Source organism: Hordeum vulgare, chromosome 2H (assembly GCF_904849725.1).
Source record: "Hordeum vulgare subsp. vulgare chromosome 2H, MorexV3_pseudomolecules_assembly, whole genome shotgun sequence".
Lineage (NCBI taxonomy): Eukaryota > Viridiplantae > Streptophyta > Magnoliopsida > Poales > Poaceae > Hordeum > Hordeum vulgare.
Genome location: NC_058519.1, coordinates 288,229,311 through 288,301,399, shown reverse-complemented (window position 1 = coordinate 288,301,399; position 72,089 = coordinate 288,229,311). Strand labels below are relative to the sequence as shown.

General features: G+C 45.9%; 1 long non-coding RNA gene across 1 annotated transcript; it reads left to right on the top strand.

The window, feature by feature from the left end:
• Window positions 1–13,888: 13,888 nt before the first annotated feature.
• On the top strand, window positions 13,889–20,683 carry LOC123430009. The gene is made up of 3 exons (XR_006622824.1): window positions 13,889–14,080; window positions 14,255–14,332; window positions 20,503–20,683. It is a non-coding gene; the product is annotated as an uncharacterized LOC123430009 (long non-coding RNA).
• Window positions 20,684–72,089: the final 51,406 nt, after the last annotated feature.

The following is a 72,089-nucleotide window of genomic DNA, read 5'->3' as shown; positions in this document are numbered from 1 at the left end:
CGGCACCCGACAAACAGACATGTCGCGCTCCTGGTGGCGCATGAGCGCAGGCGCCGACACGCCGCCCGCCGCAGCCGCGTCAGCGGGCACAGGCGCTCTCTTGGGCGCGACGTCGCCGGCGAGACCCAAGTGCACCCCCGTGGGAACCGCACTTGTCATCCCGCATCGCCAGGGTCTACAACGGGGGAACCACGTGGGCGCATCCCAAACATCCACTCAGGCCTGTCCCAACTAGGGATAAGGCGGGAGATGCTAGACGCACCGGATTTAGCCGTGATGGGGAGGCGTCATCCAGCATCCCCTAGTGTGCTTCACGGAACGAGGTGGGAGTACTAGAGGCCTGACTACATCAACCCCTGGAGGCGCACGCAGTTCGATGACGACCGTGTCGGCACATGTCCGGGCTACGGAGGAAGCAACGCAGACCATCACTGCGGCAGGAGGCACGCACGCGACCCCGCGGGATGCCCCTGCGCAAACACGTATGAACAGCACCAAGAGGGTGGCCCATGGGGGAAGCTTCGCGAAGACGCCCAGCGCGGGTGTCCTCGCGGGGCACACCTGTTGGCTGGGAGCAACTTCGGGCAGACGTCTGGATCTGGGGACCGGGGACCTCTTGCCTGGGATAGGGTAGATGCACCCTTGTATCCAAGCCTAGAGGCCCCAGCATGGGAATGGAGGGTGGAGCACACGCCCATCTTCCCGGCCCAGACGATCCTAACCTGGAGGCTGGTGTGGTATATCTGCCCCTACCTCTGGGGCCCGCGACGCCCGCCTAGGGTCAGATGGTGGAACAAACGCCCATGTCGCCAGTGTGGGATTCGTTCGATCGCCAACGGGTGTTCGGGTACCCGCCGTTGCCCTAAGGTTGGCCTAGCCCGGCCTAGGGGCATGGCCTAGGATATCAACGTGGGAACCTGGGGGACCCCAGCGAGGCGCATTGCGGCGACGCCCCGGGGACTTAGACCTACCGTCTGGGCGAGCTTTCCGGCCAGCAAGCGTTGGGGGCTCCTCCCACGCTCGAGGGCTCGCTCAAGGCGGACCATGCCACGCCGCTACGAGCATGGGGACCACGAGCGGGGCACGCGCCTATGAGGCATGGGGCTCCTGAAGCGTCCCCGGGACCTACATCGACCCGTGACGTCTCTGCATCCTCCTTCAATCCTTCCGGAACTTACTTCATCCCATGACACTGTCACGTAATAACTTGATGCAGCTTTATACGCCTGGGGACCCCGAGGACATGGAGGGATCCCTCCCACGCCCAGTGAATGACTTATGCTCCGCGCTAGGTGAAGACAGTGACACTCTGCCTCACTCCCGAAGAAGAAGAGGTCAGCAGGGTTAACCAATGACCCAAAAGGAATCAGGTGCCTATGCCTCGGGGGTAGGGACACTCGCAAGGCCAAATCATCCTCGCGGCCTCCCATATACACCCCCCGGTGACACTCTCACGTAATAACAAGATGTGGCTGTATATGGCCAGGACCCCCGAGGATGCAGAGGGGTCCCACCCATGCTGAGTGGAAGCCCTATGCTCCGCGCTGGGGGAGACGGAGGCGGAGAATAGCTTAGGTGCCGGACGCGGCCGTTTTCTCGTTCCTTTCTTGCGTTCCAAGTTGTGACCCTCAAGGGCCTCCCCTTTTGTATTTTGATCTATCAAAGGCTCGAAGATCTCTTTGCTTAATGTTTTGAAAAGAAAAGAAGGGCGGGGCTTTCTTCTCTATGTTCTCTCGTTTTACCAAACTCGAGTACTCTTTCTCCCTTTGTTTTGATTGGTGTTTCGCGGAAACCTTGGGAGACTGCTGGGCCAACCGAGGCAACCACAAGAGGGAGGAATGGGGAATCGCTCGAGCGCCAAAGGGGACTCCTAAGGTGCGCCACAGGAGCCTTATAGGTCATAAGGCCACTTGCCCTCTTTGATGCCGTCCTGGAATTCCTGTAGGTATCAGGGGACGCGGGGCCCCGTCCCTTAGATGCGCCCTTCGTGGACGTACCTAACGGTGGCGGGGAAATGTGCGGGACTGGAACCTGTCGACCTAGAGCGGTCTGAGTTTCAAGGGGACTCCTGAGCAACATGCCTCAGGAGCCTTACCGGTCGCAAGGCCACTCGGCCACCCAGATGTGGCCCATGTCGGCACCCGTGGCATCAGGGCTTTGCCCCGTGAGGAACAACCTTGGTAACGGGTTTTGCCTCACGGCAGCAGGGAAATGTGCGGGGCCGGGACCTGCAGACATAGAGTGCCTAAAGGGTCCTCAAACCTCCCCACAAGTAGGGAGGAAGCGCCATAAACGGGGCCATGCAAAGGAGGTGGTTGAAGATGTCCGAGGTCGCTTGACCCAAGAGGTCAAGACTCTTCTCCTCTGCAAGCGTGTGGGCCTTCTCGGCACCCGCCTCAAGACATTCCACAACACGGGAGAAGAAGCCCAAGTACCCAGCATCGTCGGGGAACGGGGGGCTTGAGACACCCTCGCCACAGATGTCGCTCAAAGCCCGGGAGGCTCTCCTCTCATGGGATAGGAACAGCCGGGAGCGTTCAAGCTGGAGGCCGCGACCATGGATCACCTCTTCGGAGGCCTCTCCAACTAAGGAAGCCGCGCCTTTCACCTGTTTGTAAAGAAGAGATAGTTTACATTCGAAAGTAGCCTGGGCGTCCAATGTGACCTGCCGACGTTTCACATCCTGATCCAACCTTTTCCGGAGGGCATCGACCTTGTTTTGCAGGTGGTCCCGACGCTCATGGAAGCAGGACTCCTAGAGCCTCAGCTTTGCATGATAGTCAAGAAGAAGGGAAAGCTGATCCTCCGACACACCCCTGTCGATTTCCTTCTAAAGCTTTGCCTCACGAGAGGCAAGGGATTCCTCAACAAGCGACACCTGGTGCTCCCTCACCTCCAGACGCTCCTGCTCTAGACTCTGCTCCACCTCTACAAGAGCCAGCGAATCAACGGACGCCCAAAAGCCCACGCCAGCAGGGAAGAACTCAGCAGGCGGACACCCTAGGGTGGCCCTCAGGTGAGCCTACTCTTCAAGATTGGCGTTGAGGGCACAAAGCTCCCTGTGGCGATCCTCGGAGGCCATGCACCGACAATCAGCCTCCTGAGCCTTAGAGAGAGCATGCTCACGGGCTTCCGCCGCTGCGGCAAGGGACCCCTCTGCCTCCGTGTGGGCCGCTAATGCTGCAAACGGCCAAGGTTGACGACAACTTCAAGATGGCGCCACCCTGACGCAAGGTGCCGGTGCTCGCCTTCTAGGCGGGCTTCATTGCTGGCAAGCCCCGCCCCCAGACGTTGAAGCGCGTCCGCCGCGGTGTGGAGCAACCTCCACGTCGCGTCACGCGATCCTTCGATAGGTTCCCGCGGCCAGCGAGAGCTCTCGCGTTCCTCAAGGCGGATGGGAGATGCGCACGAGGGGCCCCGTAGCCCGGCCCTATGCTCGGGGGCTGGGGTCTCTCGTGCAGTAGCTGCATCAGAGGGAAGCGCCCCCTGAGGCCCCACATCACCAGCCAGGAGGGGGCAGGAAGGGGGCACAGCATGGCTCTAGGAGGGGCCATAGGCGAGGTGAATGGCCCCTTCCCGGGGAGCCTCAGGCCAGGGCGAAGAACACCGTGGTAGGCTCACGTGTCGGGGCCTTGGGAGGAAGGACCCCATGGAGTACGAAAGAAGAAACCACGGGACGCTCGACGAACATAGGGGCGTGAAGCGCTGACTCGCCTCTCGTGTCGCCAGTAGGGAACCTGCAGAACAAAGGCTCAGGAGGGAGGTGCTGAAAGAAAGACGAAAAATGGGCTTGAGCGCTTACTCGTCCACGGCGACCCATTTCATCTTCACTGGGGCCCATCGCATCGAAAGACAGCCGTCCTCCGGCGACCTCCTCTTTCGGCCGACCTGGGGGACATGGCATGGAGGCCCACCAACTCGCAACTAAAGCTTGGAGATGGGGAAGACAACTTCCACCGTCAGCCGATCGCCACCGAAGGCCTCGGCTCGATCCGAAGCAAGAGCCGGGGAGGCGGGCAGCAAAACACCACTCGCCCTAGCCGCAGAAGGGATAACGTGACTGGAGCTCATGAAGGCTTGAACCCCAAAGGTTAGGGGCCCTCGATGGTCGGAATAGAGCTCCCGCCTCACCCGCTTCAACCAATACCCGCTGCTGCCGGAACCATTCTCACTCGGGCAGGAGCACAGTGTCGAGAGACATTGGGGCTAATGCGTTGGCTGCCTTCAACAACGCACACCCAGAGCATTGCTGTTTAGAAACCAGTTCGAGGGAAAAGAAATGGCGAAGCAATGCCACGGAAGGGGTAATGCCAACAAAAGGCTCGCACAGAAACGCGAAGGCCGTGAGAAGAAAAAATACCTAGGGTTAAGGTGGAGCGCATGGCCGTGAGACGAAAAAGGAAGCTCGAGAATGGCGGCAGTACCCCAACGTCAAGGGCATGGATGTGAAGGGGAATCGCTAGGGCCGCCATCTCGCCCCGAGGCCATGAGCCTGGCCAGAGCCCTGTAGCCCCCACTCGTTGGAGCCGGCAATGACTACGAGGCGAACCTTCTCCAAGCCCTCGGAGTTCACTACCGTCGGCTGGCTCAGTGCGGGCTGAGGCGCCGTTGGATTGATCAGATTCCGCGGACCGCCCCTTTTCCCCCCTTCGGAGCCATGGCGAGGAGGACAGAGGGGAAAAACGACATGGTGGATGGCTCGGAGAGGGGAACCGGGACCGAGCAAGAGGAAGAACCGGCGGTGAAATCGATAGGAGGCGGAGGAGGCTTGCACACGCGGATCTAGAGGTTCTGCACGGAGAAGACGAGCCCACCATTTAAAAGGCTTGGCCCGCACGCATTTGGGGCCCACGACTCTTCAGGCCGCCCTCAAGTCTTCACCGAGAAGCCAACCCAGGCACGCCTTCGGCCCGGGGGCTACTATCGGCATTCTGGGAATGGGGGTACCCAGACCTGCCTGCCTGTGGCCCAGGGCCGACCCACTTCATCAAGCAAGAACAATCAGGCGGGACCCACTCAAGGCAAGGTCCTCGTGAGGAGGAACAACATCAAGACCCGCAGGAGGGCTCATCAGGATACCTTCGGAGCGACGGATATTTTGAGGCGAGACCCGACCTCAGGAGTCAAGGATGACATAAAGGAAGGACAGGCGAGCAATAGACAGCAGGATAGAGCAGTTTCCCCTTTATTGCAAAGGGGGCAAGGACGAACCGGGGTTCCCGAGGCATCTTCCAAAGGTTTCCTCTCTGGTGCAACAAGGCCATTGCCGCCCGCTAGCAGGACACACATAATCCCTAGACCCGTCCCTGCAGCGCTAGCAACCACTTTGCAGGCGAGGACTACTTTTGGACAAGGGAAGCATGTTCTCCTGTACCCCTTGGAAAATTGGCCATTGTGGGATCCCTTCCCGCCGAAACGATAAGGGAAGAGGACCGGGGCCGCCACTATATTATAGGGAGTAGGTTACTTCATAGGGGGGATCCATTCATTTCGCCCACCTGCACCACACAAAGGCCACCCAGCCTCCGAAGGCCCTTTAACACTGTACCACTTCATCCACCAACCTCCACGAGAGGCAATCCACAAAAGTAGGATTAGGGTATTACGCTTCTCTGCGGCCCGAACCTGGGTAAACTGCCGTGTTCTATGTCTTCCTCACCAGCGAGTGAGTTCTCTGCCATCCCAGTGAGTAGCAATTTAGGTGAGGCAAGCCCGCGAGAGATCTTCGTACACGCCCCTGAGTTCAAATCATTAGGGTTTTGTGGAGCCCGAAATTCGACACACTTACTTGTGGCACTGCCACTTGAGTCATATTGGTATAAAACGCATGAAGAAGCTCCATGCTGATGGATCTTTGGACTCACTCGTTTTTGAAAGGTTTGAGACATGCAAACCATGTCAATTGGTATAAACGGATGAAGAAACTCCATGCAGATGGATCATTTATACTCACTTCATTTTGAATCACTTGACACATACAAATCATACCACATGGGCAAGATGTTTGAATGCCTCGTTTTCCAGTAACATGGAACAAGTAAGTAACTTATTGGAAGTAATACATTTTTTATGTATGCAGTCCAATGAGTGCGGAGGTACGCAGTGGATATCATTATGTTCTTACTTCACTGATGATTTGAGTAGATACATGAGTAGTTTCTTGATGAATCACAAGTTTGAAATATTGAAAAGTTCAAGCTATTTCAGAGAGAAGATCGTCATGACAAGATGATAAAATGTTTACGATATGATCATAGAGATCAATATCTGAGTTGCGAGTTTGGTACACAATTAAGACAGTGTGGACAATGTTTCACAACTAATGCCACTTGGAAAACCATAGTGTGATGGTGTGTCCGAACATCGTAGTCGCGCCCTATTGGATATGGTGCATACTATGATGTCTATTATCGAATTACTACTATCGTGTTTGGGTTATGCATTAGAGACAACCGCATTCACTTGAAGTAGGGGATCACGTAATTCCGTTGAGATGACATAGTATGAACTATGATTTGGAGAAACGTAAGCTGTTGCTTCTTAAATGTTTGGGGCTGCGACGGTTATGTGAAAAAGTTTCAGCGTGATAAATGCATCTTCATAGGACAACCGAAACAGTTGGGTATACCTCCTATCTCAGATCCAAGAATCAAAGTGTTTGTTTCGACAAACGGGTCCTTTCTCGAGAAAAAGTTTCTCTTGAAAGAATTGAGTGGGAGGATGGTGGAACTTGATGAGGTTAGTGAACCATCACTGCAACCAGTGTGTAGTAGGGCGCAGGAAGTTGTTCCTTTAGCACCTACACCAATTGAAGTGGAAGCTGATAAACGTGATCATGAATCTTCAGGATCAAGTTACTACAAACCTCGTAGGTCGACAAGGTCACGTACCGCTCCAGAGTGGTACGGTAACCCTGTCTTGGAGGTCATGTTGTTGGAGAACAATGAACCTACGAACTATGGAGAAGCGATGGTGGGCCTAGATTCCGACAAATGGCTAGAGGCCATGAAATCCGAGAGAGGATTCATATATGAAAACAAATTGTAGACTTTGGAAGAACTACTTGATGGCCGTAAGACTGTTAAGGACAGGTGGATCTTTAAAAGGAAGACAAACGATGATGGTGAAAAGTCACCATTAAGAAAACTTGACTTGTCGCAAATATGTTTCCGACAAGTTCAAAGACTTGATTATGATGAGACTTTCTCACTCGTAGCGGTGCTAAATGTCTGCTGGAATTATGTTAGTAGTTGCTGCATTATTTATGAAATCTTGCATATAGGATGTCAAAAACATTGTTTCCTCGACGGTTTCCTTGACTAACGGTTGTATCTGATACAACGAGAAGGTTTTGTCGATCCTAAGGATGCTAACAAGTATGCAAGCTCCAGCGATCCATCTATGGACTGGAGCAAGAATCTCAGAGTTGGAATATACACTTTGATGACATGATCAAAGTTTTTGGGTTTATACAAGGTTTGGGAGAAACTTGTTTTTCCAAAGAAGTGAGTGGGAACACTATAGAATTTCTGATTAGAATATTTGATTGACATATTGTTGATCGGAAATAATATAGAATTTCTGGAAAGCATGAAGGGTTATTTGAAAGGAGTTTTTCAAAGGGAAACCTGGATAGAGCTACTTGAATATTAAGCATAAAGATTTATAGACATAGATCAAAACGCTTAATAGAACTTTCAATGAAATGCATGCCTTGACAAGTTTTTGAAGGAGTTCAAAATAGATTAGCAAAGGAGTTCTTAGCTGTGTTGTAAGGTGTGAACTTGAGTAAGACTCAAAGCCCGACCACGGCAGAATAAAGAGAAAGGACAAAGGTCATCCCCTATGCATTAGCCGTAGGTTCTATAGTATGCTCTACTGTGTACCGCACCTGATGTGTGCCTTGCCATGAATTTGTCAAGGGGTACAAAAGTGATCCAAGAGTGGATTACTGGACAGCGGTCAAAGGTTATCCTTACTAACTAGTGGACTAAGGAATTTTTCTTGATTATGGAGGTGATAAAAGAGTTCGTCGTAAAGGGTTACATTGGTGCAAGCTTTGACACTAATCCAGATGACTCTTAGTAGTAAACTGGATTTGTATAGTGGAGCACTCATTTGGAATTGTTTCAAATGGCGCGTGGTAGCAGCATCTATAGGATCACATAGAGATTTGTAAATCACACATGGATCCGAAAGGTTCAGACCCATTGAATAAAAACCTCTCTCACGAGCAAAACATTATCGAACCACAGAACTGTATGGGTGTTAGTTTCATTACGGTCACATAAGTGATGTGAACTATATTATTGACTCTAGTGCAAGTGGGAGAACGTTGCAAATATGCCCTAGAGGCAATAATAAATTGGTTATTATTGTATTTCCTTGTTCATGATAATCGTTTATTATCCATCCTAGAATTGTATTGAATGGAACACTATTAGAAAAACGGCTATAGCTAATATGGACATTAATGGCGCACCATGTATGTGGTGAGCCACTTCTATATAGCAGTGGTGCACCATATGTAGGTGCGCCATTATTGTCCATATTACTAATGGCGCACCTGGTGTGTGGTGCACCATTACTAGTTTTTCCTGGCCCTTCATCCTTCCCAGACTTAGAAGTGGCGCACCATAGGAAACTGCGCCATTACTAGTTTTAACTAGTAATGGCGCACCACACCCACGGTGCGCCACTACTAACAAATTTTTTTCAATTTTTTTTTCAAAACTAGTAATGGCACACCACACACCAGGTGCGCCATTAGTAACCCTGGTTACCAATGGCGCATTCTTAGGAGGTGCACCATTGGTAACCTGTGAGCAGCTAGATATTTTTGACAACCACCTGTGCACCACTCACTTTCCCCACTTCATTCTCTCCACCTCTACCAAGCTTGATCACCATTGGTCTCGGCTGCCTCCTCCTCCTCACCTCATTTGCACCATAGATTCACCCAAATTAAGTGGTTAAATTTGCTTTTTTGATAGGTAAGTAAGGGGAAAGCTTTCTTTATGTTCTAGATCTACTTTTTTCTCCGTCCAACATACACACTTTTTATGGCCTAGATCTACGTATGTTTGTGGTGTTGCATATGTTTGTGTTCCCAGGTACCGGTATTTGAAATGCGATAGTTGCCAATATTTTGCCGGAATGTTAATTCATTTCCGTTTCGGCGAGAATTTGGCACTATGCATTCTTTTTGGTCGTATTTTTAGGCAAAGTCATGCCAATTTTTTTTGGTTCTAAGATATCATTTTGCTCTACCCTGCAAGCGACCTTGGTCCGCACGATGACCGAACGCATCGTGAATAGGTTTTTGAGCTCCGCGAAGGCTGACATGCTTCAAAAGAACGAGACGGAGATAAGATGTCTGTGTTGAAGATGCAAGCTGAAGAGCCTTATGGACCCGGATTCCAGACAGGTGCGGGACCACCTGCTCGTGCTTGGTTTCACCTGGCTATCGGTGGGGGCCGGGCAAGAAATAAGGAAGGGCAGCAAGACAATAGCGGCGAGGGCGGGCGAGAAGACGTAGAATCTCCAGGACATGATCATGAAGTAGATGTAGGACACAATCATCATGTAGAAGATGTCGATGATGAGGAAGATCAAGGCGAAGGGCATGATCATGAAGATGAGGATGCCGGAACATACGATGATGGACCATCGATGGGCTAGGTGTAGGACCCTCATATTCAAGAGTTGCTTCTCAAGCAGACGGGTAACGCAAGAGCTTCCGCCTGAGAGAAAGCCAAGCTGGATCAACTGGAGATAGACTCAGTTACTCCATTGTATGAAGGATGCAGGCCCGAGGATACCCCCCTGAGAGTAATGCTCATGGCTCTGGAGATGAAGGTAAAACAAAAAATGACCGACACATGCTTCAACGAGAACATGTCATTCTGGAACGAACGTCTTCCCAAGGGGAACAAGTGCCCGACCAGTTTCGAGGAGGCGAAGAAAATCGTGTGTTTTCTGGATTTATCGCACGTGAAATACCATGTGTGCATGAATGATTGCATCATTTATCGGGACGAGCACGCGGAGTCTACCATATGTCCGGTGTGCGGCGTCACTCGATACAAGAAGAGGAAGAAAGCTACTCGAAAAGTGGTGTGGTACTTTCCGATCACTCCTCATCTGCAGTGGTTTTTTGCGGACCCTAAGCAAGCAGAGCTCCTACGTTGGCATGCGGATAGGGAGGAGAAGAAGTGAGAAGATGACGGAAATAATCTGGAGATATATAAAAAAGACAAGATGCTGAGTCACCCTAAGGATGCGAGCCAGTGGCAAGCGTTGAACTTCGAACACCCAGAATTAGGGGACAATCCAACGAACATCATGCTGGGCACGAGCACTAATGGAGTCAATCCGTTTGGCAGCCAGAGAAGCACACATAGCACCTGGCCTATGTTTGTGTGGATGTACAACCTTCCCCCCTAGATGTGCATGAAGAGGAAGTACATTCACATGAGTATGCTAATTGAAGGGCCAAAACAACCAGGGAACGACATCAGTCTGTATATGGGGCTGTTGAAAGAGGAGCTAGACACGCTGTGGAAAACGCCAGCCAATATGTGGGACGCCGCAGCGAAACAATATTTCCCTATGAGAGCCGCACTGCTCACGACGGTGCACGACTATCTCGGTTACGGTATGTCGCGAGGCAGGTGGTCCATGGATTTTGTGCATGTGTCAGGTGCATGGATGACACAACGTATCGCTTGCTAGATAGAGATCCTAGGTCTTCGAAAACCGTGTTCATGGGACATCGAAGGTGGCTTCGCGACGATGATGCATGGAGAAAACGCAAGGATCTGTTCGATGGTGAAACCGAACCCCAAAGACCACGTACGAGGAGCGGCGAGGAAGAAAACGCAAGGACATGCCGTACTGGAAGATCCTCCGTGTGCCTCATAGCCTTGATGTCATGCATATCACAAAGAACGTGTGCGAGAGTCTGCTTGGTACGTTGCTCAACATGCGAGAGAGGACCAAAGATGGGCCAAAAGCAAGGACAGACTTGCAATCAATGGGCATCAGGGAGGAGCTTTACGCAAAACGCCCTAATGATGATGATGATGATGATGATGAGGCGAAGGACACGAAAAGTCATCGCAAAAGCAGAAAGGCCAAGAAGATCTAATATGACTGCCCTCTCGCGTGCTTCACTCTAAGTCAGAAGGAGATCGAGCAGTTTTTCACCTGCCTCATAGGAGTAAAACTTCCTTACGGTTACTTGGGGAAGATAAGCAGATACCTAGACTCAGCGAAGCAGAAGTTCAGCGGGATGAAGTCTCACGACTGTCACATGCTGATGACGCAGATAATTCCAGTTGCAATCCGTGGGATCATGGACGCGCACGTCCGTGAAACGCTATTTGGCCTATGCAACTTTTTCGATGTCATCTCTCGGAAGTCGGTTGGCGTGAGGCGACTCAGAAGGCTACAGGAATAGATCATGGTGATACTATGCGAGCTTGAGATGTACTTCCCGCCCGCATTCTTCGACGTTATGGTGCATCTGCTGGTCCATATCGTGGAGGATATCATCCAACTCGGGCCGACGTTCCTGCACAGCATGATGCTGTTCGAAAGGATGAATGGTGTCATCAAAGGATACGTTCGCAACAGGGCACGTCCAGATGGAAGCATAGCCAAGGGCTTTCTGACCGAAGAGTGCATCTCCTTCTGCATGAATTATCTAGGCATCAAGAACCCCGTTGGTCTGCCCGTCAACAGGCACCTCGGCAGGCTCGCTGGATGGGGTCACCGCGAGGGTCGCCGCGAAATGCATGTCGACTTCAAAGGTCGACTCGCCGACTTTGAAAGAGCAAACCTAATCGCGCTACAACACATAGACGTGGTCGATCCTTGGGTGGTAGAGCGCAAAACCTTCATTGAGAAGACATAAAATGACCTAGGCCAACAGAGGACGGACGGAGATATAACCAAAGAGCACAACTCATGTTTCACGCGTTAGTTGAAGGACAAGCTTCTGTCGTACCCTTTACATGAGGATTCTTCCGCAGAAGAAAAACTCATATTCGCCTTGTCACAGGGTGCCGAGCACAACCTAATGACCTATGAGGCATAGGATATCAACGGCTACACATTCTACACCGAGGAAAAGGACATGAAGAGCGATTATCAGAACTCCGGGGTAACGATGGAATCCTACACCGGTAACGACGAGGACAGATACTACGGAAGGATCGAGGAGATCTGGCAGCTGAGCTATGCTGGAGAGAAGGTCCCGATGTTCCGTGTCAGATGGGCTAAGAGCGTCCTAAAAGAAGACCGGTATTTCACCACCATGGTTAGACCCGAAGCTAAATCCAAGAGCACGGGCGCAAACGTCACAGCGAAAAATGAGCCATGGGTACAGGCTTGCGAAGTGGACCGATGCTTCTTTATTACCGACCCGTCAAAGCCTAGTCGTGTTGTCGTTAGGAGAGGCAAAAGGAACATCATTGGAATGGATGGAGTCGCCAATGAGCAAGACTTTGAAAAGTACGGCGACCCAAAGATGGAAGATGATGACGACGATGAAGTACCACACACCACAAGGACGTCCATTCAAGAGAAGAATTCAAGGGGTTTTGGGGCTAAATTATTCAACTGTGAGAAAGAAGGGCAAGAAGATTGTGAAAAGATAGCTAAGATCGAATCACGACGTGTGTCGGCCGCGTATGTGTGTCAGTGGCAAGGTCAACCTTTGGTGATTGTTATTTCATGTCACTTGATTTCAACAATGTCATCTAATTCTAAATCTTTGCACAATGTGATATCACCTCATAACATGATTTTTTATAAGTGTCCCTCTCCGTGAGCTTTATGGATGGGTTAGGTGTAAACCGTCGGGCTATTCCATTTCTTTTCGGTTATTAAGTCATGTGCATGCAATACGTATCCCCTGAAAAAAGTCTATGGATAAGTGGTAGAAGACTAAAATTTATGCAAAAACAAGTATAAAACTTTCTTACATGACTTAATTCCCTAAAAAAAGTGGTATAAGGCTAAAATTCATGCAAAAACAAATATAGAACTTTCTTACATGACTTAATTCCCTGGGAAAAAAATGCACGAGGTGGTATTTTTGTATGAAGAGATTAATAAAAAAAGTAACTTATAATTGCATCCATGACTTAATAATGTGGCATTGTTGCATGAAGAGGAAAATTAGCTAGTGGGTTGTAGTTATTTAGGAATAAAGGATGATGGAGAAAGTGTCAATGTATCATTGGAGCCTAATTTTCGAAGCACATATTTCTCGGTCAGCTAACGGTACCGTATTTTGTTTTTGACATGCAAGAGTTTTTAGAAAGGAAACTCAACACGAGTCCACCTTTGAATTAACACTGTCATTAACCGATCAGAAATTAGCATCAATGACATAAGCTACAATGACGGAATGATACAAGGGGTTAGCTAGATAGCTTACAACTCAACCCCCACATTACAAGCACACGGGAAAACACAGAAACAAGATTACTACTTGTGATGAAAACGGCTATTGCATGGATATAACCAAGGGTTGAAAGGAGGTGATAAGAAATTTATGAGTAAAAAAAGTGATAACCAAAATTATTACATGCAACTAAAAATCTAAAATAAAAATAAAAAAATGGTTAGTAATGGCGCACCAGGAAAAAGTGCGCCATTTCTATCTCGGTGTTTATGGCGCACCCCTAAAAGGTGCGCCATTGATATACCAATTTTTATGGCCCACCCCTAAAAGGTGCGCCATTGCTAACCCTCCGCCGTGTAGTACTCCTTCCCCTTCTTTCATTCCCTCCCTCTCACTCGTCTCTCCCCCGCATATCCACTCCAATCGCATCGCACCGCACCCCTCCCTCCCTCCCATCTCCCCTCCCTCCACCCAGCGCCGATGACCGCGCGCGGCGACGAGGTGCGCACGGCAGCGACCGTTGAAGGGTCCCGTATAATCTCGCCCCCTCCTCCCCTCTCACTAACAGGCGGGCCCCCACTGACAGGACCCTCTCCTGCGCCTCTCTCTCTCTCTCACGAGTCACCAACAGAGGAGCGGCGGCGGCGTCCGGCGGCGCGCATCGAGGTGCAGCCCCTCTCCTCTATATCTCTCTATCCATCTCTTCCGCTTAGAGCTCCCCCTGCCCCCTCTCCCTCGGATGTCTCCATGGATGACTGATGGTGGCGACGGCGGACGCCCTCTCTCCCTGCCCTGGTCCCCCCTCTCCTCCCTGATCTTCTTTTCCTCTCTGACCTGCAGCACGAAGGAGGCCAGGACGAAGCGGCAGGCCGACGACCAGTGGCACCTCTATCTTCTTAGCTCCTGATTCCTCGCCAGGTATGACCCTACCTGTTCGATCTGCTTGGACAGTGGATTAGTATGTTGTAAGGTGTATTTATCTGAATGTATGTATTAGTATGTTGGCGCCTTGAAAATTAAGCAGTGGAAACGAGACCCTGCCGGTAGTAGCTATTGTGCTTGTGTTTCACCGAGCAGTTGCTGCTAAATGCCGATTCGTCGTCAAACCAGCATGTTGGCGCTTGCGATAAAAGTGCATCATGTGAGGCTTAGCCTGATGAGTGACCAGTCGAGTGTTTGTTACTGCATACTATAGTAACTGCATGTATAGAGAGCAGCTATGCCTTGTGGCCTTCTGGGGGTGTGCCCCCCCCCACAAGCAACATAAACATAAAAAATATGCACATTGTTGTTTTTCTTATTCCCCACAAGCAATGCCCGGTTACTACTAAGATGAAGAAAGTGTAAATGTATGCTTCTAGTAGTATGTATGCGCACAAACAAATAGCTTTTAGTCATCTAATTACCACTCGGTAACTTAACTTGTGTTGCTTCAACAACAAAACCTATCAAAACTACCGGGGTAGACATGAATGAGTGAAAACAAATATGCATGGCACCAGCACATGTAAGATCGATTTGCGCCAAACATCCTAGAGTATGAAAAGTTCGCAAAGAATAATATCTGAATGTTGTGCATCAAGCCATGAACCAACAAACATAAGGCAGATCGACCAGCTTGTGTTAAATTCCGTGCTTTAGAGTGAAATGCACTGGCACTGAATCAACTTGCATATTTTGCATCCTCCCTGATAAAGAGGGCAACTTGACATATGTATGTTTGTATGAGTGTCTCTAGTGCTACATACATGCATTGAGATGATACAAACAATAGCCATCTTATGTTTCTCTGTTACACTTACGCCATGCGCGTTTATGACTCTGCATTTATGTCACGAGTCAACAGCATATTGGCTCTTGCTCATGCCACTTTATATTTATATGAAATTCTACTGTTACATTAGACCAAATGGATGGGCATGGGAATGCACGCCATCAATGGTTTAGCAAGTTACATGCATAGATGATCAGTACAGCTAGCCGAGAATTCCTTTTGAAGAACTTCATCACGAGGGCCCATGCTTGTGCAGGAACAAATAGTTACCCCTTTCTCCTGAAATGTTGATTAATTTTTGTTTCGGTTGAGAATGGGGCACTCCTAGGTCAAGAAAATTAGCAAAGGTCATGCACAATTTTATTGACCTAGAAGGTGCCCGATTCTCCACCGAAACAAAAATTAATCAACATTTAGAGACAATGTTATTTCCTCACCCATAGAAAGCTAGTAGTTATGAGGGCATTAACTTATGGTGCTTTCAAGCAATCCTAGTGTGTATATACTATATAGGTTTGATGATTGCCTTATCTCTGTTTCATTATATACTATGTAGCAGTATTTGTTTGGGAGGAATTGTGTCAACAATGAACTTGCAATAATGGATGGAATAAGGTGAATGATGTCCCAATATGTCGTTGTTTGTGCTCATAATGAATGTCATCAACTATGGTCCTTTTATTTATTACTCATTTGACTTATTTTGTTATACTACTTCGGATTCGCCTTTCAGCTCCACAGTCGAAGATTGTAAATGAAATCCATAACAAATTTTAGTTCTGAAAGTTGTTGAAAGTAATTATAAAATGAGATTAAATGTGTTTAGTAAATAAGAGGAAGACGTATTTTGCCTTTGTAACTAGGTTCTTAAGGATATTGCTGCTTTCTGCCTGAGGTCTAGTTTTCTTTATTTTCTTTTGGCAATTTGATCCAATACTACCCAAGAACTGTGCTAGCAAGATATGGCAATTGCATTTCTGTGCTGAAGAAAATTGACAATAGTGATGCTATTATACTATATCCAGTTTACAGTATGGTGTGAGACTGACAATCTTTTAGGTTATTCCTCAGTCTCACAACCCTTTACCTTGCCATTTCGGTGTGCTCTGTTGGACCAATAAAGTTGAAGAGTTCTGCTTTGCTAAGTTAGAGCATTTCCTAAAAAATATGTTATGTTTGGTGGAACCTAAATTTCGCCTAACCAGATTTTAGAGGGAATGATGCCACTATCTAGTAACTTCATCGTATTTCATGCAAGTCCTTATTAGTCGTAGTAGGTGATCTGAAGTGTACTATATTTAGATTGCTATCCTTTTATTACGGTAATAGTTAATTATTTAACTGAGCTTGTACTAGACACTTTTTGGGCAAAACAAGGTTTCCTGTTAATGTAACAAGAGGAATGGTTGTATTCTCAATTTTCCTCCTAATCTGAGAAGAATAGATACTACCCTGATCTCATCCAATAACTCTAGTAGCCTTTTCTCCTATTTAGAGTGAACATGGCCAACAACGATGAGGCCGGCGGTTCGGGCAAGCCATTCTAGGAGCTGTCCCAGGAGATGGAGGAAGAACCTCGCCGTTATGAGGTCGCCGTGGAAGACACCGACCCCGACTACACAACCCCTAGTGGCGTCGGGGATGTCACCACTGATGGTGCCGCCGGGGATGCCACCACTGATGATGGCAACGAACGCACAGATGGCAGCCAACCGAAGAGGCAACGGAAGGATCGGCGCCCGAACGTGCTCGACACCGTCAAGGAGGAATTTACTGAAGTGTCCTCCAGTGGGCATCCAACGGCGCCCAAAGAATTAGTCGGTGGGTACGCGGGATAACTCGGGTGCATTGTCCGGAGCACCGTCCCGATCAACACCGAGAACCTAAGACATCATGACAGAGGGAATTTGCGCAACGTCCTCTTCACGAAGCTGCACGAATGATACAAGTTCCCCGGTAACGTCGCAAACACACGCCTCTCAGGGAATAAAGTGAACAGTGCCGCCCTCACGAAGATGAGCACGACCCTGGCTACTTGGTGAGCCGCGGTGAAGAGAAGGATTATAAGAGGTGATAGTTATGAGAAGATCAAGGAGACAAATCCTTCGATCAGAAAAGCTGACTACCTGGAGTTCAAGATCAAGTGCGAGAGCAACGCATCCGCGGAATCAAGTCAGTGGGGGAAAGATATGCGGGACTTGAACTTAGGGGACCTCAAACTCGGTCCCGGCGGTTACAGAGTGGCGGAACCTAAATGGGACAAGGAGGACGTGGAGCGTGCCGATCAAGGTCTACAGCCCCTCTTCGATAAATACCATGAAAAGCAGACCAGGAACTATGTGAGGGCCCGGTAAAAGGTGGACCCGGTAACAAAGGAGCTTACCACGGATCTGAAGGTGAAGGAGCTTGAGCGTGTTCTGGTAAGGAATACACCCCCTCGTAATTATCTCCATATAGTTGCATTCTAATTAATGAAGCCAAATTTCTAAATGGTTCACGTTCCTTCCACAGGAAACTGAAAGCAGTAGCGCGGGGTCTCAGAGCTCCTTTCTGCCCCTTGGGACACCACTTTAAATAGGGCGTTGAACGTAATGAAACACAAGGATAAGTTCAGTAAGCCGTCGTCAGCTGGTCGTGTAGCCGGCGAAGGCTTGTCCACGAAATGGTCGGAATACTATAAGGCTGGGCAAAAGGAGAGAAAGACCAGCTCGGAAAGCCAGGAGCGCGAGGTTAAAGAAATCAAGGCACAAGTGGCGTAGATTCCGGAGATAGTCCAAGAGCAAGTGCGACACCAACTGGGAGCGACGATCACCGCCATTATGCCTTCCTTGCTTGAGGGGATGCGGGGGTGGATTGCGGGCGGCCAACAGGGGCCGCCCCCGATTCCCAACTTCACGGGCAGCAACTCGCACAACGCGCCTGCATCGGTCTCTCCGGAGGAGGCGGCATTGCAGGTGTCTCCGGCGTCGGCGCCGGTATTGGAGCTTAATGCACCCGTGTGTGGGAAGAATACGCCGGCCGGCACCTCGGCAGCAAGCGGCCCCTCCGTCACTTCCACGCCCGCCGTTGGCGGTGCCTCGACATTAGTCGAGCTCGACGCCATCACGGTAACTAAGCCTCGGCCGATGACTTCATCACCTTGACTTTGACTGGGCATCCGTGATGCCCTACATGTTTTCGCACGGCACCGCCAACGTTCCATGCACTCTCCTGCACTTCATGGACGGCGAGTTGATTGATGTCGCCAAGGCCAAAATCGTTGAACCGGGCAACCGCATGTTCCACAGTAATCCGATGCCACCCACCGTGTATAGGGTTCAACTGGTTCGGGTGCTGCAGGGTTGCGATGACTTGTTACCTCCGTATCGACCACCTCGGGCCGACGAAGATGATGTGATGACCCTCAACGCCTGCGTAAACTGGTCCATGCTTTGGCCGAAGAGCCAGATTCGTTTGGGGCCGGGGGGACACCACCCCATAGACAACAACGCCAGTCGTGCCGGCGCCAAGCCATGGCAAGACCGCCGCAACGCTACCGCCGTCAGCTGATCCGGACATGCATATGGCACATGATTTGGACAACGACGACGGTACATTTCCAACGTTGATAAGTACATCAATGAACTTCGGTACGGTGATGAATTGTTGGGGCCTCCTTCTGAAGAACCCAACCCTGCAAAAGACGATCGCGATCTAGCTGGTACTGCGGAGAAACCCAATCACAACAGGCGTCGTCTATTCAGTTCTCAGGAGACGCCTCCAGCTGCCGCCATCACCGAGGCTCAAATAGCCGAGGTGTAAAATATTATCAGCCCCAACACACTCAAGAAGGTGGTCTCTGAGTAGAACTCGATCCCATTAAAGCAGAAGAAGCAGAAGGGATGGAAAATAAAAAATAATAAGGGTGCGAGCCAGCCGACACCGAGTACGATCCATACTCGGGACGGGCCACCAATATCTAATGATATCTCGAGGAGGGTGCATGTGGCGGGTAGGCCGATGCTACCGACTAATCTGCTCAATGCTGCAACCGGTGCTATGCGGAGTCTGCATGACGGTGTTCTTTATATGGAGAAGCGGCGTCTCTCCGAGAATGATCTGGCATACCCGGTTTTCGTGGCCAAGGTGCCAGAGGGAAAGGTCTTTTCGATAGCACCATCAGGCGTATGATTGTCCTGCGGTTTGATGACATCTTCGATATGTTGAACCTTTATCCGCTGCACTACACCCTCATCCGGCTATTTTCGCTCAGTATGGAGATGCGCATCATTAGACACAAGACCCCGGACATCGTGATAGTCGACCCCTTCTACATGTGTGCCAAGATCTTGGGTAGCGCTAGGGACCGGCAAGTCGCGAGTTCATACCTCGAAGGCGTCATTCTGGCGAATGGAGATAAGGATAACTACCTCGTGCCTTACTTTTCCGAGTAAGTCATCCCCTCACCGCCCCATAACATATGATTTCTTAGATTTCGATCATTCTTTTTTACTAACATTCTGTGTTTTGTGCAGTGACACACATTGCACACTCATCCTCTTAAGCCCGAAATATTCCATGGCGATGTATTTCGACTCGGACCGTCAGTCGAAGAAAGACTACACAACTATCAAGAAAGTTCTTGATGATGCTCTCCCCGGCTACGCCAAATATGGTGGCACCTTCAGGAGGCCAATTCGTAGGTACGGCAAGCATGTGTTCACCCACGTAACGACGTTCCCCTGCGTCAAGAAGCCGCCTGGAAGTCAAAAGGATGCCTACTACGCCCTCCATCACACGCGGGCAATCGTACGGGACCAGCATCACCGTATGCTAACAAATGATCTCAAAGAATGGGCCACATGCTTGTCGGCAATCCAGGACGAGGACATCAGACAAGAACTCTTTCGCATCCAGTCAGAGTTTGCGGAAATCATCTATCAAGATGTCCTTCCTAGCTCGGGGCAGTTGTACCTCAACTGTCAACCGTCCAACAGTGAAATAGAAACAACGCTACAAATGCAGGCTGACAACAACCGCACATTCATGACCATCAGGAAAGACGACGGCTTCATCCATGCTCCGGTCCCTGAGTCGAGTCAAAAGTATTGATGCTATGTAGTTCTGAAATATCGATTAGCTCATGTTGTAATTAAACTTTGATGAACTTGTATGTCTCTTTAGTTTGGACAGCCGTTCAACTTATATGTAATCGATGCTAGGACCATGAATCGTGCTATTAATGTGTTGCTTTTCTCTTCCGATCCTTTTGTTGCATACTTATATATTTCTTATATATTATCTGTGAATTGCTACTAACGTTTTGTGTGTCTAGTGCATAGAGATGTCGTCGTATGTCGTGTACAAGGGTGAGGTTCCCAGAGTCTACGACGACTAGGAGGAGTGTCGAAGACAGGTTCACCGTTTTAGCGGTAACTGTTACAAAGGGTACACCACTAAGACACAGGCGGAAGCTAGATACGCGCGCTATCTAGCGGGAGAGAGGAGGGAGCGGAGGAGGAACCGGATGAAGATCAGTTTCATCGTGATGATGCTCATCGTGACCGCAACCATCTTCTATGTGATGGTAGTTCACATATCGACTTGTAGTGTGAAGACAAACTCACTACTCGCGGTCTCGAGACTTGTAATGTTCTAACTTTGTTCGGTATTTTGAATTCAGAGACTAATATGATGAATTGTATTCGAAGACTAATCTTCTATTGTATTCGATAAATCTGCTGTTTATATGTTGTGTTGTTTATATTCTGTGTTGTAATGTATTTTGTAACCTGCGCAAATATCAGAAAAGCAAAAAAAAATTCCAAATATTCATAGTAGTGGCGCACCATATTGCACTTTAGGGGCGCACATGAATAAACACACCAGTGGCGCATTATCTAAAAGTGTGCCATTTGTAACCTACAGCACAAGGTACACATGGCCCCTTGGAGTAATTGAAGTGGCACATTTCTGGGATAGTAATGGCGCACTAGGTGGTGTGCCACTGTTATGTAGATTAACAGTGGTGCACCAGGCGTGCGCCATTACTATTTATTAGTAGTCACGTGATAATAGTGGCGCACTATAGCCAAAATAGGTGCGCCACTAATACGTCTCCAACGTATCTATAATTTTTGATGGTTTTATGCTATTACCTTGTCAAACTTTGGATGCTTTGTATGCCTTTTATATTTTTTTGGGACTAACTTATTAACTCAGTGCCAAGTGCGAGTTCCTGTTTTTTCCGTGTTTTTGACCCTTTTCAGAGGAGGATTTTAAACGTAGTCCAACGGGAACGAAACTACCGAAAACATTTTTTCCGAAACAGAACAAGATCGGGGAACTTGAGAACCAAGGCAGGGGGCCACCAGGGACCCCAAAAGCCCGCTAGCCGCGGCCAGGGGGGACCGCGCCTCCCAGGCTTGTGGGCTCCCTAGGCCACCCCTGCCCTAGGTCTTTCGCCTATATATTCCCAAAAATTCCAGAAAAAATTAGGAGATCATCGAAAGTACTTTTCCGCCACCGCAAGCTTTTGTCTCCGCAAGATCCCATCTGGGGCACGTTCTGGTGCCCTGCCGGAGGGGGGATTCGGATACGGAGGGCTTCTTCATCAACACCATGACCTCTCTGATGATGCGTGAGTAGTTCACACTACTAGAAAAAAGCCTATAGCTAATATGGACACTAATGGCGCACCATGCATCTGGTGCGCCACTGCTATATAGCAGTGGCGCACCATATACAGTTGCGCCATTAGTGTCCATATTACTAATGGCGCACCATGTGTCTGGTACGCCATTACTATCTTTGACCTGGCCCCACCCTTTCCTACACTTACTAGTGGCGCACCGTGTGAAGTGCGCCATTACGAGTTTTAACTAGTAATGGCGCACCACGTCCACGGTGCGCCACTACTAATATTTTTTTTCAGTTTTTACCAGGTGCGCCATTAGTAATCCTGGTTACCAATCGCGCATTCTTATGTGGGTGCGCCATTGATAACCAGAAGTGAAAAAAAAACTCCTCCTCCCCTCCCCTTGTAGTTCTCCCTCCCAATCCAAATCCAGAAACTCCCGCTCTCCTCCCTCCGGCCGCCCCTCCCATCGGCCGCCCCTCCCACCGCACCTGCCGCTGCCGGCTGGCCCTCCGGCCGCCTCCCCCACCGCATCTGCCGCCGCCGGCTGAACCCCCTGCTCTCCCCTCGCCGCTGCGCCACCGTCCGCCTCGCACCGCACCCTCCCCGCTCCCTGCCTCTCCCCACCGCCGCCAGGAACCCCCGAAGATGGGAGACGACAAGGGCGCCGCCGCCTCCCCCTCCGCCTCCGCCGTGCTCCCATCCTCGGCTACGAGGTTCACCCCGAGGTTCGCCCCTCCCTCCCCCGCATTTTTGAACATAGATTGAACATAGATGGTGGTCTTGTTCATGTGTTAGCTGATCTAGAACTTCCAGCATCCACTGCCAAGAGAAATATCAGGTGCCAGAACTAGGACAACCAACCAATTCAGCATAGCACATCTAGTAATCAGGCTTGGTGGAGTAAAAGGATTCCAGCTAAGCCCATTAAGGGTTGCTGGTGATGGTTTTCACATCACCCCCTTGGGTAAATGGACATACAATCTGTCTTGAACCAGTTTATAATCAGCGAAGACTCGCTTGTAAAGTTTGCCACTGTCATCTACGATAGCTTGAACTAGATGGTCAATCTCCTTTGCAATCTTAAGATCAAGCAGATGAGAGCAACAGGGCTTCCTTAGCTTTCCATCAGCGAATTCAGTAATTCCCCTTCTGTAGCCCACGTTAGGCTTGTTGTGGATGTGCAGGACAGTCTTTTTTTCCTTCAGATCTCATTCACTTGTGATGATAGAGCAAAACATACAACACTCCAATACATGATACGTTGGTACTTGCACATCCTTCCCATTGCAGGACTTAGGAGCACCAAACTTCCATCCAAACTAATGGTATTCCTACCATGCATGACGTGAAAAGGTACATCAATTTGCTTGCCACTAGCGTGTTTCTCAATATAAAATGAACTGTAATTTTTCTACCTGTCAAGGTGAACACCATAAAGTGCACTACATGTATGTAACTGCAAACCCACAATTGAATTTTCTATTCTCACTTTATCGGTCCTTCAGAATGTGCATCCAACAGAGTTTAGCTTCATCATGTCCACATGATTATTAGCCTAAAGCCTCTGTTCCTGCCACTTCGCAAAGGAATTAACTAAAAGTCATGACCAAAGTGCAGGGCATGTGATCAAATAGTTTAAGAGATGCTAGTGACAGAAGCTCACGTGTCATGTGAAGGACCATTGACTGTTGTCCCTCGAAGCCTTGAACTGATGATTATTTTTGGTGTGTTTTAGTGTTTTTGAACAATGATTGTATTTGGTGTGCCTTAAGATGAACCTTGCTATTTTGATGCTATTTGAAGCTATTTGAAGTGACATGATTATATTTGAACTGCATTAGAATAGCTTCAAATAGCAAAAACACACCAAACATCAGTTTAAAACAGCATAACTAGAAGCTATTTGAAATGACATGATTATATTTGGTGTGCTTTAGTGTTTTTGAACTGCTGATTCTAGTTATGCAGTTTGGTTGCCTTAAGAAGAACCTTGCTAATGGCTTCATGGGTCACGACCATCTATAGTTGCTGAGTCGATTGTTTGAACTACTCGGGTTCTAACTTTGAATAGTATACTCGCTCTAATTTAAAATTAGTGTTGTGGTTTTAGTTCAAATTTGAAGTAAGATAATGAAACTTACAATTTAAACTAAAACCATGACACTTTAGTTTGATGCATGGTTACCAGGCAAAAGACAGTTAAGATGTAGGTGAATCATTTCATCTTTGTTACTCATGTACCGATGATATGAAACAAATGCATTTTCTGGTTGATGTAGATAACTAAGTAGCTGTTGTTGTTAACTTGTGATGGTGTTGTTTAATCCTCACATTCCCCTCCTATGATATTATGTTCGCCAATTATTATCTGACAATGATGAAACTAGAATGCTGATGTTCTTTATTCTTGTTCATTCATGCTTTTCCTTTTTGATACTTCCCTTGCACCGAAAGAGTGCTCTTCATGTTTGGTAGCTTTGCTTGTTTTGCTGGAATGTTGATTCATTTCCGTTCTGGCAAATTTCACGAACTCCATATGTCCACTTTTTAGTAAATGTCATGCCCAAATTTTCTCTATTTTAGGAATTGTCGTCTGACGATGAATACATTATGTGTGAATACTGCCAAGACAACCGCGACCTTTGCGACACGCCTTTCCTAGTTGATGATAGGCGCTTCAGCATCATGCTGGATGGGGACTTCGAAGTGGATAAAGTAAGTCACAACGACAAGTCTTTTTTCGTAATTAAGCATGACTTCTTTTGCTTCAACTTATAATTTTTATTTTTTACTATTCTACTAGTGTATCCCCTGCCATGCAAGACATTATGTGTTGGATAAGATTGGTTTCAGTAGTGAAGAAACTATGGAGGTAAAAATAGTTCACTTGAGGACCGAGCATGGTTATACTTTTGCCGTAAAATTGCACAATGCAGACACCTACTCCTATTTTGAATGCAAAACTTGGGTAGCACTATGCGAGGCTTATGCATTTCAGCCTAATATGCTTATCACCTTTGATATTCGCCCGGAAGATGAAATTGAAGGTAATATCGACATCCGGGTCGATGTGCAGACGCCTCCAGTTCTACTATTATGTGAGTTTCTCAAACACATTTATTAAGTAATTTATATTGTTTATTTAAAAATAGTTGACAACTTATTTCCATTAACAGCTTATTTTCATTCTTTATAAAATGTACGGGAAATGGTAGACAGAACCTATTACTACAATGATGAAGCAGAATTGACTTGTCAGGAGATACATCATCTTGTCCATTTTATAATTGATCTTGAGAAGTACAATACCAATCAGAAAACTTCCCGACAATATGGTCAATATGTGCCACTAGTGCACGTGGTGAACTACGGTAACATGCATGGAGATTGCATGGTAAGATTTTTTACTATTACGACATCCATGCATCTTTTGCATAAATTCTTGTAAAACTAAACTACATTGCTAGCTACAAAGCTAATACTATGTTTTTCAACAGAAAATCCCGGAAGATTGTGTGCCTCATCTGATGTTACCAAGAGGTAGCGTTCATGTTATGATGATACGACCAGCGCGGCCAGGTCAGCCTAGGTATCTGATGTACACCTGTCCATACCGGATTTCTAAAACCGATGAAGTCATGACAATCAAAGATTGGAAAAAATGTATGGTCTATCCTAGAGAGCTACTTGGAAGCAACATTGTGTGTAGGCCAAGAATTGGAGAAAAGATGATCTCCATTCTCCATAATGGAGAGTTAGGGCCTATCTTGTTTTTGGATATTCCACATAAGCAGAGGAGTAGGTCCTAGGTTCAATGTGTTATTATGTGCTACAATGTGATGATGTCCTACAATGTGATGATGTGATGATGTGCTACAATGTATTAAATTGTATTGGTGGTAATGACTATGATGATTATTAGCTATTTCCGATATGATGTGATGATGTGCTACAATGTGTTAGAGTTGACGATGATGATGATGATGTGCTACAATGTATTTTGTAACCTGTGCACCATCTAAAGTGCACAGGTTACAATGATGATGATGATGACGATGATGATGATGATGTGCTACAATGTGCTAAAAAATCCTAATATTCATAGTAGTGGCGCACCATCTACAAGTGCGCCATTAGTAAACCCACAGTAGTGGCGCACTTCTGGGCCTACTAATGGCGCACCAGGTGGTGCGCCACTGTTATGTATATTAACAGTGGCGCACCAGGGGTGCGCCATTACTATTTATTAGTAGTGGCGTGATAATAGTGGCGGACCTATAATGCGCCATTAATAGGCAAAATAGGTGAGCCACTAATAGCCTTTTTACTAGTAGTGTCACCATAGACCTACGGGTCCATAGCTAGTAGCTAGATGGCTTCGTCTCTCTCTTGGATCTTCAATACAAAGTTCTCCATGATCTTCATGGAGATCTATCCGATGTAATCTTCATTTGCGGTGTGTTTGTCGACATCCGATGAATTGTGAATTTATGATCAGATTATCTATGAATCTTATTTGAGTTTCTTCTGATCTCTTATATGCATGATTTCATATCCTTGTAATTCTCTTCGAGTTGTGGGTTTTTGATGGACAACTTGATCTATGATTCTTGCAATGGGAGAAGTGCTTGGTTTTGGGTTCATACCGTGCGGTGACCTCACCCAGTGACAGAAGGGGTAGCGAGGCACGCATCGTGTTGTTGCCATCAAGGGTAAAAAGATGGGGTTTTCGTCATTAGTTTGAGATTATCCCTCTACATCATGTCATCTTGCTTAAGGCGTTACTCTGTTCGTCATGAACTCATTACACTAGATGCATGCTGGATTGCGTTCGATGTGTGGAGTAATAGTAGTAGATGCAGAAAGTATCGGTCTACTTGTCTCGGACGTGATGCCTACATGTATGATCATTGCCTTAGATATCATCATGACTTTGCGCGATTCTATCAATTGCTCGACAGTAATTTGTTCACCCACCGTAATATTTGCTATTTTGAGAGAAGCGTCTAGTGAACACTATGGCCCTCGGGTCTACTTGACACCATATTTTCAGCCTTACTCTTTTACTTCGTTGCACTTTCCGCCTTCAGATCTCACTTTGCAATCAATCTTGAAGGGATTGACAACCCCTTTATAGCGTTGGGTGCAAGCTCTTTTGTGTTTGTGCAGGTACTTTGGACTTGACGCGATTCTCGTACTGGATTGATACCTTGGTTCTCAAACTGAGGGAAATACTTACTTCTCCTGTGCTGCATCGCCCTTTCCTCTTCAAGGGTAAAACCAACGCAAGATCCAGAGACGACAGAAGGTTTCTGTCGACGAAAAAGAAGGATTTCTGGCGCCGTTGCCGGGGAGGATCAAGTCAAGAACTCATCCAAGTAAGTGTTGCAAACTCATCTCTTGCATTTAGTTTTTTGACTCTCGTTTTCCTCTCCCCCACTTCTGAAAAACAAAAATTTACAAAAAAATATTTTCCCTTTTCTTCGTTTGTCTTTTTCGTTCGCCCTTTTTTCTCGGTTGCTCTTTGTTCGCTTGTGTGCTTGTTTGCTTGCTGAAGTCACCATGACTGAGAACACCAAACTTTGTGACTTCTCGAATACTAATAAATAATGATTTTATTAGTACTCCGATTGCTCCCGCCACTAGTGCGGAGTCATACGAAATCAATGCCGCTTTGCTGAATCTTATTATGAAAGAGCAATTCTCCGGCCTTCCTAGTGAAGATGCCGCATCCCATCTTAATACCTTCATTGAGCTTTGCGATATGCAAAAGAAGAAAGATGTGGATAATGATGTGATTAAATTGAAGCTTTTTTCCTTTCTCGTTGCAAGATCGAGCAAAAACTTGGTTTTCGTCTTTGCCCAAAAATAGTATTGATTCTTGGAACAAGTGCAAAGATGCTTATATATCCAAGTATTTTCCGCCGGCTAAGATTATCTCTCTCCGTAATGATATCATGAATTTTAAGCAACTTGATCATGAACATTTTGCACAATCTTGGGAGAGGATGAAATTCATGATTAGATATTATCCCACTCATGGCTTGAGTCTTTGGATGATTATTCAAATCTTCTACGCTGGCTTGAATTTCGCTTCTAGAAATATCTTGGACTCCGCCTCAGGTGGAACATTCATGGAAATCACGTTAGGAGAAGCCACAAAACTCCTAGACAATATCATGAAAAACTACTCTCAGTGCCACACTGAAAGGTCACCTACTAGTAAGAAGGTACACGCTATAGAAGAAATTAACTCGTTGAGTGCTAAGATGGATGAGTTAATGAATTTTGTTGATAATAGAAGTGCTCCTTTATATCCTCATGATATTCCCTTGTCTTCTTTGATTGAGAGTAGCAACGCTAGCTTGGACGTTAATTTTTTTGGTAGGAATAATTTTGGCAACAACAATGCTTTTAGAGGAAACTATGTTCCTAGGCTTTTTCCTAGTAACTCCTCTAATATTTTTGGCAACTCCTACAACAATACTCATGGAAATTACAATAGATTACCCTCTTATCTAGAGAGTAATATCAAAGAGTTTATCAACTCACAAAATATTGTCAATGCCTCCATAGAGGAAAAACTACTCAAAATTGACGATTTGGCTAGGAGCGTTGATAGAATGTCTAGTGATATTGATGCTTTGAAAGTTAGATGTGCTCCTCCCAAGATCTATATGGATGAAACTTTGAAAGCTATGCGTGTTTCCATGAGTGAGAGCAAACAAAGAACCGCCCAAATTCGTGCTAGACATGAATGGCTTAAAAAGGCGTGTTCTCGTGATAAGAATCACGAAGATCTTAAAGTGCTTGGTGTGACTCCCATTGAATCTTTGTTTTCTTGTGTCAAACCTAATGATGATGGGGCTGGATATGGATCCACTTTGGTTGAAAAACGCCCCAATGATTCGGAGTCCATCAATCTTGATGCTAAAAGCATTGAAAGCGGAGTAGAAGATATTAAAACTTTGAGTAGTAATGAAATTACTACTTTGGGTTTCAAGGAATACAATTATGATAGTTTCTTCTTGATTGAATGCATTTCCTTGATGCAATCCATGCTAAACTCTCCACACGCTTATAGCCAAAACAAGGCCTTTACCCATCATATCGTCGAAGCTATGATAAAATCTCTTGAAGAGAAACTTGAATTGGAAGTTTCTATCCCTAGAAAGCATCATGATGAGTGGGAACCTACTATCAAAATCAAAATCAAAAACTATGAATGCAATGCTTTGTGTGATTTGGATGCTAGTGTTTCCGCGATTCCAAAGTCTTTATGTGATATTCTGGGTTTTAATGAGATTGAAGAGTGTTCTCTTAATTTGCATCTTGCGGATTCTACTGTCAAGAAATCCATGGGAAGGATCAATGATGTTCTTATTATTGCAAATAGGAACTATGTACCCATGGATTTCATTGTGCGTGACATTGATTGCAATCCTACATGCCCTATCATTCTTGGTAGACCTTTCCGAAGGACTATTTGTGTTATAATCGATATGAAGGAAGGGAATATTAGATTTAAATTTCCTTTAAATAAGCGCAGGGAGCATTTTCCGAGAAAGAAAATAAGATTGCCTTATGAATCCGTGATGAGGGCTACTTATGGTTTGAGCACCAAAGACGACGATACGTGATTCTACCGCTTTATGCCTAGCTAAGGGCGTTAAACAATAGCGCTTGTTGGGAGGAAACCCAATGAATTTACTTTTTTTGTTTCTGTTTTCTTGCATCCATGCCATCATAATTCTGTTATGATAGTCTATTTTGTGTTTCTTTTTGTGTTTGAGCCAAGTAAAACCTTTATGACTAGTCTTGGTGATGGTTGTTTGATCCTGCTGGAAAAAGACAGAAACTTTTCGCTCATGAGATTATTTTTCCATTTTATTCTGAAAGAGCTTCTGGGTTGATTCTTTTTTCTTCTGGTTCATATGCCTTTTTCCCAAGCATTCGTAATGTTTCAGAATTGTTGAGGTACCAGAAGTATACGAAGTATACAGATTGCTACAGACTGGTCTATTTTTTACAGATTATGTTTTTGTTGAGTTGGTTGCTTGTTTCGATGAAACTATGGATAGTATCGGGGGGTACTAGCCATGGAAAAGTGAGAATATAGTATGCTAACACCAATATAAATAGATATCAAGATTGCTACAGTACCTAAAGAGGTGGTAGTTTGTTTTCTTGTGCTAATGTTATCACGAGTTTCTGTTTAAGTTTTGTGTTGTGAAGTTTTCAAGTTTTGGGTGATGTTCTCATGGACAAAGGGATAAAGAGTGGAAAGAGCTCAAGCTTGGGGATGCTCAAGGCATCCCAAGCCAAATTCAAGGACACCAAAAAGCCTAAGCTTGGGGATGCCCTGGGAAGGCATCCCCTCTTTCGTCTTCAATCCATCGGTAACATTACTTGGAGCTATATTTTTATTCACCACATGATATGTGTTTTTCTTTGAGCGTCTTGTATTGTAGGAGTCTTTTATTTTTGTTGTGTCACAATAATCCTTTCTGCACACCTTTTGAGAGAGACATGCACTCATCGTGATTTTGCTAGAATGATCATCGTGCTTCACTTATATCTTTTGAGCTAGATAATTTTGCTCTATGTGCTTCACTTAGATCTTTTAGAGCACGGCGGTGCGTGACTTGGTAGTTGGCTTGTGCTTCGAAAGTAGTCCCAAAGGTGATAGGTACCCAAATAGGATACAAAAACCTCCATCTTCATGTGCATTGAGTAGAAAGAGAAGTCTTGATTCCTCTCAATTAGTTTTGAGATGTGGATTTGGTAATATTAAGAGTTACGTTAGTAGGGTGTTGTGAATCTAGAAATACTTGTGTTGAAGTTAGTGATTCTCGTAGCATGCACGTATGGTGAACCGCTATGTTAGGAAGTTGGAGCATAATTGTTCTATTGATTGTCATCCTTTGTGTTGAGGTCGGGATCGCGCGATGGTTAACACCTACAACCCTTCCCCTAGGAGTATGCATTTAGCACTTTGTTGCGATTACTAATAAAAACTTTCGCAACAAGTATGTGAGTTCTTCATGACTAATGTGAGTCCCTGGTATAGATGCACTTTCACCTTCCACCATTGCTAGCCTCTCTAGTGCCGCACAACTTTCGCCGGTACACAAACCCACCATATGCCTTCCTCAAAACAGCCAACATACCTACCTACTATGGCATTTTCATAGCCATTCCGAGATATATTGCCATGCAACTCCCACCGTTCCGTCTCATGACTTGTGCGGTCACTCTCATATGGCCATTGCATGATCGTAAGATAGCTAGCGAGATGTTTCAATGTCATACGCCAAGCTAGATCGTTGCACATCCCGGTACACTGCCGGAGGCATTTTCTATAGAGTCATCATCATTCTGAGCTTTGAGCTGTGAGTAAATAAAAGTGTGATGATCATCATTAGAGCATTGTCCCATGTGAGGAAATAATAAAAAAAGAGGCCAAAGAGCCCAAACAAAAAAAGAGAAAAAAAGAGAGTCCCAAGAGCCAAATAAAAAAGAGAGAGAGAAAAAGAGAGAAGGGACAATGCTACTATCTTTTTCCACACTTGTGCTTCATAATAGCACCATGTTCTTCATGATTGAGAGCCTCTCGTTTCGTCACCACCATATGCTAGTGGGAATCTTTATTATATAACTTGGCTTGTATATTCCAATGATGGGCTTCCTCAAAACTGCCCTAGGTCTTCATGAGCAAGCAAGTTGGATGCACACCCACTAGTTCTCCTTTTGAGCTTTCACATACTTATAGCTCTAGTGCATCCTTTGTATGTCAATCCCTACTCATTCACATTGATATCTATTAATGGGCATCTCCATAGCCCTTTGATACGCCGAGTCAATGTGACCATCTCCTCCCTTTTTGTCTCACAACCACCACCACACTCTGTTCCACCTATAGTGCTATATCCATGGCTCACGCTTATGTATTGCGTGATAGTTATAAAAAGTTTGAGAAAGTAAGAGTGCGAAAACAATTACTTGGCCAATACCGGGGTTGTGCATGATTTAAATTAGTTGTGTGAGGATGATGGAGCATCGCCAGACTATATGATTTTGTAGGGATAACTTTCCTTGGCCTTGTTATTTTGAAAGTTCATGATTACCTTGCTAGTTTGCTTGAAGTATTATTGTTTTCATGTCAATAGAAAACTATTGTTTTGAATCTTACGGATCTGAACATTCATGTCACACGAAAGAAGTTACAAAGGACAACTATGCTAGGTAGCATTCCACATCAAAAATTCAGTCTTTATCACTTCCCTACTCGAGGACGAGGAGGAGTTAAGCTTGGGGATGCTTGATACATCTCCAACGTATCTATAAATTTTGCTGGTTTCATGCTATTATCTTGTCAAACTTTGCATGTTTTGTATGCCTTATATATCTTTTTTGGGACTAACTTATTAACTCAGTGCCAAGTGCCAGTTCCTGTTTTTTCCGTGGTTTTGACCCTTTTTAGAGGAGGATTTTAAATGGAGTCCAAACGGAACGAAACTAACAAAAAGATTTTTTCTAAAATAGAAGAAGATCGGGGAACTTGAGAACCAAGGCAGGGGGCCATCAGGGACCCCACAAGCCCCCTAGCCGCGGCCAGTGGGGGCCCGTGCCTCCCAGGCTTGTGGGCTCCCTCGTCCACCTCTGCCCTAGGTCTTTCGCCTATATATTCCCAAAAATTCGAGAAAAAATCAGGAGATCATCGAAACTAATTTTCCGCCGCCACAAGCTTCTGTCTCCGCAAGATCCCATCTGGGGCATGTCCTAGTTCTCTGCCGGAGGGGGATTCGGATACGGAGGGCTTCTTCATCAACACCATGACCTCTCCGATGATGCGTGAGTAGTTCACCATGCATAGACCTACGGGTCCATAGCTAGTACCTAGATGGCTTCTTCTCTCTCTTGGATCTTCAATACAAAGTTCTCTATGATCTTCATGGAGATCTATCCGATGTAATCTTCTTTTGCGGTGTGTTTGTCGAGATCCGATGAATTGTGGATTTATGATCAGATTATCTATGAATCTTATTTGAGATTCTTCTGATCTCTGATATGCATGATTTCATATCCTTGTAATTCTCTTCGAGTTGTGGGTTTTGTTTGGCCAACTTGATCTATGATTCTTGCAATGGGAGAAGTGATTGGTTTTGGGTTCATACCATGCGGTGACCTCACCCAGTGACAGAAGGGGTAGCGAGGCACGCATCATTTTGTTGCCATCAAGGGTAAAAAGATGGGGTTTTCATCATTGGTTTGAGATTATCCCTCTACATCATGTCATCTTGCTTAAGTCGTTACTCTGTTCGTCATGAACTCAATACACTGGATGCATGCTGGATAGCGGTTGATGTGTGGAGTAATATTAGTAGATGCAGAAAGTATCGGTCTACTTGTCTCGCACGTGATGCCTATATGTATGATCATTGCCTTAGATATCGTCATGACTTTGCGCTGTTCCATCAATTGCTCGACAGTAATTTGTTTACCCACCGTAATATTTGCTATTTTGAGAGAAGCCTCTAGTTAACACTATGGTCCCTGGGTCTACTTCACACCATATTTTCAGCCTTACTCTTTTACTTCGTTGCACTTTCCGCCTTCGGATCTCACTTTGCAATCAATCTTGAAGGGATTGAGAACCCCTTTATAGCGTTGGGTGCAAGCTCTTTTGTGTTTGTGCAGGTACTTTGGACTTGACGCGATTATCCTACTGGATTGATACCTTGGTTCTCAAACTGAGGGAAATACTTACTGCTCCTATGCTGCATCGCCCTTTCCTATTCAAGGGAAAAAACAACGCAAGCTCAAGAGACGACAGAAGGTTTCTGTTGACGTAGCAACCACTAACAGCCTTTTTTCTAGCAGTGGAAACTCAGATACATGTGTGGATACATAGACAACACACTGTCCCTAGTAATCCTCTAGTTGACTAGCTCGTTGATAAAAGATGGTCAAGGTTTCCTGGACATAGACAAGTGTTGTCACTTGATAATGGGATCACATCATGAGGAGAATGATGTGATGGACAAGCCCCAAACTATGAATCGTGTGAGTTTATTGCTATTGTTTCCCGCATGTCAATATATTTGTTCCTATGACCATGAAAACATGCAACTCCCAGACATCGGAGGAATACCTTGTGTGTATCAAACATTGCAACATAAATGGGTGACTATAAACGGTCTCTACAGGTATCTCCGAAGGTGTCTGTTGGGTTGGCGTGAATCGGGACTGGGATTTGTCACTCTGTATGACGGAGAGGTATCTCGGGGCCCACTTGGTAATACAACATAACAATAAGCCTTGCAAGCAATGTGACTAAGGAGTTGGTCACGGGATCTTGTATTACGGAAAGAGTAAATAGACTTGCCGGTAACGTGATTGAACTAGGCATGGAGATACCGACGATCGAATCTCGGGCAAGTAACATAACGAAGGAAAAAAGGTAACAACTTATGGGATTAACTGAATCCTTGACATAGAGTTTCAACCGATAAAGATATTCATAGAATATGTAGGAGCCAATATGGGCATCCAGGTCCCCCTATTGGTTATTGAGCAAAATATGTCTCAGGTCATGTCTACATAGTTCTCGAACCTGCAGGTTCTGCACGCTTAAGGTTCGGTGATGTTTCAGTATTATTGAGTTATGTGTGTTGGTAACCGAAAATTGTTCGGAGTCCCGGATGAGATCATGGACGTCATGAGGAGCTCCGGAATGGTCCATGGGTAATGACTGATATATAGGAAGTCCTGTTTTGGTCACCGGAAAAGTTTTGGGTACTTTGGTAGTGTACTGGGAGTGCCGGGAGGGTACCGGGGACCAGCGAGAGGGGTGTCAGGCTTTGAGGGGCCTCATGGGCTTTGGGAGGATACAAACCAGCCCCTAGTGGGCTGTCCTAAGCCCCCACTAAGGCCCATGTGGTTTTAGAAGGAAATAAACCCAAAGGTGGAAGAGGAGGAAAGGGTTTCCAAGTGGAGAGGAGGAATCCTACTCCTAGTAGGATTGGAGTAGGACTCCTCCACCACCAATTCTGGCCAAACCTTGTGGATTTGAGGGTGTCTCCTCCTCTCCCTCCCTCCTATATATACTAAAGTGTCACGCCCAAGATGCTTCCCTATCCTCAATTTGGCACGAAGGCCTCATTAGGGATAGAAGCGCATCTCGTCGTGTCGCAATAATGGATATCGTTACAAGTACATGTACTAAAAAGAAGAGATATATATATATGGAATTGGCTTACACTCTCCACAAGCTACATCAGAGTCACAGCATAACATTACATATTCATCAAGAGTAAGAGCAGGGTCCGACTACGGACGGAAACAAACGACAAAAGAAGAACGACGTCCATCCTTGCTATCCCAGGTTGTCGGCCTGGAACCCATCCTAGATCGATGAAGAAGAAGAAGAATAAACAACTCCAAATGAACAATCAACGCGCTCGCGTCAAGTAACCTTTACGTGTACCTGCAACTGGTGTTGTAGTAATCTGTGAGCCACAGGGGACTCAGCAATCTCATTTCCAAATGTATCAAGACTAGCAAAGCTTAATGGGTGAGGCATGGTTAAGTGGTGAGGTTGCAGCAGCGGCTAAGCATATATTTGGTGGCTAAACTTACGAGTACAAGAAATAAGAGGGGGGAGATCTACGCATAGCGGACGGGAACTACGGATGATCAAATGAATGATCCTAAACACCTACCTACGCCAGACATAACCCCACCGTGTCCGCGATTGGAGAAGGAACTCATGAAAGTGACAGTCACGGTTACGCACACAGTTGGCATATTTTAATTCAGTTAACTTCAAGTTATCTAGAACCAGTGTTAATCAAAGCTTCCAAGTTGCCACATAACCGCGGGCACTGCTTTCCGAAAGATTTAACCCTGCAGGGGTGCTCCAACTAGTCCATCACAAATTACCACAAGCCGCATAGAAATCCACAATCACGAAGCTCACGATCTCGTCAGATTCCCTAGTGGAAAACCTCAACTCTGAGATTACCCAAAGCATCACCGGAATCCCGATGCACAAGATATTCCGTCAAAGGTAAAACTAATCCAGCAAGGCCGCCCGATGTGTCAACGAACCCGATAGGAGCCGCGTATCTCGTTCTTAGGACACGACGGATGGAAAAGCCTACATGTGAAGCATGTGATTCTACACGTCATCCTACTCGATTTACATAAGTAGATGATCTCCAACGGAGCTACGGACAAATAGTTATGACCTAAACCGTTTTCGACATCTCGTCACGCAAACCTATGCAAACAGCATGCTAAACAGCTCTAATTATGCATGACACTTGGAAAATGTTAATCTACGCAAAATTCTACACGTTCTACATATCTATGATTTTTGCACGCGATGCACGGTTGATTTAATATGGACTTAGCAAAATGCTTGTCCAAAGCAAAAAAAGGAGGGCACTAGGATTTGATCCCAGGTGCTCATGGATCTGTGCGTGGAGTGCTTGCCACTAGGCTAGCTCAGTGTCCCTGATGAAATAGCAGAACTAACTTAACTGAACAAGCTGCTCTAACAAACTTGAAGAAAAAAACAAGGCAAAAGAAAATAATAGGGCGTGCCTTGGATTTGAACCCAGAACCCCTCAGATAGAAACCAGAGGCACTAACCACCTCGGCTGCTACTTTGCTTGTGGAAAAAATAGACATGGAAACCTTAATAAGCCCAACAACGAGAATGGATCTGAGAAAAACAAAAAAAAGTTCAGATCGGGGCATTCTTACAGTGGACAGAAGGGGCCGGCTGGGATACAGGGCTTCGATGCTCGAGCTTCCAGCAAGGTGGATGGGTTGGGAATGCACTCTAGGTCACGGATACGTCCGCAGGGAGCCGATTCCCGGCGACGGCGAGCTGGACTTGGGCCCAGGGGGCGCTGGCTTTGCTCGTTTTCTCTGAAGAACAGAGGAAGCAGCAGGGTAGCACCATGGAGGACGACGGCGTGCCGTGGATGGGGCAGGGAGGCGAGCTCGACGCAGATCTAGGGGGTCTTGGCATCGCGGATCCATTCTCGGCGTCAGGAGCTCGATTCGGTGGTGGGAACGTCGGTGCACAAGTTGCAAGCTCCCCATCCATGCGGGGTTGCTGCTCATGTTGGTCAAGATAGAGAGAGAGAGCTGAGAGGGAGGGAGCAGAAAGAGGAACATGGGAGGCACGAGAGGGAAACGAGGGGAAGGGGATCGAAGGAACGCGGGGTCCTGGACAGCTGGTTCGGTTGCCGGCGGCTGCCGGTCCTACGAGGAGAGCGAGGGGGATCGGGCGCGAGGCCTCGGCTGCCGTTGGTGCGGCATGGAGGATCTCCGGCAATTCTCGACGTGCTGGCCGTACGGCGACGGGTAAGACCATGGCATCGAGCTTCGGCGGCGGAGGGCTGTTGCGGTTCATGCATCACATGGCGAGATCCAACTGTTGTTGGCAAAGCTACTGCACCTGCGGCATTGCAGAACCTGCTCGCTCCCAGGCACAGCGAGGAGCTCCTAAGGAAGACAAAAAATAAGAAAAGAGATCAGGGAAGATAGGGAATCAAGAGGAGGAGGTGCACGGCATGGAGGAGAGAGGACCCGGGTCGCCTGGCATGAGGGACAAGGCCGCTTCTGGCGATGCGTGCCTGCAGGAGCTTCTGCTCTTATGCTCACACGGACGAGGCAGCTGTGGTTGATGGATGCATCCAGGTCGCAGAGGCGAGGCACTGGAGAAGCAGAGGCAAGGCGCTGGAGAAGCAGAGGGGATTGGGGCTTGGGCATGGATTTTTGGATCGGGACGATCTCGAGGTGGGACACACACGGTGGCGGCGCGGGAGGAAAACTAGGAGGTTTGTCTATATAAGAAAAGAAACTAGCTTAGGGCCCTCCGATCGTAATCGAACGGTCACGATAAAATAGGTTAGGGTCCAATGGACAAACCGATGACTGTTTGCGGTTAAACAGGGTTGATTCAGACCCAACGTTCACGACCGTCGGGCTCGGGCATGGGGAAGTTTCGGACTGGGCTGCGCGTAGGGACGAAGCACTCTGCAGAGGGGCTAGGCGGAGATGAGAGGGGAAACGACACCCGGCAACGTATTTTTTAAAACACCGGAACACGTCCGACGATAGACCGAATACGGTGCCGCTACGGCCGACCGTTCGGGTACCAGACGGACTCCGATTGCGACGAAACTTGACAGACGGCCTACCTATATTAAATTAAGACCGCACATCAAATCTCAACCCAATCAGAGAAAATTGTACGCACACTTTTGAAAACAAGAATTAAGCGATGCCGCGGGGCGCGCGAGTGCGGTCGGGCTTAGAACGGACAACGACGAGAACCGACAACTAACAGGGATGCAAGTTTTGAAAACTGGCGGCAACGGAGATGCCGATGCAATGCTGATGATGCGCATGATGCAATGATGATGCAACAAAAGAAAATAGACACACGACGAAAACGAAAAAGAAAAGGGGAATCTTCTGGAACGTCGGTCTCGGGCTGTCACATAAAGGAATTAGAGGCAGCCCTAACCCTAATAGCCACGTGCTCCATCTACTTCTTTGTAGATATGTTTCTCCTCTAGTCTAGTCCGGTGGTGCTTTGGCGAAGCCCTGCTGGATTAGTTCACAACCACCACCACCACGCATCCGTGTTGGAGAACTCATATACCTCTCCACCCCTCTTGCTGGATCAAGAAAGTGGTTATCATCATCGAGTTGTACGTGTGTTGAACACGGCGGTACCGTCTGTGCGGCACTAGATCGGGATGGATCATGATGGATCGCGGGACGGATCGTGATGAGATCGCGGGACGGGATGCAATTTGAATCGCGAAGATGTTCCACTACATCAACCGTGTTATATACGCTTCCGCTTAGCGATCTACAAGGGTATGTAGATTCACTCTCCCCTCTTGTATATGATCATCACCATGGATAGGTATTGCGTGTGCGTAGTAATATTTTTGTTTCCCATGCAATGTTCCCCAACACTTAACGTTGTTGGGATAGGCCCAAAGTAGTGTACAAATACGGGCGGGCGCATTTTCCTATGGTTATGGTGATGATTTTTACTGCTTTCCGCATGATGCGCATTGAATGCGAGTCGTGGGAGTTGTGGAGCCAGATAGTGTCTGAGGGGGCATGCCTAGAAAGCCGCACCGCGTTGGACAAAGAGACGCGATCCTTGTGTCAACCACAAATATAATAAATGGAATTTTGGAGCATGTTTCTCATCCCACCCACATTTCCTCTACTCTTCAACCTCTCCTTCTTCTTCCTATAGGGTAGAGCCCTCGGGCCTCGGCCACCCACACACGCAAAGCATTGCTGGGCCAGGCCCGGGAGAACGCACGGGTGTGCATGGAAAAATAATAACTACCACAACTAGTCATGGTACTGCCGGAGAGGGACGGTCGCGAGCGTGGTTTGCTTGGTAATGTTCGGTCTTTTCAAATAGTAAAGAGCCAGCCCCGCGCCTTCCCTATAAAGAAGGGGGCGCGACAGGACTTGCTCATTCACCGCTTCCTATTCCAATTTGCCAACCACTGTCGCGTATCCCCTTGTTCTTCTTTCTCCAAACGCTTTCCCTCGAGAGACCACTGTTGTGATGACGGGAGGCACGGGCCGGGCTCGTACGAGAGAATTCACTACATGAATCAGCTTCTTTGCCATCTGCCATCATAGACGGCAAAGAGGACTCCACCGACGGCAAAGAGTAATACACAAGCGGCAAAGAAAACTCCTGTCGGCAAAAATTCTGCGTCAGCCTACGACGGCATTGTAGCTTCTTTGCCGTCAGCCTCACCGAAGCGGACAACAAAGAGCTTTGCCGTCAGCTTTTCATAAGAGCAGTCGGCAAAGAGGTCGAGACGGCAGCCGACAGGCGTTGCCTCCGTTAGGGGCTAACGGAGGCTTTGCCGTCTGCCTCGCCCTCTTCTTTACCGTCTGCCTCCACCTCCACGCTTTGTCGTCTGCCTCCACCTCCTCCCCCCTCCACTCTTTGTCATCTGCCTACCCCTCCTCCCCCTCCTCCGTGCCCTCTTCTTTGTCGTCTCCCCCCCCCCAGGAAGCAGACGGCAAAGAGACTATATGGACACCCAGGGAGCATAGCTGGGTGCCATGTGGCACCTCTGCCATCAGTCAGCTGATGGCAAAGGCGTTTGCCATCAGCTGGCAGACAGCAAAGATCCTATATTGTCACATTTTTGTTTATTTTTTCTATTTCACAGCACATATATATATATAATTCATAGCACATATATGATAAATTGGTCACAACACATATATGATATACATATAAAGCTCATCAATGCCATTTGTTCATCAACGTACATCCCATATATCAAAAGAACAAACACATACAAAGTTTCATCCATATATACATACATATAATTGCACATATATTGTTCATCCGTATATACATATACATATAGTTCGACATTGTTCATCAACTCAAATAAAAACGGGAACTAAAGCACTCCAATGCCAGCTTCCATGCATGAAGTACATCCAATCTGCAAAATGGGAATAAGAAAGTCAGAAGAAGAAGAACAACAACATATATATGACAAATAAGCTAAATTGAAGAAAAAGGAGAATAAGCAAGAAGAGAAGAAGGAGAAGAAAAAACAAGAATAAGGAGGAGGAGGAGGAGGATGAGGAGAAGGTGAAGGAGAACGAGGAGGAGAATAGGAGAAGAAGAAGGAGAAGAAGAGGAGAAGAAGGAGGTAAGAAGAAGGAGAATAAGGAGGGCTCCTTCTCCTCCTTCTCCTTCTTCTCTTCTTCTTCTTCTCCTCCTCCTTCTTCTCCTTATCCTTCTCTTCTCTTTCTCTTCTTCTTTTTGTTCTTCCTTTTCATTTCTCCTCTTCTCCTCCTCTTGGAGCTAAATTAGCTAACTATGTCTTTTTGGAGCTAAATGGGCTAATTATGTCATTATAGAGGAAAACAAGCTAAGTATATAATATTAATGAGCTAACCAAGGTTCTTATGCCATTTTGAGCTTATAATGTCTTTTTGGAGCTAAATGGGCTAATTATGTCATTGTTGGGGAAATTAAGGCAATGAGAATATAAAAGAGGAGAAGAAAGAGGAGGAGGATAAGAAGAAGAAGAAATAAAGAAGAAGGAGGAGAAGGACTAGAAGGTCCTTGGCCTTCTCCTCCTTCTCCTCCTCCTCCTTCTCTTCTTCTTCTTCTTCTTCTTTCTTTTCATTTTTCCTATTTCTTCTCCTCTTCTCCTCTTCTTGGTGCTCAATTAGCTAATTATGTCTTTTTGGAGCTAAATGGGCTAATTATCCAATTTTAGAGGAAAACAAGCTAAGTATATAATATTAATGAGCTAACCAATGTTCTTATGCCAATTTGAGCTTATAATGTCTTTTTGGAGCTAAATAGGCTAATTATATCATTGTTGGGGAAATTAATGCAAGGAGAATATGAAAGAGGAGAAGAAAGAGGAGAAGAAGAAGAAGAAGAAGAAGAAATAAAGAAGAAGGAGGAGAAGGAGGAGGAGGAGGAGAAGGACTAGAAGGTCCTTGGCCTTCTCCTCCTCCTCCTCCTCCTTCTCCTTCTTCTCTTCTTCTCCTTCTTCTTCTTCTTTCTTTTTATTTTTCCTATTTCTTCTCCTCTTCTCCTCTTCTTGGATCTCAAGTAGCTAACTATGTATTTTTGGAGCTATATGGGCTAATTATCCCATTTTAGAGGAAAACAAGCTAAGTATATAATATTAATGAGCTAACCAAGGTTCTTGTGCCATTTTGAGCTTATAATGTCTTTTTGGAGCTAAATGGGCTAATTATGTCATTGTTGGGGAAATGAAGGCAAGGAGAATATGAAAGAGGCGAAGAAAGAGGAGGAGGAGAAGAATAAGAATAAATAAAGAAGGAGGAAAGGAGGAGGAGGAGAAGGACTAGAAGGTCCTTGGCCTTCTCCTCCTTCTCCTCCTCCTCCTCCTCCTCCTCCTTCTCCTTCTTCTCTTCTTCTTCTTCTTCTTCTTTCTTTTCATTTTACCTATTTCTTCTCCTCTTCTCCTCTTCTTGGAGCTCAATTAGCTAACTATGTCTTTTTGGAGCTATATGGGCTAATTATGCCATTTTAAAGGAAAATAAGCTAAGAATATAATATTCATGAGCTAACCAATGTTCTTATGCCATTTTGAGGTTATTATGGCATTTTGGAGCTAAATGGGCTAATTATGTCATTGTTGGGGGAATTAAGGCAAGGAGAATATGAAAGAGGAGAAGAGAAACTTACCGTAGTGGTCATCAAGGAGGAGAAACACCATGGTTGCTCGCGGCGGCTTCGTTTGGAGACGGTTGCCCTGGAGAAGGGTCGTGCGATGCCGCTCGGGAGTTATTCTGCAGAAAAGATATTTTGCAATGTCTCAGCTAGCATGATGACACTCAATTATTAATACTAGTTTATAATCAAACTCACCGTGCCAATCGAAGAGAAGACTGGCATCGGCGGAGGGACTTGACCGCTCTTCTCGCATAGACCATGAAGAGTGGGTCGTATTAGTTAGTAATGAAACAGACATTACACACATGATTTGGCTAATGTGAAAAAAAACTTACCACAAAAATCTCATACAGGGCCCGTTGACCCACCTCATTCCGGGCCCTCTCCTCCTCAAGCAAACGTGTCGTGGTTTGGTTACTCTCATCAAGAGCAGCCTGAAGAGCAGCCTGGCTTGCCAATCTCTCTTTCTCAAGAGCAGCCTGGTTTGCCGCTCTCTCTTTCTGAAGAGCAGCCTCAAACACCATTCCTCGTTACCACAATAATGATCTATGGTGACACACATAATGAAATGGATGAAAGTTTTCTGAGTCCGTACAACTAACCTCGATGGCAAGATCGACTGGCCGTGGACGACTCGTTATCTCACGACGGCTGCTCGACTAGCGTGCCTTGATCTCCGGGAGAGTGAGTGGACAACGTATTATCCCATCTCCAATGGCTATCGAGCCATGGGGCCTCCCGCCACGAGATATCATCACCAGCTCTGGATCCAAAGGTTCATCGCTCGGGTTAAAGTCATCCCCTTTCGTAGCCTTCCCCATGTCCCTGTATGTCACGAGCTTGTGGTGGGATGATATGTTGGTGAAGTTATTTGGATCATCTAGGTCAGACTCAGAGATTGCCTTTGCCTTCTTGTATGAGGCAGTATGGGGCATACCATGAAGGTCGTACAAGTGTGGCATCTCCGTCTTATTGTGATGCGCCTAAAAGAGAGGAATAAAATATTAGCATGAAGAATGAATTGCATGAATCATGAAGCAAATCACATCCCCAGTTTTGTCCGAACTGAAGTAAGTTGGCGTTGCCTTGATGGTGTGGCACACCAACCATTTGGCTACGCCGATCCTTCGCATTGTCGTGGACGGCTCGCCAGTTGCCTGTGCACCACTCATCAACCAACGCCTCCCAACAATCCATCTTATCCGCACACCATCTCGGGGGCACCTGTAAGTTATTAGAAAGATTTTTGAGTGCTACGCCTATGAATGAAATCAAGAAAACTACGTAGAAGGACTTAAGAATAGGTAATTACCTTCATGTATTGCTCCTTCTTCAGAAACTTTCCGCGGCAATCCTTCTTCTGCTTCTTAATACCACGCGTGGCGTAGTAGTCTCGAATAGCGTGCGGCCGAGCCTCATGGCGTAAGTTCTGTATTAACCGCCTACACCCGGCCTCGACAACCTTTTCCGCCTCCTCCTCATATCCATCCTCACACCTATAGAAGGTCTTCAATGAAACGTGAAAACACCGATTAGTACAATAATTAGCTATATAGTTAATTTTAGATTGTGTAAAAGGATAATTTACCCAAAAGCTCTTGATCACCATCTCGGCCCTCGTGTGGCACAAGACACCATCTATAATCTCCTCCGGCGGGGCCTGCGCAGCCTGGTAGTGCTCCCAGGAAAATCCTAGTGTAGGAACGTGGCCCTCACTAGGCAACGTGACAAACCCCGGGAAATTTGTCCGGCAAAGCACACCAAGGACGGAGTTCGGTTTGCAGACTCCACGAGGGTGTGCCCATCCCCTGCAGTATGATCAGGTCAATGCATTAGATATTTGAACAAACTTGAAGGCAAAAGCTAAAAAAAGAGTAAATGTACTTACCTATCTCCTTCAAGTTTAATCACTGGCCTCTGCTCGCGGGTAGCCGGCACGACCGGGAGACGTGTACTACCACGCTAGCACACGGTGGCCCCGTCCACCTGCACATCACCCTCACGAGCCGTAAACTCATCGCCGCCATCCCCGCCCCTGAGCCATCTGGACCCTCGGTCCAATCGGGAAACTCGGTCTGATCTGGCCAGGCATCCCATCCGGACCTCTCCGCGTCGGGTGAAGCCTCCGGAATCGTAGTCTCGTGGGCCGAATTCACCTCGACCCGAGGCTGATCCTGGACTGGAGTCTCATGGGACGAATGCCCGTCAACACCAGGCTCCTGGACTGGAGTCCCCGTAGCCTCCTCCGCAAACGGGTCGACTATAGTAGTCCTATGCTCGGGTGAAGGAGCTGGTGGTGGTGGCGAGGACGGCTCAACAGTCCTCCTGGATCTTCCGCGGCCACCACCTCTCCCTGTACCCTTCGCCTTCTTCCCTACCCGACCAACACCTCTCCCAGTGGGCAATGCCGCCGACGAAGAAGAACCCACGGGTGGTGTCGACAGACTGTCTGCCAAGGCTCTACGGAGAGATAGGGGTAGAAGGGAAGTACCACCCCTCGTGCGGGGCGCCTGGGAAGAACACGTCGAGCGATCTGGACCAGCACCCACCATCTTTCAACACCTGGTGACCTGCCATGATAAAGATTAAAAGAAATTAGTACAACATAAAAAATTTGAATAACTGACATGAATAATAATATGTACATGAATAGTAAAGATTAATATATATATAATTTAAGTTGTGAATCTTACAAACTAATAATCATCATCAATAAATGCATCATCATCATCACTATCACGCATGTCTTCATGAATGACGTCCTCGTCGGGTTCAACGGCGTGAAGTTGTGAAACACCTTTCCGTAATCGGTGAAGCATTGACAGGTCATCTGCGTCTGTAACCTCTGTGAGTTCCAGGTCTTCTGGTTCCGGCTCACGGGTGGAGTTGGATTCATTGTCGCTGTCTACTTCCATGTTCTTGGGTGAATCACGGCGGTTCTTGAAACGTTTCTTGGAAAGACGTGTTTCTTGGAAGAATTCTCCATCATATGTGTCTGGGTTAATGTGAGGTTCATAATCCTGTTCATTTGGGAGAGGTGGTCTGACATGTGGCGGCACTTCATAAACAACATACCAACCTTCCAGATTCTTATCCGTTTGGCATGCCCACGGTAGATAGAAAACTTGGGTCGCCTGTTGAGCCGTAATATAGACATCGAGAACATCTAACTGGGTGTTTGGATTAATTTCGACTAGTCCTATATGTTCATGAGTCCTTCTAGTCTCCTTCGGCTGGAACCAATAACATTTGAAGACTACGACGTTCGGTGGGTTTTCACCATAGAATTGAAGTTCATAAATTGCTTCAACTCTTCCATAATACTCGATAACACCTTCGCCGATAGCAGAGACACCACAATTTGTAGATTTCCGGTCGGGCATAGATAGCTCCTTGCCAAAGGTACGAAAGAGATACCCGTTGATGTTGTATTTCTCAAATGAACGAACCTTATAGTCAAAACCATTAACGACTTGTCTCAGTTTGGCGTCCATAGACTCTGAATTAGCCTACAAGTTAATACAAAACGATTGTTGCATTAGCCGCAAGTTAGACCAAGAAATGAAATGGTCCATTATTGATAATTACCGTTTATTTGAACCAAGAGATGAAACCGGGATAGCCGCCTCCTATCTTTGACAAAAGCTCATACTCTTCGACGGAATCATTTTCGATCACCGCTCCATCCGAGAATTTGGCGACGTAACGGCTGTTTGAAATATCCGGGAATAAGAGCAGTTCAAAGGAATTAGAAGTTATGGGAAAATGTGCTGAGAACTCACCCGATGTACGGCCGCACTTTTGTTAGGTTGTTGAAGATATACAACGAAATGTTCCGCCATTCTTCGACATCCAACGTTATTGGTTTCGAAGCATCGGCTGGTGCGAGCTTCCCTTTGAATAGGTTGAGGTTGGACCCACCTTTTTAAGGGTCTGCATCATTGTGCCGAGGCTTCGGATTATGCAAATGATGATTTTTGGCTTCGTAGTGTGCTATCACAAAGTTTGCCACCTCCTCAGTAATGAATGCCTCAGCCATCGATGCTTCAATTCTATGCTTATTTTTACATTTAGCTCGAAGGGTCTTCTGCATCCTCTCAGTTGCATAGCACCAACGATCTTGCACGGGCCCACCCAATTTTGCCTTGGTCGGTAGATGTAAAATCAAATGCTGCATTGGATTAAATAAGCCCGGTGGAAAGATCCTCTCTAACTTGCACAACAACTCCGGTGCAAACTCCTCCATGTCTTGTACCACGCCAGGCGACAATTCTTTCGCACAAAGAACACGGAAGAAATAGCTCAGCTCCGCCAGTACTAGCCCTTCATCCTCAGGAATAAAGCCACGTAACATCACCGGCATTACCCACTCTAGCCATATGTGCCAATCATGACTCTTGAGACCAAAGATTTTTAATTTTTCAAGACTCGCTCCCCTCTTTAGATTCGCTGCATACCCATCGGGGAACATCAAGTGCATTCTGACCCACAAGATAATTTCCCTCATAGCTGGCCTTCCAAGATTGAACCAGGCCTTTGGCTTCGACCACTTCTTCTTTCCTTTGCCTTCTCGCATGTTTTGTAACGGTCTATGACATAGTGTCTCTTGATCGACTCTAGCCTTAGTATTATCCTTTGTCTTCCCATCTATGTCGAACAATGTACCAAAAATAGCCTCTCCGATATTCTTTTCAGTGTGCATCATGTCGATATTGTAAGGAAGAAGGAGGTCTTTGACGTAAGGCAGATCCCAGAAGCATGGCTTGTGAGTCCAGGCGTGTTTTGAATTATACCCCTTGAATACCCACGTGAATGATCTGGTGGTAGTGGCGAAGCGTCCAAATAGTGTCATCATTGCGTCGTAGCATTCTCTTCCCAAGTTGAAGTGAGCCTTCAGAGCCAATACTTGTGCAATTGGATCCAGCTAACAGAGCTCGGTGTGCTCACGGAGAGGAAGTTTTGAAGACTCCAACATTTCATAAAAGGCCTTTGCAGATTCCTCCATCTCATCTTCCGAATCCCGAGCATCATCAAAGTCTTGCACCATGTCTTCGATCCCGGTACCATGCTCGTCCGTGCGACGACGGACCACCTCAGCTCTTGTGCATTGTATAGACTCACCATGAAATGTCCACACTATATAACTAGGCTTAAAACCCCTCCTCTGCAGGTGTTTAATCATTACAGCCTCTGTCGTCTTTTTATAGTTGTCGCATCCCGGACACGGGAAATAGTTTCTTTCCTGGCCATTTGCGAATGCGGCTTTCACAAATTCCTTTGTTTTTACAAACCATTCTTTTGTAATCTCTTTCTCACTAGGGTGACCGGTATACTTCCACGCACGATCACTCATCTTGCCTAGCTACTAAAGACAGAAGAAATATATTTATATATAATTTAGCATTTATATTCATCGGTTAATCAGGTTCGCCATTTTTATTATGTCCAGGCAACCTACACGCTAATAGGTAAAGATAGGTCCTAATCCCACCCGAGTATGTGTAGATTGGGTTTGTTTTCCCATGCTCTGCTCCGGATCCAACGCAAAATGTCGGGAGCACCTCCCCGTTGTTCTCCTGATACACGTCTCCGCAACAAACAGAGAGGATGTGCATCCAGAGAACAACAGAGAGGCACTAACGAAATTCTGCATCGGATCTAGAGCACAACATACGGGAAAACGAACACAATCTACACATACTCGGGCTGTCCATGGATAATGTTGGACAATTCGAAAGGATGGCAGTTATAAATATGCAAAGACATGCATAATTATAGATGTCGACCTTTCGAACGGGAGACGCATACTGGTCACGCATACTGATAAATTAATTTAATTACCTAAATCTAGAAAGTTTCATCTGGAAACCGAGCCACAGTAAATGAAGGGGCGAGGAGGAGATGAAATTTGTACTGACTCACGAATGCAAGGGAGGAGCTCGTACAACGCACGGGGAGGTCTTCGCACAGCAGACCTCACAGCGACGAGACAACTATCACAGGTAAATCCACCCAATCAACACAAATATTCTAATTATGTCTAATTATGTCATTTTTTAGGAAAACAAGCTCAGAATATAGTATTCATGAGCTAACCAAGGTTTTTAGCTTATTATGTCATTTTGGAGGATAATTAGCTAAACAAGCTAAAAAATAAGAAGGAGGAGAGAAGAAGGAGAAGAAGGAGAAGAAGGAGGGCTCCTCCTCCTCCTCCTCCTTGTCCTTCTTCTTCTCTTCTTCTTCTTTTCATTTTTCCTCTTTCTTCTCCTCTTCTCCTCTTCTTCTTCCTCTTCTTCCTCTTATTTCTATTTCTATTTTTCTTTATCCTCTTCTTCTACTTATTCTTTTTTTCTCTTCTTCTCCTTTTTTTTCTTCTTCTCTTCTTCCCTTCTTCTCTTCTTATCTTCTTCCCTTCTTCTTCCCCTTCTTTCTATTAAGCTAACTAACTAGTGGCAGATGGTTTTTATATGAAAAGCTAAGAATATAGGGCTCATCAACCGGTACACCGACTAGTACAACAACTACAATAACAACAATAACTACTACAACAACTACAATAACAACAGCTACTACAATAACAAGAACAACTACTACAACAACAATAAAAAATCAACTTTGTAATTATAATCTAATTCCAAAAAACTAAATACCAAATAGTTAATTCTCCCGTGCGGGGGGGTGTGGGGGCTCACCGGGAGGGGCGGCTGTGGCGTCGTGGGTGGCGGGGCTGGGGGTGTTGGGGGTGGCGGGGCGGTGCTGGGGGCGGTGGGGCAGCGGCGCCAGGGGGCTGTGGGGCACCGGGGCGACGACGAGGCCGGTGGGGCGGCGACGGCGGGGCTGTGAGGCACCAGGGCGGCACCGGGGGCGCCAGGGGCGGCGGCGCGACGGTCGTGGCGGCGATGGGCATCGGTGAGAGGTGGGGCAGTGGCGCCAGGGGGCTGTGGGGCACCGGGGCGGCGACAAGGGTGGTGGGTCGGCGGCGGCGGGGCTGTGAGGCACCAGGGCGGCGCCAGGGGCGCCATGGGCGGCGGCGCGATGGTGGTCGCGGCTGTGCGCGTCGTGGAGAGGAGTGGGAGAGAGAGAGGGGTGGGGTGTGGAGCCGTTACACAGTGGCCGACATAAGAGAGTGTGAGAGAGAGGGCGGGGTGGGGGCAAAGAGCTGTTACGGAGTTAGCTCTTTGCCGTCTGCCTCCGGACTCTTTGTCGTCCGCTAGCAGACGGCAAAGAAGGGACTCCAGTTTGACCTAACGTCCCCGCAGTCAGGTGGGCCCCACCTATATATATGCCGTCTGGTGTGTGACTCTTTGCCGTGTGTAGCAGACGACAAAGAAGGGACTCCAGTTTGACCTAACGTCCCCGCGGTCAGGTGGGCCCCACCTATATATTTGCCGTCTGCTGTGCGACTCTTTGCCGTCTGCGGCTGACGGCAAAGATGTGACTGATGGCAAAGACATTCTATGCCATCAACCAGATCTTTGTCGTCTTCTTTGTGGCAGCTGACGGCAAAGACACTCTTTGCCATCAGCCAGCAGACGGCAAATATATGGCAGACGGCAAAAAACTGAATTCCAGTAGGTTCTTTGTTTCTTCGAGGGTGTCTCTCCCGAGCCAGATGTGCATCGTAGTGATGGTCGTGGGAGCCGGATCTGGTTCCAGTGAAAGGAGCGCTACCCGGGGGCACAAAAGGCGAGGCGCTTTGAGCTGGGGCAGCCATGGTGGTACACCTCTCCTCTAACTTTGATGGAGGTCCACGAGGAGCAGCTGGTGTATGAGTTTGTCGTGATGCTGAGCCACTGTCCCTGCAGCTGGCTGTGCCTTCCAGACTCATTCACAAGGGTCATCAGGCTGGCCATAGTGGGGTATCATAGCTAGTAACATAGTCTTGGGACTAGCAAACATGGTGATGTGGCAAGTAATTAAAGAAGAGAGAGAGGATTAGAGTAACATAGGTAGATACCGTAACATGTTAAATGCTATGCTACTATGTGTCATGCATGTCAATAAATGAGATCACCTATGATACTAGTTTAGGATACTATGCACTATGAAGGTAGTATCATACAATAGTAACATATGCATGATACTACTATATGTTACTCTCCACTATGAGCAGCCTCAAAGACAGCCGCCCCTTGGGATTGAGGCTTCTTGTGGATGCCTGCTGTAATGGTTGCGCTTGGGTGGCAGTGAACACTTCTCCTCCCGATTGCATGTTGCTAACGCGAAGGTGCAAGTTGTTTGCCTGTTTCTGTATACTGGGACTGGGGCACCACCTCGGGGTCAGGTTCGACGGAATTGCCACACTGTCCATGAAGTTGTTCGGGGCTTCCGGTGGTCGCCTTGTGTGCTATGCAGAAAGCTTGAGCAGCACCGACCTTGACTCCTCCAATGAGAGTGACGACCATGACGGCACCCCCAGTGTCAAACTCGAGGGCGATAACTCCAAGTAGGCGCAGATAGTGCTCTAGCTAAACCCGAAAGGTGAATCGTTCAGTAGCTGGGCTGATAGCCTACATCATGGAGTGATCGGTGTGGGTGCGGCGTCTTATTCGTGAGACCTTGTTTCCGGATCAATCACCACAATATAGTGGTAAATCTCCTTTTGTACTTGTATCATACCCAATGTAACCCCTTTGGGGATGCAAGGAAAAGAAGAGGTTGGGCACTTTCCATTAGAGCATTTATTGATCACTAGCTGAATGCCCGTGCGTTGCCACGGGACAAAAAACTTAGAGCAACTGTGTGACAGTCATCGTATCGGCATCTTCTATAACACATATTGAGCGCCGTCCATAACGATTCACAAAGTTTAAATGCAAAATCTACCCATTTCTTTCTGAAGGAAAATGTGTTGTCTTCTACATATATTGTTCTCAAATCCTATACAAAATAAGATATGAACATGTGCATATAATCCAAAACAACTGTTGCACACATTCGATTTTTGCATTTGTCCTTAGATAATAAACCGTGTTTGTTGATTTGCATATACAACAGATACTTTTTGTACAACCACGGTATAAATTCAGCCAATACCAACAAATATGTCATAGATAACATCTCCTTCTCTTGAAAATGTAAATCAAATCTGATATGTTCATGCTCAGTCTCTAATTCCAGTAGAACAAACCACAGTCAAATATAAATGTAGCACCAGATTGGACTGAATGGTTAACTTCACTCACTATACCTTTTTCCATCCTAGAATCTCAAACTTTGGAACTCTAAATACATTTGAGATCGCATCAATTTCTGTGAATCCTTGGATCCTTTTGCGTATATAAGCACAATCGACAATCTTAGCTGAATAACGGAAGTAGGCATATCATTCTTGAATGATTTGAATCATTCTAGATGGCTACATGTTCATTACATTATTATTATTTTTCAATGCCTACAACTTCCGAGTCCAGTGCAACTTACTTTGCCTATTCTCGCATGGAAGTTGTCATGGAACAAATAATATCTAGCGAGGTAGAACATCTATTCCCTCACCTCCAAGAGCTAGTTGAGCAATAAAGGCAAGAGGAACAACATATCTGCATTTTGGAGCACTTAGTCCACTCTATCAAGCATCAATATGTTATCAAATAGTACAATGTGAATTAACCAGCATATACAGGAAGCAACTAAATTAGGAACTAAATTGACCAATCAGACATTAGGAGGGTCATATCCTAATAACTGGCCGGTGTGGCATGAATCATTTGTGCGTGATAACAGATCAAAAGATGGCGCACTCAATGATACATGCGCAAGAGATGGGAATCAACATATACTCCCTCCGTTCCTAAATATAAGACATTTTAAAGATTCCACTATAAACTATATATGGATGTATATAGACATATAATAGAGTATAAATTCACTCATTTTGCTTCGCATATAGTCTATAGTAAAATCTCTACAAGGTCTTTTATTTAGATATGGAGGGAGTATAGTTTAACTTGAACAAACCTCAACCATGAGGAAATAGGAGCACTGCTCCTTGCCTTGAGCGCCTGCTTTCTTTGGTTTAACACAACTTAACATTTTTTAGGATCAAAATATTGGGATCCTGAAACAAAAAACAAAAAATGATAGGACGATGTAAGCGGCAACATCTTAGGAGCATAAAATCAGATCATGATAAGAGCTTCCTAGCAACACAATCATACCTACAGAGGGGGGGTAATATTTTCTTCGACATACAAACTGAAGGCATGTTTTTAAAGTCAAGGCACATAGGAAACATAATGGAGGCACAATAATATACATGCATAATTAAGAGACCTCATATTTAAAGATCAATATAACTGGAAATAAGTTGATCACAACATTAGAAATCTAGTGGTGCAGTCGCATGCAACTATAGGTCGTGATAGTGGAGCAAATCATCTAGACATTTAATTAATCTGCGGTTGTAAGCATTTATATTAGTGATTATGTGCAATCAGCCGATTACATATTCGACAATCCACATACAGGTCAAGTATAAAAGAAAACTCACTTAAATATTATTGAAGTGTTGGATACTTTGTTCAATGATTTGAAATCACATAAATGATAAACATTATCCTGCACAATGTTAATTTAGAGATAACCTAACTAATCACATAAATTAATCAATGGGAAACTAGAAGCATCCTCGTGAATATTTTCTATCACAGTATTCTTATGATATCACATTATCTGTGTGATTAGAATTTCCGTTTTGAGCACCAAACATGTAACCTATCTAGCAAGGTCTTGAGGAATTGCACGAGAACTGGTCATATTCATATTAGAAATCATCATAGTAGGATGCTATAGACGAACAAATTTAACAACTGATCATATTCGTATTCTAGGCCATTCGTTTCCTTCTATGAATCGTTTCTCTTTCCATGCGTAATAACAACTACAGTCTCCAGAAGGACGTGAACAAACATAAAATAAATTTATCTTCTAGCGAACTACTTGGCAAAAAGAAAATTGACCAAATCAAATAAATGTGTTGAGTTGCAAGTTCTTATTCCAGAAGGTACATCATGAATAGATTAATTTCCAAAAATAATGCCAATATAATTGTATATGATGGATTATAGTCAACTGAAGACAAAACAAACACGCATTAGAGGGACACCATACTAAGATCATGGGAGAAACAAATAGTGGGAGATACACCACACTAACATTATGAAAGACCGGGTACAATTCCAACGAGGTTGTTTTAGTAGAGCCCCAAATTTAAAAGAGAATGAAAGATGACTTAGTAAACAGTATCACTTGTTGTACACCCATATAAAAAACAAGTGCCTCTGAACTATTTTGAGTACAGGTATGCTAGAATATTTACGATGAGCAGGTGTATTCATTTACACGTAACTCTGCCCATTACCCACGTGTTGTTTTTTCTATTTCAATTATAATCAGTGATATCTCCTCATCAAAGCTCTTCCTTTTGGTTTTGAATTTTTCATAGGTAGCAACCAAATACAGTAGTAACTATTCTAACAAACAATTGTTCTTGCATGTCATGCTGTTTTGCACTATGAGAAGAGTACATATAATGACCTTTCGGCAAGCATCTTTTGGGGGAAATGGGACCTGTGTACAGAGGATGGTCACACCTACTCATGATGTGAGATGAAGCTATTCTTGCAGGGTACTAAAAAATTAAGAACTAATCAATTACATCACCATGGGAAAATAAAGTACAATATGTAATTATGCATCAACAAGTAAAGCAAGACACAAACCTAAATCATGCTAGTGGTTGGAGATGGATGAAGAGAAGTCCGGATCTACAATATCATGACCAAAAAATGAGGGATTCCCACCGATGAGCTTCCAATTCACAACAAGGAACTCTACATAGGACGCCTCCTGCCTCATCTTCCTATGTAATTATGCATCAACAAGTAAAGCAAGACACAAACCTAAATCATGCTAGTGGTTGGAGATGGATGAAGAGAAGTCCGGATCTACAATATCATGACCAAAAAATGAGGGATTCTCAATGATGAGCTTCCAATTTGTAACGAGAAGGAACTCTACATAGGATGCCTCCCGCCTCATCTTCGTGCTCACATTTTCCTTCATTCCAAGGCAACACCAACTAAAATCAGAAAAAAAACTCAGTACCAAAGCGCAGAGACGAATAGAGGGAGGGAGAGAGATAACAATCGAGTGAATTACCAAGTGCACTTCTTGCAATTTCTTCCTGGCGTTGGCGACTTCTGCTATCAACATGTCAATGACAGTTGTCCGACATCCGCTTGTCGCCCTGCCATCCATCGCTGCACAATTCAGGAGATAAGCGGGAGACTGCATTAGGATGTGTTGCTGCTCCACACGAGGATGAGGAGAGGCGTGCAAATTATAACAAACAAGATAACATAAAACCTGACGAAGTGCTACATTGAATTGTGCAGTACTAAGCTACTCCAACGCCACTGAGTGTCTAGAACTAACGTATGAAACCCAGTAAGATGCATATATCTTAAGCAATTTGTGTAAAAGTAGCATGTCAGCAGGAAAGTCAACAGCTTGCATCATATAGCAGTATGCCTACGATTATCTAAGATTTTATTGCTCGCAGTGCATATTATCCCAGATAAATCAACACAAACACAATAGCCTGTCACAAACAAATTGTTTCCACAAACGTACGTACGTTTATACACAAACCATTCAAAACTCGCATCGAGCAGCAACACATCCTAATGCACTTACTTAAAGCGAGCGTCAAAGAGGAAACAAGCTACGTATATCTATCTTGGGTAGCACCAGCGAGGGAGGGTATATAAGCAGCCAGAAATCATAGACCAAACTTGTCAGGACCTAAATGGGGGAGGAGGTGAGGGACACGAGGACGAACTATGTCTGATCCCGAGCATCTCGATGAACTCCACGGGCACCATGGCGACGTCCCTAGCCGGCACACCGGAGAGGCCGAGCACGAGCAACGCAGCGAGGCCCTTGGTGAGCTGCGCATCAGAGTTGACCTGGAAGCTGACGCATCCGGGCGCCTCGGCCTCTGGAGCGGCATGGACCGAAACCTAAGAGACGCACCCGCGGATGCGGTTGGCGTCGGTCTTGAGCATCGGTTCCATGGGCGGCAGGCGGGCGGCTTAGGCGAGGAGCTGCTTGTAGCGGGTGCGCTCGTCGGGCACGGACTGGAAGAGCGTGATGATGTCCGTGAGCGCCGGGGGGAGCTGCGTCGGGTCAACGGGGGCGGGGGCGGGGGCGGGGGCGGAGGAGGACGTGGAGGGGGTCGGGGAGGCGGCGGACCTGGCGGTGAGGCACTTGAAGGAGATGGGGAAGGAGAGGGCGAGCAGGTGGGGCCTGGGTAGGAGCGGTTTGTAGAGGGGCGAGGAGGAGAGTAGCCGGAGCGGGGTCGAGGTGGCGGCCGCGGACGTCATTGGTGGCGGCGGTGGAGGGATGGCGATTGGGGAATCAGAGGTTGGGTTGGGTTTCTGTCACATCCCTAGTTTCTATTTGAAGTCTATCAAGATTGTGCTCATGTTTAATATTGCATTTAAAAGTGAAAATAGAAATCAAAGAGAAATACCCTAGCTAGCAATTCCATATTCAACCCAACTCAAAATTGTGATAAATCAATGAACTCAAAATGGCCTTCACAAAAATCCATCATTTTTGATAAATATTGGAAACAATAATTGAGGGGTGGATTTATTTTCAAAAATACTTTTGACATTTTATTTCAAACAGAAAAGCCACTCAAATCAACCATATATGTGATTTCAAATATTTCACAATATCATAAAATGTTGAATCTGTTATATGGGCTTGGAAATATTCCAAATAACACCCCAATATTATTTTCATTATTTTAGAAATAGCTTGGAGCCAAAAATAAAATCAAACAAATGTTAGAAAGGTTAAAACAGAAATTAGAAAAGAAAAGAAATAGACAAAAATCTATTTGTCGCTTACCTTGGCCCAACCCAGCTTCCAGCCTGTCGTCTTCCTCTTCCCAGCGAGCAGTAGGAGGTGGCCGCCGCTCTCTCCGGCGCGGCCATGCACCTGAGGGCCTGCCTGGCCTCCCCGTCGCGCTGGCCGCGAAGGGATAAGCTCTCGTGACCCATTCTAGCTCTCTCCCCTCTCCTCATTCACCCTCCTGCTGCCCTCCTCTCGGCCGCCATTAGAGCCGAGCTTGAGCTCGAGCTCGTCGTCGTCCCTAGCCACCTCAAGCGTCCCCGAGCACGCCGTTCGCTCTGCCTCGTCCAGCACGTCGTCGCCACCAAAGGAATCAAGCTCTCGAGCACGGCATCACCCCAACGCCGTCGTCTTCCTCCTCGGATCATCGAAGCTCGCCGTCGCCGTTCTCCCTCTCCAGGTCGTCCCCGAGCCCGCTCTCGACGTCTCTGCAAGACCTGTGATCTCAGGATGGTTTCCCCCTCTTTTCCCCATCAATCTCGTGCCCTAGCGCCCGATTCCACCGGAGCCCGATGAGATCCGCTGCGGGAGCTCGTCGCCGGTGATGTTCCGATGATGGGTTGGTCCATCTGAGACCACCATCAGCTTCAGCGCATCGTGTAGATGTTGTAGGAGCCAAGCCCTGTCCCTTTTGGCCTCTGTATCAATGACCTCGTTGTTGGCCGAGCTCCGACACCCGCCGAGCTAGTCGCCGGCGTCATCTCCGGCCGTTTCAACCCCTGAGACTAGCAAAAATGGACGCGCGGACGACTGGCCGTTCTTCCAATGCCACCTGGCGCTCATTTGGTCGCCGGAGGATCATTTCCGATGCCCTCAGCCGTCCCTGGAGCCATCGGCGGCTCAACGACGGTGAGTTTGACTCCCAGTGCCGGTGGGTTGAGTCCCGTGAGCTTATGAGAGGTGGGGCCAGCCCCTGGCTAATTAAGTTTAAGTTAATAAAAATAATTAATTATTAAAACCCTAATCAGTCACTCAAATGTGGGCCAGTCTCTCTTAACTAGCTAATTAACTTAAAGTTTAATTAAAATCTAGCCAGAGTCAGTGACGAGTGGGTCCCACTGGTCAGGTTTGACTTTCAACGGCCAGATTGACCTACTGATGTCATGCTGATGCAGTAAATACTATTTCTGTTTTATAATAATTCCAGAATAAGTGCAAAACTTTGGAAATTCATAGAAAATTAAATACAACTCCAAATTTGACAAATAATATATGCAAATTGATTAGAAAAATTCAATGAACACAATGGTGATATTTTCATGAATGACAAACAAAGTATTGAAACAGCATCATGTCAAATCATTTAAAGGAATTTAATAAATGTCCCATTTTAAATAGTATTTGAATTTGAATTTGAATTAGCATCAACCCAAAGGTTTGATAGCCACACTAGCTCATGCTACATTTCATTTCATGCCAGGATCATGCATCACATTGTTGCATATGAATGTTATTGATTGTCGTTATTATTTCGGTAGGTTCTGCCCTTCAGGATACGTCCGAATATCCGACTGGCGGATTTAATCCCTCTGCTGAACAACAAGGCAAGCACCCTTTTGATCATCCCGATATAATCCCATGTTCTTGCTCCTACTCCCTCTTATTGCATTACGACAAAATATTTCAAATGCTTTACTTCGGTAGCTGAACCTATTCCTTTGCATGACCTGTCATTGTCACAGTAATTAGCCAAACCTTGCAACCTAGCATACCTCGTAGTTGCTTGAGCCATGATGTGTCTTATCCTGCTATGCTTGCTATGCTTAGAGTTGTGTCCGGTCTGTTTCATATGGGTGATCAACAGAATGGATGAATGAGTACTAGTGACAAAGAATAAGTGTGGAACCTGATTTGGTAAAGGTACCGATGAAAGGCTATGTAGGAGTACAGGGAGGGTTGTTTCATTGGAACCGCCCTTAGGAACTATGTTCCGTGTATGTAATCCAGGACTAGTTACTACCACATGCTGGGCCCCGAAATATGACCCCGCTCAACTTATTAACCGCCTAGTACTCGGTCCAGAAGTTGCAAGTAGTTTCTGGTGTTTATAGTCATGTTGGAGGCCATGCATAGTGCTGACCTTAGAGGTGGGCTATGATGCGGTAGGCAGTGGCATGGTATACCAAGTGGCACCCGGATGGTGGGCTTGGGAATCCTGTGCACATTGTTTGGGGCCGTGGCGGAAACCTCGGCCGGACTTCCGTGCGGGTTCACTCTCAAATAGGCGATAAACCTGGACTAGGTATTAGCGCGGTTAACGGTCGTGGCTGACTCCCTCGCTGGGCTTCCGCTTGAAGGTTGCCGAGGTGCATGACGTGCACATGGCGATAAGTGGCGACAACATGTGTGAAGAAGTATACCCCTGCAGGGTTATGATCTATTCGAAGAGCCGCGTCCGCGGATATGGACTACTTGGAGACATATGTTGTTCATAGATAACTTTAATGGCTACTCATAAAAGTATCAAGATAAGTGTAAGTATCATGTATGGCATTTCCGTAGGGAGACGGAAATGAGTCCATGTTAGTGTATTGTTGTGGTGGTAGTGGACTCGTGTATGACTTATCAAAGTTGTTCAAAACTATTGAAAATTGTAGTTTAGTCTAGCCAAGAGTCAAAGCTGGTTTGCTGCATAAAGCACCAAAACCCCTTTATTGATACATGTGCATGAGTAGATAGATCCGTTCTAAAGTCTCGCGGAGTACTTTTGTACTCATGTTTGCATAATAAATGTTGCGGAGGATACCCACGAGCCAACAGGTGGGTTCTATCTAGACCTCGACGATGACAAGTAGCTGGTATCCCAGCTACGACCTAGCCCCTTTCAGAAGGGATATGTAGATAGTTAGGCTTTATGCCTTTTCCTTTCATTTGTCTGTACTCAGATAGCTTTAATCCTTCCGCCTGGTTTGTATGACTCTGCTTGTATGACTTGAGTGTCGGCTCATGTGACCCCTACCTGTATGAACATATTATGCAAGACTCTTCCGAGTCTTCTAAATAAATGTGGTGTTGTTGTATGGTTATGTTGTGATGCCATTGTTGTATCTATGCATATCTAGTATGTCATGCATACGTGTGATGCACTGTGATATGTATGGGATTCGACACCTAGTTGTATGCCCTTAGTAGCTGTCTATACAGAGAAATGCCCCTTTGTGATTCCAACGAGCCTTGGTAGTTCACTACTGCTCCGGACACATTGGTTGACCGACATGTATCCTTCTTAGCTATTGTGTCTGTCCCTACGGGGAAATATCATGCGGTGTAATGGAGTCCTTGTAGCTTGCTACGACTCATCTACACTCGCTGATGACTGACACCTGCTTTGCTGGGTTATGTATGCCTGTCTCTGTACACTTGAGCCACTTGAGTTTATGACTAGTTATGTCGACACGGGTTCTTTGACATTGGAATGCTAGTGACACAAATGCATACGTGAGTCAAAAGGGGCAAACGATGCCGGCTAAGATAAGGTGGCAGCCGTGGGGTTAACCGTGCGTGAGACGGCAAAGAGATGTGATGTGTTACAGGCTGCATTCTTATGGCTTAGGATCGGGGTCCCGCCAATTTCTTCTCTTCCCGGCGTCTGGATCTGCCCAGGAGCCGCGGGTACCATGGATCCGCCCAGGAAGCCGCGCTCCGGCCTTCCTCTTCGTCACCGTCGACCCCCGCCTAATCGACCTCTGGGCCAGCATCCTCCCCGCAGAGCCTCCTCCCTTTCCTTAGCACACATACATTTGTCAGCCAGACCATAAAGCCCGGTGACATCCCGCACCTTCTTGATGATCATCGCCTCGTGCATTCGCCGGTTGTGCATGCTTGTTTGGAACACGGAAATCACTGAGGCAGGATGGATGTCAGGGATGATGTGCTTCACACGGCTGAACCTATGGATGTACTTGCAGAGGGATTCGCCATCTCTCTGGGGGAGCACATACAGGTCGTTGGGATGCCCTCGGAGTTTGTGACCCCCATGCACTACTAGGGAAAACCTTATACACAACAACTTAGCAGTAGTGCTAGATAAACGGCAGCGCTACTGCTACATATCAGAAGCGCATCGAGTAAAGGCGCCACTGCTAACTATTGGAAATATGCCCTAGAAGCAATAATAAATTAGTTATTATTATATTTCCTTGTTCATAATAATTTTTTATTAGCCATGCTAGAATTGTATTGATTGGAAACTCAAATACATGTGTGGATACATAGACAACACACTGTCCCTAGTGAGCCTCTAGTTGACTAGTCGTTGATCAAAGATGGTCAAGGTTTCCTCGCCATAGGCAACTGTTGTCACTTGACAATGGGATCACATCATTAGGAGAATCATCTGATGGACAAGACCCAACCTATGAACGTAGCATATTGATCGTGTCGTTTTATTGCTATTTTTTTCTGTGTGTCAAGTATTTGTTCCTATGACCATGAGATCATATAACTCACTGGCACCGGAGGAATACCTTCTGTGCATCAAACGTCACAACATAACTGGGTGACTATAAAGGTGCTCTATAGGTATCTCCGAAGGTGTCCGTTGAGTTAGTATGGATCGAGACTGGGATTTGTCACTCCGTGTGACGGAGAGGTATCTTGGGGCCCACTCGGTAATACAACATCACACACAAGCCTTGCAAGCAATGTGACTAAGTGTAAGTCATGGGATCTTGTATTACGGGACGAGTAAAGAGACTTGCCGGTAACGAGATTGAAATAGGTATGTAGATACCGACGATCAAATCTCGGGCGAGTAACATATGGAAGGACAAAGGGAATGACATACGGGATTATATGAATCCTTGACACTGAGGTTCAACCGACAAGATCTTCGGAGAATATGTAGGATCCAATATGTGCATCCAGGTCCCTCTATTGGATATTGACCGAGGAGTGTCTCGGGTCATGTCTACATAGTTCTTGAACCCGCAAGGTCTGCACACTTAAGGTTCGGTGATGTTTCAGTATAGTTGAGTTATAGGTGTTGGTAACCAAAAGTTTGTTAGGAGTCCCAGATGAGATCCAGGACGTCACAAGGAGCTCCGGAATGGTCCGGAGGTAAAGATTGATATATAGGAAGTCCTGTTTTGGTTACCGGAAAAGTTTCGGGCTCATCGGTAGTGTACCGGGAGTGCCGGGAGGGGTGCTGGGGACCATCGGGAGGGGTGTCACGCCCCAAGGGTCTCATGGGCTATGGGAAGAGATAAACCAGCCTCTAGTGGGCAGGAATAAGTTCCCACTAAGGCCCATAAGGTTTGAGAAGGAAAAAACACAAGGTGGAAAGAGTTTCCAAGTGGGAAGGTGGTATCCTACTCCAAGTAGGATTGGATTAGGACTCCTCCACCTCCAAGTTCGGCCAAACCTTGAGGGTTTGAGGCAGCCTCCTCCCCTCCCTCCCTCCTATATATACTAGAGGTATTGAGGGTTTTTGAGACGCAACTTTGCCACCTGCTGCTCGACCCTATACCACACAGTTTTTCCTCTAGATCGTAGTTCTGCAAAGCTTAGGGAAGCCCTGCCGGAGTAGATCATCACCACCACCGGCGCGCCGTCACGCTGCCGCAGAACTATTCTACCTCTCCACCCCCTCTTGCTAGATCAAGAAGGTCGAGATCGTCATCGAGCTGTATGTGTGCTGAACGCGGAGGTGTCGTCCGTTCGACACTAGCTCGGGATGATGAAGTTCGCGGGACGCATCGTGATGAAGTTTGCAGGACGGATCGTGATGAAGTTTGCGGGACGAATCGTGATGAGATAGTATGACTACGATGATCTGAATCGCGGAAACGTTCCACTACATCAACCACATTATATACACTTCCGCTTAGCGATCTACAAGGGTACGTAGATCCAATCTCCCTCTTGTAGATGATCATCACCATGATAGGTCTTCTTGCGCGTAGGAAATTTTTTGTTTCCCATGCGACGTTTCCCAACACTAACAACTTAGCTGTAGAGTGAGTTTAAGAAACACGCTGCTACTAGTATTGACCCACCGTAGCCGCCAGGCTATATTTAGTAGTAGCGGCCACACATAACAACGCTACTGCTAACAGAATAGTAGTAGCGCGTGTTTCCGAACCGCGCTACTGCTATGTGGGCCGTGCACTTATATCTCTTCGCCCTCGCACGCCCCTTTCTCTCACTCTCTCCCTCTCCACACTCTGCACCACCACTGCCGCCCCTCACTCCCTCCCTCTCCAATCCGCGCCCGCCGCCCCGCCCCTCATTCCCTCCCTCCCCCTCCTCAATCTCACCCTCTCCACTCTGAATGTCCCCCCACCTCTCACTCCCTACCTATCCCCCTCCTCACTCTCTCCATCTCCACTCTGCGTTGCCGTTGCCGCACGTCCTCCCCGATGACATCGCCCCCAGCCCCGACCCCGACCTCTACCCCGACGACCTCGACCCCGGCCTCAACCCGGACGTCGACCCCGGCGACCATGACCCCTGTCCCGACCCCAACACCGACCCCGCCTCTAGTGAGACATCCCAATGCCTAGCGTTCTCCCTAGGATTCTTGCTAGGGACTAGATGATGCCCCGAACATTGTTGCGGGAATAATTGCAATATATATATTGTGTTTTATTATTGTATATTTGCTTGATGAGGTGTCATACTTGCATGTTGGGAAAAATAGGTTTGTGGGCGCTAGCTAAATTCAAATGAGATGATTGTTGTACAAATGATAACTAGAAAGTAAAAAAATTAAACATTAATAAATTTTTCTCATAGGAATTTGTCTCGACATTGACGATGCCCAACCCATATCCTCATCCTCGAGTGGTCGTCGAGAGCCTGCTTGATAGGCACCGTGCCAAGGACTGGGCTCCTTCGGGCTGGCATTGGGAGGTGCTACCTTCCGGGGCGCGCACCTTGGTGAGGAATCCGGGTCTCGTCGTCAACCCGGAGCTTTTTGGTGGTGGTCGCGTGGGCCACTAACGGTGCGAAGGGAGCCGTCCCCCACGGAGGTTCTCCAATACCTGGCAGATTTTTCAGGGATATCACCCGAGCTATGATCCGGTGATGGTTCCTTATCATTGGGTTGCCACCGCCTGCGCCATGACACGTCAACTGTATTTGTATTAATGATATTATATGATAATATTCGAGATGTATTAGTGATATTATCTTTGGGATGACTTTTGGTTTGCCGTTGCTCCTTGTGTGACTTTCATGTGTGTTCTTGATCCAGGAATCCCGACTGTTGTCGTAGGGGGCGTTTCCTCCTCTTCTCTTCTTCCGATGTATACCTTGGTATAATATGCAAGAAGAGGAGAGGAGAACCACCCATCACCGATGGTCGAACTCTTAGTTTGAGAAAGTATCCACCAACATATATACCCCACCATATCAATGTGAGAGAGTGCATACCAACACATCATGAGATATGCGAGTTATTTAAGGAAAGCCTCGACTAACCGAAAGTCAACCGATATTGAATTAGGTCTATTTGAAAATGTGTATGTTACTGCAAGGAACATCACCTAGTGCCTAAGTTTTGCAGGAATGTTGATTCATTTTAGTTCTGGAAAGTTTCAAGCGCTCAATATGTCGTATTTTATTAATGTTCATGCGGAATTTTTGAACACAGGAAATGTGTGACGTTGATAGGATCCCTGAGTGGGAACTCTGCGGCGAAGATTACGGTTTGTGCGACACGCCTCAGCTGGGAGAGGGCAGGTTCTTCACCATCAAGCTTTACGAGAGGGCATGCTTCACCTTACTTTGCTAACTAGGCTACTATTATGTTCTTCAAGAGAAACTACGGAATGATGTTGTGCCTCCGTTGATGCATAGCCAATGCAACCTGTATAGCTATATCATGATTATGATGTGACAACATCATTTGTGTTGGATGATATGGTGAGACTATTATGTGTATGATAATCATATCATAAACTGGCAATATGTTCATCATACAATAATGTATAAAATCTATACAAAAACAATGCAAATACATAGCAAAAAAAAGGTACGTGAAAATATAGTAGTAGCGCTCTTTAGCTCTCTACTCTACTGCTAAGACACTTAGCAGTAGCGCTGGTATAGCCAACACTACTTCTAAGTAGTTATAGAAGTAGCGCGGGCTGAAGCGTGCTACTGCTAAACATTAGCTGTAGAGCCGTATCAGTAGCGTGGTGCCCCACGCTACTGACAACCCTTAGAGTCACACTACTGCTAGGTTTTTCCCAAGTAGTGATGGTATGCACCAATGAATTGGTTGCTCAGATCCCCCAAGAAGAAATGGATCCTTCCACCAAGTTCATGAGCCAACTCCTCACATTGGGATTGAGCGCCAGTGGGAAGTAATTGAAGAACACTTCCTCACTGCGTCCCCTGATAGCCTGTACCGTGATGCTGTAGATGTCGAGGAACTCCAGTTGACTTATCTTGCCATCGTACTTGTCTGGTAGTTCATGTTTGAAGGCACTGCTGGAGGGTGATGACCCACAAGTTTAGGGGATCTATCGTAGTCCTTCCGATAAGTAAGAGTGTCGAACCCAACGAGGATCAGAAGGATCTGACAAGTGGTTTTCAGCAAGGTAAAATCTGCAAGCACTCAAATTATCGGTAACAAGTAGTTGTGTTGTGAGATGATTCGTAGCAAGTAGCAAGCAACAAAAGTAACAACGATGCAACAAAGTGGCCCAACCCCTTTTGTAGCAAGGGACAAGCCTGGACAAAGTCTTATAGGAGGAAAAACGCTCCCGAGGACACACGGGAATTTCTGTCATGCTAGTTTTCATCAAGTTCATATGATTCGCGTTCGTTACTTTGATAGTTTGATATGTGGGTGGACCGGTGCTTGGGTACTACCCTTACTTGGACAAGCATCCGCAACTACGAAAGAAGAATTAAGACAAAGTCTTACCATAGCATTAAACTAGTGGATCCAAATCAGCCCCTTACGAAGCAACGCATAAACTAGGGTTTAAGCTTCTGTCACTCTAGCAACCCATCATCTACTTACTACTTCCCAATGTCTTCCTCTAGGCCCAAATAATGGTGAAGTGTTATGTAGTCGACATTCACATAACACAACTAGAGGAAAACAACATACAACACATCAAAATATCAAACGAATACCAAATTCACATGACTACTATTAGCATGACTTATCCCATGTCCTCAGGAACAAAAGTAACTACTCACAAAGCATAATCATATCCATGACCAGAGAGGTAATGAGTAGCATCAAAGATCTGAACATAAACTCTTCCACCAAGTAATCCAACTAGCATCAACTACAAAGAGTAATTAACACTACTAGCAACCTTACAAGTAGCAATCTGAGTCGCGAGACGGAGATTGGTTACAAGTGATGAACTAGGGTTTCGAGATGAGATGGTGTTGATGAAGATGTTGATGGTGATGAGTCCCCTCCGATGAGAGGAGTGTAGGTGATGACGATGACAACAATTTCCCCTCCGGGTGGGAAGTTTCCCCGGCAGGATCGTCCTGCCGGAGCTCTAGATTGGTTCTGCTCATGTTCCGCCTCATGGCGGCGGCGAATCCTCCGAAAAGCCTCTTGTTGACTTTTTCCGGACGTAACCCTTCTTGTAGCAAAAGGGCGGAGCCAGAGGGCCAGCTGGGTGCCCACAAGCCCCCTAGGCGCGGCCAGGGGGTGGCCGCGCCTAGCAGGCTTGTGGCCACCTGCTCGCGCACCTCTGCCACTTCTTCGGCCCAGTATTTTTTATAAGTCCCGAAAAAAAATCATCGTTGATTTTCACGGCGTTTGGAGTTGCGTAGAATAGGTATCTCAAAATTGCTCCTTTTCAGGCCAGAATTCTAGCTGCCGACATTCTCCCTCTTCATGTAAACCTTGCAAAATAAGAGAGAAAAGGCATAAGTATTGTACCGTGAACTGAAATAACAGCCCAAGAACCGATAAATAACAACATGAGAACATGATGCAAAATGGACGTATCAACTCCCCCAAGCTTAGACCTCGCTTGTCCTCAAGCGAAAGCCTAGCTCAATAAATATGTCCACATGTTTAGGGACAGAGGTGTCGACAAAACAAGATACGAACATACAAGCATCATTATCATCATCAGAACAACAATACCAACATATGATCTCTGATGCTAAAGTGATAATTCCTTCACAAAGTAAAGCATGGATCAAGAACCTTACCGAGAAGTAACAACCTATAGCCTGTAGTCATTGAAGCAATTTCAATTTATCACAACATCAGAAAGAGTCAAATAAGAGCTTGTAAAGCAAATCCACATACTCAATCATCCCTTTGTTCTCTACAATTGCTACAACTCACGTGGTACTCATGAGATCAAAGTTTCAGCTGGACACAGAGAAAGATAGGGGCTTATAGTTTCGCCTCCCAACTGCTTACCTCAAGGGTAATGTCAACAATAATAATTCATGAGTACTTACTTCCAAGTTGACATATGAATATAGATCTTTCCCAAGCATGTGACGTTAGCCAAGATAAAGGAGAAACAAGAAATTGGTGAAGATCACGATGACTCTTTCAAGGGAAAAAAGTAATGGTACAAGATAGGCCCTTCGCAGAGGGAAGCAGAGGTTGTCATGCGCTTTTGACATTTGGGTGTGTGTCCTCTTAGTGCGGAGGAACGTCACTTTATCTTTCCTCTTGTGATAAACAACTGTATTATGTAGTCTGTCGCTTTTATGTCTTCCTCATCACAGGTTCGTACAAAGCTTATTTTCCACACACTAATAGATCATACAGATTAGAGAGCAATTTTTATTGTTTGCACCGATGACAACTTACTTGAAGGATCTTATTCAATCCATAGGTAGATGTGGTGGACTCTCATGGCAAAACTGTGTTGAAGGCTTATGGATGCACAAGTAGTATCTCTACTTTGTGCAGGAGTTTTGGCTAATATGAGGTGGAAGCAATCGTCACATGCTAAGGGATCTCTAATCATATAACATTGTTCGGAACCAAGCAAACACAATTCATTATATTGTCTTCCTTGTCCAACATCTACTTCTAAGCATGCAATAGTTTAGTGAGTGTTCACAATCATAGATGGTGTCAGAGATGATATATTTATATGTGAACCTCTCCTTCCTTATCACTTCCTATTAATTGTAACAATGACCAAGGTTTACGTTTGTCTACCCTCAACAAGTTTCAATCATCATTCTTTTTATATGTGAAGCCATCACTTCCCATAAGATCATTACATGATCTTTCATGCTTTTGTTCTTTTCTCAATCTATTGATCATGGCATGAGGCAAAGCCCTTCAACTAAGACACTCTTTATTATATGACTCACGAGCTCGAATACATCTGGGGTGACACAAAGCAAAACTCAAGCCTAGAACACTAAAACTTCTATTCTACTAGAGAAAGAGAAAACTGAAAAGGAACAAACTAAAACAAAGGTAAAGGCAAAAAATGTGATGGTGATACGATACTGGGGCAACTCCCCCAAGCTTGGCACAAGCCAAGGGGATTGCCCATACCCATGCTTAGTTGTCTTCCTTTGGAAGTGATGGTGGCGGAGTTGTTGCAACATGGGTTTGATCCTCCATCTTCCAAGGCATAGGTGCTCCATCATGGAAAGATGAACGAGTCTCCGGAATCCTCAAATCTGCAGCCAACCATATTGATTTAAATCTATACTCATACTCACAGTTTTGGTTCTGCAGGTCATAGATTTGGGCCTGGAGGTGATCAATCATGTCATAGAGCCTAGAGACGTGCTTCCCAATGTCATTGGCATCGATCATGTGCATGCTAGTGAACTCCGTGATCATCATGTGGTTGGCGTTGAATCCACGCTCCATCATCCCTTGGCACTTGAAGACTTGTTGCTCCATTGCTTCGAGCCTCGTCTCCACGCTTCCGGTCTTCTTGGGCCCCTCGACATCACGGATGTGCAACATCCCCTCACGCATCTCGATAGATTGAGGGTGTTGCAGCACTCCCGTGAGGTAGGTATTGATGACCTTCTCGAAGATCTTGTCCTTCGGAGCATTTGGGGACGTCATAGCGATCTAGATCTGCAACAGAAACAGGCTCGAAATGAAAACACAGGAAATCTGCATGATACAAAGGTCAGACCTTTCGGGAGAATATATAATGATTTTTTCCAGACCAGAAGGAGTACTCCGCACGAAAATGGAGTCCGAGAGGCACACAAGGTGGCCACAAGCCCCCCAGGCGCGACCAGGGGGTGGGCACGCGCCTGGCAGGCTTGTCGCCTCCTCGTGCGCTTTCCGGACTACTTCCAATTTTTCTATTTTTTCAAATATTCCAAAACGGAGAAAAATTCCTACTCGAAAAGTTTTGGATTATGTTTTCTTACTGAATCACATACCTCTTCGTTTTCGGAGTCTGAAACAGGCTGATAAATATCCCTTAGGTATTCTTCCGGAGTTATGGATTGATAATATTGCTTTCAACATTTATGGGAGTACCTGAGATATAATGCTTGATTCTCTGCCCATTTACAACTCTCGGACAATTACATTCCATGTTGTTGATCTTGATAGCACCGAACGATATACTTCCTCAACAATATAGGGACCTTCCCATTTAGAGAGAAGCTTGCGTGCAAAGAATCTTAAAAGATAATTATATAGCAAGACATAATCACCTACATTGAACTCACGCTTTTGTATCCTTTTATCGTGCCACCTCTTAACCTTTTGTTTGAACAACTTGGCATTCTCATATGCCTGAGTTCTCCATTCATCAAGCGAGCTAATGTCAAATAACCTCTTCTCACCAGCAAGTTTGAAATCAAAGTTGAGCTCTTTGATTTCCCAATAAGCTTTATGCTCTAGCTCAAGAGCTAAATGACATGCTTTACCGTATACCATTTTGCACGGAGACATGCCCATGGGATTCTTATATGCAGTTCTATAAGCCCACAGTGCATCATCGAGCTTCTTAGACCAATTATTTCTAGACCTGTTGATAGTCTTTTGCAAAATTAGTTTAATCTCTCTGTTGCTTAGCTCTACTTGACCACTGGATTGAGGGTGATAGGGAGACGCAATTCTGTGGTTGACATCGTACTTAGCAAGCATTTTACGGAAAGCACCATGAATGAAATGTGAACCACCGTCGGTCATTAGATATCTAGGGACTCCAAAATATAGGGAAAATAACTTCTTTAAGCATCCTGATAGAGGTGTTGTGATCAGCACTACTAGTGGGGATAACTTCTACCCACTTAGTGATGTAATCAACAGCAACTAGGATATGAGTATACCCGTTGGATTTTGGAAAAGGTCCCATATAATCAAAGCCCCAGACATCAAATGGTTCAATGACAAGTGAATAGTTCATAGGCATTTCCTGACGTTTACCGATATTACCTATTCTTTGACATTCGTCACAGGATAAGACAAACTTACAGGCATCCTTGAAGAGAGTGGGCCAATAGAAACCTGATTGCAATACCTTGTGTGCAGTTCTATCTCCCACATGGTGTCCTCCGTAGGCCTCGGAGTGACACTTGTGTAGGTTCTGTCCCTGTTCATGTTGAGGTACACAATGTGTGATAACACCATCTACTCCTTCCTTATAAAGGTGAGGATCATCCCAAAAGTAATGTCTCAAGTCAAAGAAGAATTTCTTCTTTTGCTGGTATGTGAAACTAGGTGGTATATATTTGGCAACGATATAGTTTGCATAATCGGCATACCATGGTGCACTACGTGAAGTATTGATGGCATTCAATTGCTCATCAGGAAAGCTATCATCAATAGGTTGTGGGTCATCAAGAACGTTCTCTAACCTAGACAAGTTATCTGCTACTAGGTTATGAGCACCCTTCCTGTCGACGACATGCAAATCAAATTCTTGTAGCAGGAGAACCCATCTCATAAGTCTAGGTTTAGCGTCTTTCTTCTCCATGAGGTACTTAATAGCAGCATGATCAGTGTGAATAGTGACTTTGGAATCAACTATGTAAGACCTCAACTTTTCACATGCCAACACGACTGTTAAAAATTCCTTTTCCGTAGTAGCATAGTTTCTTTGGGGACTGTATAGAGTTTTACTAGCATAGTGAATAACATTCAACTTTTTATCAACTCTTTGCCCTAGGACAGCACCAACAGCATAATCACTAGCATCACACCTGATTTAAAAAGGTAAGTTCCAATCAGGTGATTGAACAATAGGTACAGTTATCAAAGCCTTCTTAAGTATTTCGAAGGCTTCCTCACAATCATCGTCAAAAACAAAAGGAATATCGTTTTGCAAGAGATTGGTAAGAGGCCTAGAAATCTTAGAGAAGTCTTTAATGAACCTTCTGTAGAAACCAGCATGACCAAGGAAACTTCTTATACCTTTGATATCTGTGGGGTATGGCATTTTCTCGATTGCATCAACCTTAGCCTTATCGACTTCAATACCTCTTTCAGAAATTTTATGTCCTAAGATGATGCCTTCATTAACCATAAAGTGGCACTTCTCCCAATTCAAGACCAGATTGGTGTCTTTACATCTCTGCAAGACTCGATCAAGGTTGCTGAGGCAATCATCAAAAGAAGACCCGTTAACGGAGAAGTCATCCATGAAAACCTCAACAATATTTTCAGAAAAGTCAGAGAATATAGCCATCATGCATCTTTGAAAGGTGGCAGGTGCATTACATAAGCCAAATGGCATACGTCTATAAGAAAAGGTACCGAAAGGGCAGGTGAAAGTGGTTATCTCCTAATCAGATTGTGCAACTGGTATTTGGAAGAAACTAGAATAACCGTCTAGAAAGGAGAAGTGTGTGTGTTTAGACAGTCTTTCTAGCATTTTGTCGATAAAAGGCAAAGGGTAATGATCTTTCGTAGTGGATTTATTCAATTTCCTAAAATCGATCACCATCCTATAGCCAGTAATAATCCTCTCTGGGATCAATTCATCCTTATCATTAGGGACAACGGTAATACCTCCCTTCTTAGGGATGCCATGCACCGAACTCACCCAATCACTATGAGCAATAGGATAAATAATACCTGCCTCCGGGAGCTTTAGTATTTATTTTCTTACTACTAATTTCATCTTAGGATTTAATCTCCTTTGATGATCAGCAACTGGTTTGGGATCAGGATCAGTTTTGATCTTGTGCTGGCATAGAGTGGGACTAATGCCCTTAAGATCATCAAGAGTATATCCAATAGCAGCACGGTGCTTCCTCAGAGTTTTTAGTAACTTCTCTTCTTCATGCTCTGAGAGGCTAGCACTAATAATAACAGGATATATCTCTTTTTCATCAAGATAAGCATACATAAGAGTATCAGGCAACTGTTTAAGCTCAAACACAGGGTCACCCTTTGGTGGGGGTGGATCCCCAAGTAGTTCAACGGGAAGATTATTCTTAAGGATAGGATATTGTTCTAAGACAACTCTATCTATCTCATCCCTTTCATCCATATGCATATCATTTTCATGCTCAAGCAAGTATTGCTCTAAGGGATCAGTAGGAGGCACGAAAATAGAGGCTAAGGCAATAGTGTCATCCTTACTAGGCAACTGCTTTTCATGAGGTTGTCTACCAAACTTGGAGAAATTGAACTCTTGTGACACGCCTTCAAAGCCAACAGTGACAGTTTGCTTCTCACAGTCAATATGAGCATTGACGGTATTGAGGAAGGGTCTGCCAAATATGATGGGACAAAAGCTATCTTGTGCGGTAGCAAGAACGAGGAAATCAGCAGGATACTTTGTTTTACCACACAAGACTTCAACATCCCTAACAATTCCCACATGGCAGATAGTATCTCTATTGGCAAGCTGAATAGTGACATCAATAGGTTCTATCTCAACAGGTGCAATCTCTACTTTGATTTCATCATATAAGGATTGAGGTATTGCACTAACACTAGAACCCACGTCACATAAACCATGATAGCAATGATCTCCTATCTTAACAGAAACAACAGGCATGCCAACAACAGGCCTATGTTTGTCTCTAGCGTGTGGTTTAGCAATTCTAGCAGCATCTTCACAGAAGTGAATGTCATGGCCATCAACATTGTTGGACAGGAGATCTTTGATAATAGCAATGCTAGGTTCAACTCTAATTTGCTCAGGGGGTGTAGGTGTTATAATGTAGCCTCTACGTATCATAGTTGAAGCTTTAGAATGAT